Source organism: Acomys minous (genome assembly GCF_964271855.1).
Source record: "Acomys minous genome assembly, chromosome: 8".
In the NCBI taxonomy this organism is placed as follows: domain Eukaryota; kingdom Metazoa; phylum Chordata; class Mammalia; order Rodentia; family Muridae; genus Acomys; species Acomys minous.
In genome coordinates, this window is record NC_140489.1 from 12,832,262 (window position 1) to 12,904,350 (window position 72,089).

Here is a 72,089-nt window from a genome sequence, read left to right on the forward strand (position 1 = left end):
ACCAGAATCTGAGCTTTTTGAGTTAATGACAGTGGCAGAAGCAAGTCCTGCCTCAGTAGCTAGTGGTCTCCCATCTCCAATCCAAGCTCTCATGCAGGTGTCAAGGACAAGGTGAACAGACAAACATATGCACACACTGCATAGGCGCCCATGCACCTCTGTGCCTGGGCTTGCTGGCCTAGGTTCTATGCTTCGCTCGCTCCAGTCATGTAGCAGCCTCCTGTGGTAGCCACTCAGAAGACTTATGGGACAGAGGTCACACACATGCTTAGACCACAGGGACTTCAGCACAAACAGGAGGCAGCTCAACGGGCATGCTGGGCACCGGGCACTGGGCACTTGGCACTGCGTAATGGGCACTGGGCACTGGGCAGCCATATTGGATATGAGATGTTTAACAAAACACACACCACAAGCAGTCACTGTTGAGGGCGGCCAGGGCTCTGTTGTCCACCTGCCTGGGCATTTGCTGTGACAACGGGAAACAATGGCCTGTTCTGTCAGGCCCCAGAGCCTCCACTGTGCTCAGGACTGACTCCGCCACACCCAGCCCAGTCTACACCAGAGATGCCATTTAAAGACTGGTGTAGATGGAAGCCTGGGCCCTTCACTGAATCAGTCACCTTACTTTTGGTGAAAGGGCCCTCTCACCTCTGGAACTTATCGATTCAGCCCAGTGAGGCCGACCTGATCCTCCTGTGACGCTCACAAGGTCACCAAGTCTGGATCAGAAGGTGCGTCACTGGATCTGAGAAGGCAGTGCTTGGTAGCTGCACTGTGTCTCTGATATCCAGCTTCTGGCCTGGTCTACATATCCCCATCTTCCTCCTTACCCATGGGTTTGGCTTGTGTTTTTCTTAGCTACCTCCCCACCCCCACCCCAGCACTCCAAACTCACTGCCTCCTAGCTTGTTTTCAGCCTGCAGCTTTCTTCTCTCTCAGGAACATGAAAGTCACAGACCACCCTCTCTTTACTCTAATCTCTCAGCCCTGCCTTGCAAGGAGGATGAGTACCAGCTCCCTAGTGAGGACACAGCCCCCACGCTGGCCTCTGGATTCTCCTTTCAGAGTTTCTCCTCACTCAGAATAACACCCCATCCCAGGAGGCCAGCATCCAATGATGTCCCATCAGCACATGAGCAGCGCCATTCCTCAGTGTGCCCCTGCTACTTCCGCAGTCTGCCTGAAGGGCCCTTGCCTCCCTTCTACACCCACCTCAAACCTCACCTTATTTTGAAGCCCCAACTCGGAGACTTTGCTTCCTGGACAGGCACTCGTCTCTTCTTCTCCACTTCGTGTTACACTTTAACCTCCTTTGAATCCAGGCTCGTGACCACAACTGCCCAGTTCTGCAGGATTCCAGATCCTTCTCTCTCCAGCTGCTGCACGGGACAGGCCAGTGACGTGGTCATTCTCCTCTAATGCCCCATGGCCAGCACCGAGCAGAAATGAGATGTGGAGGAGTGAAATGTGTGTCTGCAAAAGTCCATTCTGAGTGCTCACCCTCTCAGGCTTCAAAGGGTTAACTGCCCCTCATCCTCATCTGGGTGGAGTTCCCAGTTGATTCTTCTCTCAGTATCAAACTGTATAAACACTTGCCTCTCCCTTATTCTAATGACACTGAACTGGGCAATAGGAGGAAGGACCCAGGGCACACTTTCTACTGCTGAATATTTCAGTAGGTGTCTCTTGGTTGGGAGAGGAGATGAAAGTCTGGCTCCAGGAAAATTAAGAGAGGAAGAAAGACATTTAAGAACCCAAGGCTCTGGAGAAAGGCCCCAGTGCTGTCCAAGATTGAAAGCTTGTGAGGAAGAGGACAAGAACACAGAGGAAAGGGCTTGCCCACACCCCGTGGACTCCAGACAGGAACCAGGGCATCTGGAGGAGACACAGTATTCTCAAAGACAGCGCCAGCTGCTCCCAGGACACTCAGCAACCTTAAGACATGGCACAGGTCCAAGGCTGCCCATCCATCCACCTATAAATCTGCAGGGCAGGAGTGTCTGCTTCATGGGTAAAAGGCAGGTCTGGGTGATCTACAGCAGGATCCTGCAACCATGTGGTTCTCTCCCTCCCTCCCTCCCTCCCTCCCTCCCTCCCTCCCTCCCTCTCGCCTGCCTGCCCTCCCTCTTCCCTCTTTGTTCTTCAGTGGTATTTTCTTGCTTTCTATCTCATCCTGGCTTTTTTTTTTTTTTTAGCTTCCCTAAGTCCATCCAGGCTGAGACTAGCTGTGAACACACTACTTTCTCACATCCCTGCAAAGCCCATCAGGACAGGATGTGCACATGTGAGACACAGGGGGCTTGCCTGCACTTTGCCCTCTGAACTCCAGGGGACACAATGACTCCTTGGATTCCTAGACAGGGAAGCAGATTCGATGCCTATAAGTGTTGAACCCAAAGGAAACCAGTTGTGAATAATCTGGCTCCTCGGGAGCTTGAACACAAACAGAAAACTGAAATGAACAAGGAGAGCTGACTGAGCTGTCCAGAGGAGGCAGCAGTGGGGTGCTGGGCATTTAGGAAGCAGGAAAGGGCTGGCTAAGGCTTGGTAGAGGAGCTACACTCTTACTTCTGACCCAGCCTGGGCTAAGAGTCCCTCTCTTCCACATTGGCCTTCAGTTCTCAAGATACAAAAACAATAGGCTGAGATGCTGTCAAACAGCCTAATGTTCTCTGTATAGCAAACCTTGGTTTGGAGAGCAACAGATATAATCAACCTTCAAGAATCTTATGGAACGAAACATGAGAGTTCCTTCTCCTCCAATGTACCCAAAAACACGAGTAAGAAAGCTATGAGTCTAAAGAGACACCAATCTAAATAAAATGGGTTTTGGCTTCTTTGTCAAAAAGTGTCTGTAGGTACGTTGGCTTATTTCTGGATCTTCGATTCAATTCCATTGGTCCACCTGTTTGTTTTTATGCCAATACCATGTGGGCTTTTTTAAATTATTGTGTGTAGTACAACTTGAAATCGGTGGTGGTAATAAATCCAGAACTTCCTTTCCTGTTCAGGATTGCTTTAGCTAACCTAGATTTTTTTTCCATAAGCCAAAACCATACAATTGAAAAAAGAAAGGATCTTCAACAAATGGTGCTATTCTAACTGGATGTCTGTGTGCAGAAGAATGAAAATAGATCCATATCTATCACCCTGAACAAAAAAACAAGTGCAAATGGGTTAGAGACCTCAACTTAAAACCAGACACACTAAATCTAATTGAAGAGAAAGTGGGGAATAGCCTTGAATGTATTGGCACAGGAGACAACTTCCTGAACAGAGCACCAATAGCTCAGGCTCTAAGATCAACAATGAATAAATGAGACCTTACAAAACTGAAGAGCTTCTGCCAATAGAATGAAATGGTAGCTTACAGGAAAGGAAAAGATCTTCACCAACTCTACATCCAGCAGAGGGCTAATATCCAAAAATATATGAAGAACTCAAGAAATTAAACAGCAACAAACCAAGTAACCCAACTAAAAACGTGCTATAGAGCTAAACAGAGAATTCTCAACAAAGAAATTTCTAATGGCCAAGAAACACTTAGAGGAATGTTCAACATTCTTAGTCTTCATGGAAATGCAAATCAAAATGACTCTGAGATTCCATCTTACACTCATCAGAATGACTAAGATCAAACAATCAAACGACAGAACATGCTGGAAGGATGTGAAGCAAAAGGAACTCTGCTCGAGTGCGAACTTGCACAACCATTGTGGAAATCAATTTGGCAGTTTCTCAGAAAACTGATAATAGTTCTGCCATAATACCCAGCCATACCACTCCTGAGCATATACCCATAAAGATGCTCTATCATACCTCAAGGTCATTAGCTCAACTATGTTTATAGAAGCTTTATTCATAATAACCAGAAATTGGAATCAAACAAATAATGCATAAAGAAATGGTGATAAATTTATACGATGGAATATTACTCAGCTACTGAAAACATGGACATCATGAAATGTGAAGGTAAGTGAATGGAACTAGAGAAGATCATCCTCAATGAGGTAACCCAGACCCAAGAAGACACACATGGTATACACTCACTGATAAGTCGATATTAGCCATAAAGTACAGGATAATCAGTATACAGTCCACAAAGCCAAAGACGCCAAGTAACAGGGAGAACCCAAGGGAGGATGCTTGAATATCACATCTTATAAAATAGACATCTGCATTAGATGGAGAGAAGGAACTGGGTGGGAGACAGATAGGAAGTGTAGCGGAGGTGGGGATCAGGAGTAGGGAGAGGGAAGGCTGGGAGAGGGAACACAAATCAGTAAGGGGGCGTCTCTGGAACAAGGGAGGCTTCCAGGAGTCTACGAGGATGATTCTAGCTGAGACTTCTACCATTGGAGGATATGGATCCTGAAGAGACCACACCTCCTATAACCAGGGGGCCTTCCAGTGGAGAGAAGGGACACCAACCCACCCACAAAACCTTCGACCCAAAATTTGTCCTGCCTAAAAGAAGTGTAGGGATAAGGCTAGAGCAGAGACTTAGGGAATGGCTAAACAACAACTGGCCCAACTTGAGAGCCATCCCAATGGGAAAGAGCCAACCACTGACACTCTTAGCGACACTCTGCTATGCTTGCAGACAGGGGCCTAGCATGACTGTCTTCTTAGAGGCTCCACCCAGCAGCTGATGGAAACACATGCAGAGACCCACAGCCAAACAACAGACAGAGCCTGTGGAGTCTTGTGGAAGAGTGGGAGGAAGGATTGAAGGAGCTGGAGAAGTCAAGGACACCACAAGAAGACCTACAGAGTCAACTAACCAGTTCATGGGGGCTCACAGAGACTGAACCACCAAGCAGAGAGCATGTATGGACTGGACCTAGACCCCAGAAACATGTGCAGCAGATGTGCAGCTTGGTCATCATGTGAATCCCCTAATAATAGGAGCAAGGACTGTCTCTGACTCTATTGCCTGCCTTTAGATCCCTTTCCCCTAGCTGGGCTGCCTAGTTTGGCTTCAGTGGAATGGGATGGAACCCACTGGGGGTCTCCCTCCCCTTCTCTGAGGATAAGGGCATGGGGGGATGAGGGAGAGGCTGTGAGGGTGGGGCTGTGATCAAGTTGTAAAGTTAATAATAATAATAATAATAATAATAATAATAATAATAATAATAATAATGGGCCATTTCTAGGTGTCTTTCTTTTACAGCTCAATAGTGGTCTTGTTATTTACAAAACACCAATGGATCAATGTGTCAAAGCCATAAGGAGAAAGAACATCTTTCGCACATTAAGATGTTTTCATTATACTGGATCTTTTAACTGATTCACAATCAATTCAAACTCAGTTTCACGCGAGCATTTCCTGTGATCAGAGCATATGACCCACTACACTTTGCTTCTCTCTCCCCATCACTAGTTGGCTTTGTTCCCTACATAAGTTCACTTCAACTTTCATGTCTCATGTGCATGATTTCGTGTGTGTGTAGGTAGGTGTGTGTGTGTGTGTGTGTGTGTGTGTGTGTGTGTGAGTGTGTGTGTGTAATCTCGAACCTACAAATGAGAGAAAGCATGCAACACGCGACATTTGCCTTCCTGAGTCTGACAGCTTGTCTCACAGGAATCCCTCAGTCCATTCAATCTCCCTACAATGACACACTTTATTTTTCTTTTTGACTGAAAGAAATCCCATGTGTGTCTATATCACATTTTTCTGTATCTGTTCTCTCACTGATGGGAGCCTGGACTGATTCTGTGTCTAAGCAACTGTGAACAGTACAGTGATAAACATAGGAGTGCAAGGATGGCTGTGATGTGTTGACTTGTGTCCTTTGGCTAAACATCCAGGGTCAGTAAGACTGGGTTACCTGGAGAACTATTCTAGCTTTGCGTGGACCTCTGTGAGGACTTCTATAGCATTTATATTCCCAGCAGAGTAGAAAGGCTGTCCTCTGCCCACATCCTTACCAGCATTTGTTATCTGTTTTCATGATGACTGCCATCTATCCAAGAAGAGAGGATAGATGTGTGTCCTTTCTGCCGCTCTTGTAATAATTTCCGGCCACCATGATGTTCTGCCTCACTCCAGGCCCACACACGGAGCCAAACAAACCATGAACACATAGCAGGAACCAAGACACTCTTTCCCCCTTTCAAGCAGTTTCCCTCAGACTTTGTGTCCCCTGTGTCAGAACAGCCAACTGACGGCACCTCACAGCACACTGTGAGCATTCTGTAATGTTCTTCAGGGTTACGGCTTTTGTGGTCAGAAGTGATTCTCTGAGGTGATAAAATCCAGGGGTTAGCTGGGTCCTGTTGCCATGTACCAACTACCTCATCTAGAACACTCTGTTCCGTGCATGTGAGCTGCAGCTTGACCCCTTCAGGGACAATTCCCAGGAGTACCTGGGGTTTCTCTTGTGGTTCCCCCTCTTGTCCCACTGCCGTTCTGGGGTCACTTCTTGCTTCTCTGCCCCTGGCCTGTGGGCATGTTTTCTAGACTGCTAGAGGTCTGCAGAATAAATGAAGGATAAATGTGCTCCTAAATGGATTAAAGGGTGTTCAGGAGTGAGCTAAGCCTGGGAGAGAGGACACTTGACTATAACAGAAAAGGCAGTCCAGTGCTGTGATTGGAATATAGAACCAGGCTCAGCACTTGGGAAGGCGCCTCTAAACTAAGGCTGCCAAGAAAAAATGCTCTGAGCCTAAAGTAAGCACTAAGCCATGGAATTCTCCACAGTGGGCACTCACCATTGAAGGAAACCATTTTCCTGGGAGTTGATACAGTTGGTTGCATTTACCAGGACGTCAATGAAAAATCCTACACTCCTAACGCATTGCTGCTTATTTATTCTTAACAAAAGTTCAAGATTAAAATGCTTTTCACTGATGAATCCTAGTGTTGAATCAACTGGAAGCAGGTATTGTTTAAGTTTTTGAGTATTTCATATACTCGGTCTGGTCTGGCACTCGGTATGTCCCTGTGAATGACTTTGAACTAAGTCCCCATCTCTACCTCCTTGGTACTGAGACTACAGCCATACACAATTACACCATGCCCCAGGACTCAGTCTCTAGTTTGAATTAAAGGAAAGTAGTCTAGTCAGGTAACCACACATAAGAGAGTGAAGCTGGCAAGCCCCATTGGCCATGCAGCTCCACAGCCACGAGCATGGTTTCATTGAAGCCATTTTAATCTTTTTCCAACCTGTCACCCGAAACCAAATAACGCGGTCCAGCTGTCTCTCTGGTCTTGCTTCACTAAGACTGAATGGGAACTAAGAATAGTGTGGCAGATTCTAGAACAGCAAACACCCTGCTTGGGGAGGGGCTCAGCCTCTATGAAGTCCCATTGGGTCCCGGAGACTCAGCACTGTCCCCATTGGCATCCAGTCATCCACTGGATATGTACACGTTAGACCATCTGTTTCTAGGGTAACTAATTCAGGGTGTGGTCCATGGTGGGAGGAGAGCCTGGCTGGGCAGATCTGGGCTCTCGAGGTCCACTCTAAGCACAGGGGAAGGCGATCATGGCAGGATGGGTAGGTGAGTTCTTTTATCCTTTCTCTCCAGAAAACTGTCCATAAACGGAGAGAGAACGAGCTTCGTGGTCTGCAGCCTGAGCCTATCCTCTTGTATCTACCTGCTGCTACTAATTTGCTTTTCATCTACTTGTTGGGGCTTCTAGACCCTTGTTGGCAGCTTATCGGCTCTGAGTGCTATGCTCGATTAATGCCTGTCATGTATTGGAGAAAGGGAGGAAGAAAAGAAGGTAGAAAGGAAGGAAGGAAGAAAGGAGGGAAGGAAGGAAGGAAAGGAGGAAAAAAGAGAGAGGATGAATGAGGGAGGGATGGAGGGATGGAAGAAGGGAAAAAGAAAGATGGAGCAATAGTGGGGAGCATGACGATGACGGGAGAGGAGAAGGAAGGAGAGAGAGAAATATGGGAATAGAAAGGGGGAGGGAGAAGGAGGAGGGAGGGAGAGAGAGAGACAGAGAGACAGAGACAGAGACAGAGAGAGAGAGAGAGAGTGATACTAGGCCTCACTTCACTCCTCACTGTCAGAACCCCACCAGTTTATCCAACCCAACATGTCTCGACTCCCAATTACTGGCTTTCGGTGACTCTCTTAGCAACTCTAAGCCACATCATTAAAAGCGGGGAAGGTGATGCCTACCTCCAGGGACCTACAAGGAATACATGGAGTCTACAAAACTCTGTAAATTCAGTGAGATGCTACGTGGTTCTGAAGCATAGAGTTGATATTGATTTGCATAGTCTAAGAAAAGTCTGATTTCCCCACGGGCCCGAGCTCTGGAGACTGTTTCTTTCTTTCCTTCAGCAGAGTTGAGATTTGCTTTTAACGAGACAAGGTTTAAAATAAAAATTAACAGTGAAAATGATTAACAAACATAGTAAATAACCAAGTACTAAGTGTAATTACTTTGCATATATTCACATAAACGAGTAAATTAGATAATTATAAAGGGGTGGGGCTTGGCAGGGTTTTTTATGGTGGGGGGGGGCAGCTTGCTTAGAATCAAGAAGCAATAGACTTTACCAGGTGAAGAGATAAATATGTAGCACATTAGGATGTCCATGTGAAAAAAAAATAATAACACAAGGGAGGGTTAACAGAGCCCGAGGAAGGAACAGTTAAGTGTTACAATGAGTGCACGGGGCTGGCAATATGGTTCAGTGGGCAAAAGGTGCTTGCTGCCAAGCCCGATGACCTCAGTTTAATCCCTGGGTCCTACATGGCGAAAGGTGAGAACTGACTCCAGCAAGTTGTCTTCTGACCTCTACATCTGTGCTGTGGCATTAACATGTACACACACACACACACACACACACACACACACACACACAGACACACACAGACACACACACACACAAAGTAAATAAGTAAATGTAATGACGAATTCACCGACACAGATTTGTGAGATCACCAGTGGAAAAGAAGATAATTAGAGAGGTTTCTCCAGAGGTCTCCACCTCATCTTGAACATCACTTCTGCTTCTCCAAACAAGAAAAACAGCATTCTCTACCAAGGTTGGGGGCTTAGTTTGTGCAGCACCCCAGCTGGTGGACTCACCAGGGACTATCTAGAGTGGCTGCTTCCTACACCGACTGTCTGTCATCTTTTCCTTCAGCCCTTTCACTCCTGGCAAGGTCATGTAAGAAGTACTCGTCCTTACTTGGAAGCATTTCCTATGTGCCTCAGAGGCCTGCTACTGAACAGACATGTGGCCTGCAGAAAGTCAAGCGTTCTCTATAGTTCATCTCAGGCATGAGGTGACAGCAATGCCTGTCTTTGGGGTGACACTAATTCCTAGCTGAAAGGGAAATTCCCAGGCTCATGTAACAGGCAGGAAAATGCAGGAGTCACAAGAGCCAGCACAAATGCAGAGAAAGCCTCGCAGATGTGACTACAGGCAATCGGGTGGAAGCAATTATTCAATTGACGCTCCCTCTTCTCCAATGACTCTACCTTACGTCAAGTTGACAAATAACAACAACAACAACAAAACCACCAAAACAACAACAGCAACAAAAACCAAACAAACAAAACCCCTAATCAACACAAAGACAAACTTGGTGGCGTATATGTGAGGAACTTTCTGAATTAAATTGAATTACGAAGACTTACCTTAGTTTCCAGACTAAATTAAAAAAAAAAGGGGGGGGGGCAGCAAAGTCTAAGAAAAGTATGTTGAGAAGCAAGAATGAAGACTGATTTCCTCTTTAGCAGAGGAGGCAGTAGATCTACAATTTGCTTATTTTGACTCAGGTCCACACACAATGAAGAAAGGATCAGCATCTGATATCCACTGGAGCTGGTAGTCTGTGTTGGAGAAACCAAGTAAGGAAGACAGGCAAGGCAGCCATGTTGATTGATTTTAAATGAATCTGGAGTCACCACCTAGTGGGCCACTCTCTCTGTGGGGATGTTTCCAGAGTGGCTTAAGTAAGGATACAAGACTTAGACTGAGTTTGGGAGGTACCATCCCCTTGCATTGGGGTCTCAGGTGAATAAAAAGAAGGTGAGGTGAGCCACTCGCATTCATCTCTCTCCATTCCTGACTGCAGATGCAATGTGACCAGCTGCCTCAGGCTCCTGCTGCCATGACTGCCCCACCATGAGGTACCTTCAAGCTACATGGCTGTACCTCCAAACTTGAGCCAAAACAAACCCTTTCTTAGGTGGCTTCTGTCAGGTTCATGGTCACAGCAGCAAGATAATTATTCAACTGGCCAACCTTCAAAAGATGCAAATGAATACAATTCTTGCTAAATGTTAGCTTAGGGTCAACCAGTTCCCACAATTAGATAATGCAAGTTTTCCTAACACTACATTTAATTAGCAGGTGTATGGATAAACTGACATTTTTATCCCCATTTAAATATTGAAAATTAATTGAGGAAAAGAAGTGGTCTAAAATGCAGATAATTAAACAAATATGCTATGCAACACAAGGCCTCATGCAATTTTATTTTATGTGTAAATGATTAGTAGACCCAAAGGGGATGCAGTCTTATTATACAGCCAATGCCTTTATTAGCATCTCAATGGAGCATTTTCCTCCTGGTTTTGAGTGTGCAGAGACCAGCCAGCTCCTGTCAGAGGTGCAGGCAAAAGAGAACTTTAACAGGGCGAACTGCTTTCTGGAGGAAAAACACTATCACATTTTGTGCTTGTCTACCTTCCTGCTAGATAGGAAGAGCTAAGCCAGGTTTGGACAGAGCAATCAGCTCTTGAGTATCTTAGCTTCAGAAAGGTTATTGCTCTACCCCTAGAAGGGTTGTCTCAGATGTCATTGTCAACTTGACATAGCCTGGGGGACATAGCTGAGAGAAGCCTCCCTGCCTAGATCACACTGGCCTGTAAACATGTCTGTAAGGGGTTGCCTTGAGTACAACCCTTGGTGCTTTTGTAGTACTACTACTTAGTACAATGTTTTAGTACAATTAGTACTAAATTTGGTTAGGATATTTTATCACAGCAACAGGGCTGACAGAGAACAGAAATGCTGCATGCATGCAACTCTGCTCCAGTGAATCAAAACACGGCTTCTGATCATGGAACTAACCAATGATGTGAATCTCTTTTAATCTTCAGTGTGTGGCCTGGTTCGCTGAATTTAGGAGGAAATACAGGGAATGTAAATCAGCCAACTTTATTCAACTCCCTGCACTAAGGTAGACTCAAAAGTCTTCCAGTCTCAAACAGCCGTGGTCCATAACAGCCCTGATTCCAGACAGACATCATAAACCATCTTTAGATGTCTCCCCATCACCCAAAGCCCAGAACAGACCCAGTGCACAATGTCCCACCGTCAAAATTGCTTCCTTGTCTTTGAGGTTTCCTTGCTTTCTTTCTCTCATTTGATTTCTCAAATATTACTAAGGAAGGTCATGCTGAAAGAGCCTTGTGCCCTCCTGGAGATGTAGTAGGGTAGCAAGATGAGGATTTCTCAATCTAGGTCACTTGCTGTGGCTGATGCCAGCAGGGTCTGTGTCACAGCTGCTTAGGAGAAAGGCTGGGATTAGAGGAAAGGCATGCCCCAAAGTCCACACCAGAGCACCATGTGTACGTGAGTCCCGTGTTTCTCTCCATGAGGCCACTCCGTCTTCACGCTCAGTCCTCTGACTTTTCCCATGGAAGGATGTGCAGTTTGCATGCCATCCCTCTCTAGCGCTGCCCAGAGGATCCCAAGTCAACCCAAAGATGTGTTTGGATTCAAATGATGGCATCTCATCTTTACCGTGAACAAGAATGCTTAAAGGAAACCTTCTTCTTTTGACAGCTCTGGCATAACTCAGGGTTCACCATGAGGCTCTCAGCAAAGCCAGAAGTGCTCTGGCTGGTGGACGGGGACTGTGAGTTGGAATTGGGGTTTGTACTGAAGACAAGGAGGTTGGGATTATAAGTGATATGGAAGTTGGCAGGCTAACAAGATGCAGGACCAAGTAGTACCCTAGCAGGTCTCACTGGTGATGTGCGGACCGGGGTCGGGCAAGAGGCTGTAAGTGATGAGACCCGAGGGTGCTCGACTCCTAATCTCCAACACAATGGGATGTGAGCAGGCCGCAGACATGGTGTCTTTAAACTGCATCATTTTTAGCCAGTGCTGTATGAGGCCTGGGGCTACCAAGAAATCATCTAACCGCCAAAGAGCAGCTGAATTGTCTGCCTTGGGTCCAGCTCTCTTCCTAAAGAGATTAAAGAGATATAATTACACACTCAGAGAGTGGGGGGGGGGCAGGGCTGGAAAGAAATAGCAAGATTAAGTCCCGGTGGTCCAGGATAGCTACACATGGTCCCATGGAAAAGCACTCTTCAACTGCAGCGCATACTGAAATGGAGAGCAGCTTTGAAATTCCTCTGCAATCCTCAGAACCCTAATGCACAGCTCGACCCCCAAAGTAGCAGATGTTTTGATGTAGTATAAATGCACAAAGAACAGCTTTCAAGAATCCAATCAAATGTTGTGTGTGTGCTTAACAGCAGCATAAATCAAAAGGGAAGTCAACAGTGCCCACTGCTCAGGTGGAGCTCATCCATACACCTCTGTACAAAAGGCCCCACTTTTATCACCAAGGTATGGGCCCCATTCCTAATTTCCCATAATTCAACATCCAATTTATTTTACTACCAACCTCACAGATTATTCATATATATATATAGTCTTGAAAATTTGATATGATTCATTTCATCCCAAAGGAATAGGAGGTTTTCTGCCTAATTTTCCCACAGTTTTACATTCAATTTATTTTACAGTCTATGTCATGCAGAGCAGTAGATGGAGCCTTGAAAATGCAATTTGATTTGAAAGGTAGCAAACACGAGGTTAGAGATGAATATCAACACAGTTACACATTCATTCAACAAATGTGTACGAGTGATTTCCCTCATTGTCCACAACATGGTGGGGCGGTGTTCAGAAATGAACTTGACGTTGGCTGTGGCACTGAGTTGGAATATGAGACACTCACACAAGGTGAATGTCTGTCCAGATCTCTTTTGATGCCTGGGATCCACTGTGCATTTTAAACATCAAATCTTAACACGATAGCTAGACGACAAGAGCCTGGCACACCCATTTCCTCAATGAGAATGCTTTTAGAGTCATTCGCCAAAGACATACAGAGTGTTACACACTCATATCCCTTGGCCATTGTGGTAAAATACCCACAGCCTTTAACTTATGTCATACATTTTCGCCTTTTGGCTACAGAAACTGTATATATTTACAGTGTCAACTTACTGTTTTTGATGAATGTATATATTGTAAAGCGATTAAATCAAGCTAATTAGCACATCCATCACTGCCCGTACTTATCATTTTATGGCGAGAGCATTTAAGATCTTTCTTAACATTCTTCATGTACCCAGGATATTACTGCTAATGACTGCCATTGTGCTGAGCAGTGGCTCTCCAGGGCAGGGCTAATTCATGCCCTCTCTCGAAAACACTGAACCCTGTAACTCAAATCGCAGGACAGTACTTTCTAGCGACTTATCTGCAGAGCCAGAGAGCAAACCCTTTTAAAGATAAGGCTTAAGGACTGGGAGAGAGAAGGCATGTGTGTAAACTTACCAGGGAGCTGGTTAAAAGAGAAGACATTGGCACCTCAGGAGGATATCAAAACACCGAGAGATTGCGGTGTGTGTGTGTGTGTGTGTGTGTGTGTGTGTGTGTGTGTGTGTGTATCTTTACAAGTGTGACTAAATCAATGCTTTCAAAATCTGAGACAATATCTTTGTAACTGTGACAACAGTTTGCTGGAAAGTCCACCTGAAACTGTCATGTGGTCACAGGACGATGGCATAGCGGAGGGAGTTGGGGGATATGTGTTTGGCCATTGAGTCATTTAAAGTGTAACGCTGAGACTTGAACCCAGGCCCTCAGGCATGATAACACACCTCTCCTGAGCTCCACCACAGCTGCTTGGCCACCTCTTTGACCTCAGCTTGCTCCCAGGTCCTACACGATCTTCACTTATGTCACTAATGTAACCTGTGAGCTCTTTTCTCCCTGTCGTGAGGAAATCTAGATCGCTTTTCTCAAATGGCTAATATGTTAATTAGGTTACAAATTAATTCAGATTAAATGAACAAATGAATAATAAGTTAAAAAGCCAAATCTGTTAGCTCCTTACTTATGTTTCTGTGAAGAATCACATCCCAGTGCTCTACCCTGGCCCAGAAATAAGAGTTTAATATCCTGTATGTCCTATGCCACTTCCTTATTGACATATTACCTACGTTAACAAAAGTTTTCTCCTGTCATTCTCTTCCTTTGCTCTGGGAGAGTTTACATTCATTTCTTCCAGAAGAAAAAAAAAAGAGCATGTGGAGAAAGTGAAGAACATTCTGTCAGAGCAGGTGAAGACAACTTAGCTCTGGTGAGTCGCTCATCGAGTGCACACACCTTCTGTCTCTTTGCACCTAAGGGTCCCAGAGGGATGCGAGTTCCTCAGGGTCTGGAGAGCCCCTGCAGGCACGATGAGGTAGGCTGTGTGCTTCAGGCAACCACTTGCCCACTTCAATGCTAAGTAGAAGATAGAAGACTTCATGGGGCCCACAGTCTTCCTTGATGCAGCGTTGTTTGTCTCTGTGTCCTCACAGCCGCGCTTCCCTCTACAAAGGATTCAAACACTTTGCTCACACTTTCAACAATTAGTCAAACCTAGAGTGAGCGGATCATGTGAAGATGTGCTGCTGAGAGAAGCCCGCGTTTCTCTCTTGAGATGAAAGAGCGAAACAGTGCAAGGCTCCTGCCCAACTGGGCCATAGCCTCTGCCTCTGGCTCCATACTGGAGGTTGCCCTTCCAGGAACTGACGTCATGCACTTCCAACAAGACATGCGCAGAAGACTAAGCTTGAGGGGGCGTGAAACACCAATGCAGGGTAGAGTGCTTAGTGTATGTGAGGCTGAAATTCATCGCTGGCCCTCCCCCTTCCCCCTTCCCTTCCTGCTTCCTCCTTCTCTTCCTTCTCCTTCTCCCCTCCCCTCCCCTCCTTTCCTCTTCATCCTCCTCCTTCTCCTTTCATGTTCCCCCTCTTTCTGAATGATGAACATTCTTGGTCTTTAGATTTGTGGCTGCTTTTTTCCCTCTCTAGTCCAGCAAAATTTGAGAATTGCCTGGGGCACTCTGGAATAGGAAGATGTAATGTTGACTTTAATGAACAGATGGTATCCGGAGGAGGAAAAAAAAAACTCTATTAGGATTTTAAGCATCAGATCCTGATAGGAGATTTGTCAATGGGGCATCTAGGAACCTGGACAGGAAAGCTTGACCTTAAGGGAAGTGGGTGGTGGGTTCTCAGCCCCCTGGAGGGGTCTGGCTCAGAAAGAGGGTTCGAACTGAACAGGATATAGATACTTGGAGAAAATAAAATCAAAAAGTTGTATTTTGAGAAAGGAGACCAAGTCCAATGCCCAGCAACAATGACAAGACCGTCCTAGTAGGATGTAAAGCCTTCAGTGCTTTGGGCATTATTTTTCTTGGAGACATGATTGAAGTCTTTCTACAAATGGTAGGGGTGTGTGCTGTGCAAGTGTATATGCCCGTGTACCTGCGTATGTGCATGTGTGCATGTGTTTGTGTGTGTGTATGTGTGTGTCTGTGTGTTATAATTTGTGTATGGGTGCTTGAGGTATATATGTATACCTGTGCATGCGTGTTAATTTGTGTGCATGTGTGTGCAGGTGCACACGTGTAGGTTGACATAAAGTAGCTTCCTCAGTCATTGTCCACTTTTGTTTTTCTTTTTATTGATTCTTTACAAATTTCACACCACGCACTCCAATCTCACTCTACCCTCTCATTCCACTCACAGTCCCGCCATATTTGCCCTCTTCCCTTGCAACCTCCTCCCCAAAATAAGAGGACTTACCACAGAAGGTATAGGGTGTCACTGTGTGTCACATAGTATAACCTTTTGCCCAAACAGCTTTGCTCTCAAATGTTTATTGCAATGAATTATTGGTCTAGTTCAAGGTCTCTGTCTTTTGCTACTTTATCAATACTGGATCCTCACTTGGATTCCTCTCAGATACCTTGTTTTTGCCCTGTGTCATGGACAGCCTACAGCTTTGTATCTGTAGCTCCAGCTCCTTCATGCACTCCAGCAGATAATAGGTGGGGTAGACATTGGGTTGACTCTCCTCTCTTATGATAGGCTCTTTTCATAAACCTGAGGCTTTCTGATTCAGCTAGACTGACTGGCTTGTAGGCTCCAGGAATCCACCTGTCTCCATCTTCCCCAACACTGTGCCAGGCTTTTGTTAACGGGTGCTGGGGATGAAAACTCATTTTGTCCTGCTTACACAACAGGCATTTACTGTTGGAGCCATCTCACCACCCTGTGCTTTGGTCACTTGGGAGCCTCTCACTCCATTCCTGGCCTGCCTGTCATCATTGCCACAGCACGCTGAAGGGCTGGACCACAGTGGCCACACTTCGCATCTCCAAGGACCATCAATAGCTACCATAAATTAGCAGCATCTCTCTGTGTCTGGCTTCTGAAACTGAGGTCTGGGGAGGTGATCACACACCTGTGCCCATTTCAGAGAGAGCCTCAGGCAGACAATGAATTGCTCTGTGAAGGGTTGCAGGGAGCTGTTCCTCAGTCTATTCTGTACTGCTGTCATGGAGAGCTGGAGGCTGGGCAATTTAAATAGAACAGGTGTACAGTCCCTACATGCCTGGAGGCTGGAAGGAACAAACCAGAAGAGGTGAACACTTGGTAAGGGCCTTTCCCTTGCATCATCCCAAGGAGGAAGATGGGTAAGAACAGCAGACAGAATTGGGGTCCATTCTTGGAAGAACTAGCCCACCTCAGTGATGGTGACATCAACCCATCTGTGAAGAAAGAATCCTTGACTTGTTTATCTCATAAAGGCTCCGCCTCTCAACATGTTGCCCTGGAGATGAACTTCCAGCCTGTTTACCTTAGAGATACAGTCCGACTGCAGCAGCCATAGGAGGATCAGAATTGCTTTCTTTCCAAAAATCTCTGTATCCTCAACTTAATATCCAGATCTTAGGATGACCAGCAAGCCAGTCTTCTTGTTGCTCTGTGATTTCTCTCTGTCCCCTTCTGAAGTTTGAGTTTGAAAGTGATAAAACCAACCAACTAAAGGTTTTAGCAGGCTAGAGTTCGGATCTGGGACTAGGGATGTATATATGTATGTATATATGTATGTATGTATGTATGTATGTATGTATGTATGCATGCATGCATGTATGTATGTGCTCTTACTTGGTGCTCTCACTTTATAATCAGAAATATAGCTCTCACTACTGTTGGAAAAATTAGTCACATTGTCCACAAATCCCTCAATTAGTGGCTAAAATACTAGTGATTGCCAAACACTGGGCCTCTCTTCCCTTAGGTGGCTTGTAGCACCTACCTTGGCTCCAGGTTCCTGCTTGGATTTGTGATGATAACACTGATGATCGCAGTGTGGCCCAAGCTCTGCGCATCACACCGGTTCCTTAAAACCTCATAGCCATGTGGTGATATTGGCCTTGCAGTGTTTGCTTCACAGATAGAAACAAGTTCTTGGGCTGAGATGATTTGTTAGGATTCCTCGGATAGTGAGCTACTGGATTCCATGCTTCTAACACACAGACTTCCGAGCTTTAGACTTCCTCTTGGGGCATTAAGGCTAGCTTGCCAAATGCAGAGCAACGGATCCCTGAGGAGTAACCCCACCTACCTCAGAAAACATCCAGAATTAGCAGTCATTCACTGTCTTCAGCAGGCTGTCACCTTAGAGGTGATCAAAGATGCAGGCATTAGGAGGGGACAGATACACTCCTTCTCACCAAGCTGGTCCAGCGACGACCTCACCTGCTGTCTTCCCGTGCTGAGAGGAATGGAAATGCGCAGAAGAGATTCTGGCCGTACTGATCAGGTGAGAATTTATGTAAGCTCAACCCATTAGGTGGCTTAATTAAATCAGAGCATTTAACTCATTAGCCTTCTGCTCCTGGGACTAATAAATTTAAAGCCTGTATTGGTGTTGCTGATGACACAGGAAATCAAGTTCAGCGCTCACACCACACCCCAGTAAGAGATGGGAGACCATAGGAGAAAGAAAGCAAGATGTCCCAGAAACGGATAGCTGCTGACATCACTGGGCCATGCTGGAGATTCTGGGGCACAAAGGAGAGTCCTGATAACAGGTCAGGTGATATCATGGCTGTCTCAAAAGAACCCAGATGTCCACTTGGTATATCCATATTCCAGCCCTCCCCCAAATTCCGGTGTGAGGTGTGACATCTTGTCAAGACACTTGGGCATGTCTTCAGTGTCTCACAGTTGCAGTGGAAGCCAGCGTTCCTCTGCTTACAGGTGAAGCGTGTGTGTGTGTGTGTGTGTGTGTGTGTGTGTGTGTGTGTGTGTGTGTGTGTACCTGTGCATGTGTACATGTGTACGCATGTGTGTGCATGTGTGTGCATGTGTATGTGTCTACGTGTGCATGTGTACGTGTGCACGTGTGTGTGTGTGTGTGTGTGTGTGTGTGTGTGTGTGTGTGCGTGTGTATGAGAATGCGCACAGTCCACTCATTCCTTTTACTTAGGCCTTTGAAAGGATGCCTGGTTCTCTCACCTACATCCCTCAAACAGCTTAGAGCTTCATGCATTTTCCTCTCATCTCCCCATTTCTTCTTCAGCATAGTAATTTGACTTCTCTTTGTAAAAGAGATCCTAATTTCATATCAAAAGGAAATAACTTCAGGAGCTACCCATTATCTTCAAGGTCAAGTTCAAACTCAAAGCCTTCCTGTAAGCCTCACCTCCCACCCCTACCACTTTTGCTCTTTCTCTCCCAGGCAGGACACAGACCTCATAAATATATAAAGTGAAGGGGAATGGCCACAATAAAAATATATTATATATGTGCAAGGAGATGTTCTAATAAAACCCACTATTACGTATAATTAACATATACAATAAAATGTGAGGCATTGTTCAGCTTCCCAAATATTCCACTCTTCCACAGATCTACGGATTAGTATTTGTTGTTGTGTTTAAAGCACTGTTTAGGATTTTGATAAAAGTCCTCATTTGAAGCTTATATTCATTACTTATCTTGATGATATGTAAAATACCCTGACAAAAGCAACTTAAAGGAGGGAGGGTTCCTTTCAGCTCTCGTTTGAGGGCGTGGTCCATCCAGGAGGGAAAGTGATGGCAGCTAGAGCTTGAAACTGGCCACATGACATCTGCAATCGGGAAGCTGAGAGTGACAAACGCTGGTATTCAGCTGGCTTTCTCCTTTTTATTCAGTCTGACACTTCAGCTCGTGTTTTGTTTCATTTTGTTTTGCCATCTGCCTCTAAGAGCCCTGTACTTCTGTCCCAGAGACTTGCTTACCTGAGATCAGAACCCATGAATTTACAGCCATGAAACACTGCTTGGTGCGTTACATTTGGGCATCCCTGAGAGAAATACAGCTGTAGCTTTTGGGGTGATGCTGACTAGCACCATCCCATACTGAGTAGGTACCAGGAGGGAGGCAGAATAAATGTGGAACCCAACAAGGCCAGTCTGAAGGCTAGAAGAGGGGAAAGAATCTGCCTGTGTGTAGGCCATAAAACAACTTTCAGGAGTCTATTCTCTCCTTGCATGTGGGTCCTGGGCATGGAATTCAGGTCACCAAGCTTGTAGGCAAACACCTGGACCTGCCGAGCCGTCCTGTTGGCTCTCCACTTCTTTGTAAATAAATGTCTTCTTTTTAAATAAATGTCAAAGGAGAGTTTAAAGGACTCTCCTTTGGAGCTTGTCATGAGTGTTTCCAGAAATGTCTGGCTGGTGACACCCACTATGTCTGCATTCCGCTTTCTGTGATGAGCACAGCCACTGGTCTTCAGTAGCAAGTGTCTGCGTAGCTGCACCGGCCAGGCCTTCCCTTGCACTGTGCCATCAGCCCCAGGAGAGCTTTCTAAGGCCCCTCTGATGGACAGGACCATGAAGGGAAAGCAGCAAAAGGCTACCTCCATGAGAAGTGGGAGACCCAAGCTCTAGTCTATGTGGGAAGACAGTCCTACGGCTCAGTGTCTCTGGGTTCTGGTGCAGCATCAGACAGGGCACCTGGACTTTTCTCTACCTCAGCAGTGGCACGATGGCCAATGAAGTGATTATGTGCAGCCTGGGCGTGGTATGAGGAAGAGGAGGTCTCGATGAGTGGCTGGAGGCTTCAGGATGTATTGGAGGCAGGCCCTGCTCTTGTTGGAGGAGGGAGACTTTACGAAGGCCCTGCTGAGATTTTTCTGGGCTGCAGTGACAACCTGTTAGTATTTCTCATTTCCCCCTTGTTTTCTCTTTGTGGAAAGTGTGGAAAAAAATGACAACAAGCTTTCTACCAATGCCAGTCTACCACTGGCAGGAGCGGCTGGAGGAAAGTTCTCACTAAAAGAGGATGAGAACCACCCTCAGGTCAGCCAGAAGCACAGAACACAGCTTCTATTTGGTTTGTAGCGATTCAGACAATGAAGTCTGCCATGTATACATATTCCCCAGGCCTTTGTGTACAAATAACATAAGAAAGGTCTGTAACCACCAACCACAGGCCAGTAGATTGATTCACCCAGTCAGCTCATAGCCAGGTTCTGGGGTTTGCAGTAAATGTGACTTTCAATATCACAGCTGTGGTGACAGCCTAAGATTCCTATGTGAGTTGGAACTTAATATTTTCGGAGACGATGCATGCAGCTGTGTGTGTGTGTCTGTGTATGTGTGTGTGTGTGTGTGTGTGTGTGTGTGTGCGCGTGTGTGTGTGTGTGTGTGTGTTTATGTTTGCATGGGAGGTGCAAATGTGAATAGAGGTACACAAAAGTGAGTACACATGCAGGTAGAGCCCCAAAGATAATGTCACATGACCTATATTTCTCACCATCTTAATTTTTGAGGCTAGGTCTCTCCCTGAACCTGGAGCTCACTGATCAGGCTAGACTGGCTGGCCAATGCCCTCCACAGATCCACCCATATCAACTCCCAAGATGTGGGATGACAGGAGCATGTCACCATGCACGGTGTTTTCATATGATCCCTAGAGAGCCAAAATAAGGTCCCCTTTCCTACCTGAGTCCTCTTCCCATCCTGCACACAGGTACTCAGAAGTGACTGCGGTCATCTGGTCCCTGCTCTTCTTCTGCAGGTGCTGATTTGGCTCATGTGGGGAGCGAGAATGGGCTGGCCACACACAGTACCTGCCATGCTTTGCAGGGACCAGCAGCGCAGAAGCCTCAGACGGTTACCTGGGACCTCTTCCCAGTCCTTGTCACTATTAAGAGTGCTTCTAGATCTTTCCCCCAAGCCAAGTATCCCTTAGACGCAGGGACAGTGTGAAAATCCTGCCCAGAGTCCTGCCTGTGCAGGATGCTGGCCACAATCCACATACAGCTTTCAAGCACTGAGGTGTGACCAGCCTCTCTCTCTCTCTCTCTCTCTCTCTCTCTCTCTCTCTCTCTCTCTCTCTCACTCTCTCTCTAACACACACAGACACACACACACACACACACACACACACACACACACACACACACACCAGAGCTCAAATACTTCTAACCCAAATGTAAGGGGGAAAAAACTCATTCATAATTTTACAGTGTTTTCCGATTGAAACGATTCTATTTTGGCTAAATTGAGTTATGTAAAATACATCATTAAACTTAATTTCACCTGTTTCAACTTACACCATTTAAAAGTTAATATAACATTTCCAACAGCATGTGCATCGGCTTTCTATTTCCAAGAAGCAGCTGTACAGTGGCTGTTTCTTTCTGCTTGCATCAGATCAGAAGAAAAGTTCCTCACCCCTGTAGTCCTCCTGCACTGGACCTGTTCCCTACCTTGTTTAATTGTTGCATTTTCTGCCCACTGTGTCATGCTGCCTCTGTGCCCAGAAGGGAGCTGCTGTGAGGTTGGGTGGTGGCTGTCCCAGTTCTCAGTCAAAAAAGGTGACCAGCTACATGGCCCCTGGATCTCCTGCAGAGGGAAACAGGAGACACTGTAGGGTCGGAGCAGTTCATTCTTTCCTGTTTGCCTTCCCCTCTCTCCGCACTGATGGCATTTTACGCCTTGAATAATCATCGCTGAAGCTGACCTAGGTGCTGAGGTCGTCACTCCTGATGCACTTACGAAGTATCCCTTCTTCCCTCTGCATCACATAAGCACCAGCCGCTATTGGCTATTGGCTGAGGATGGAAAGACGAATTTGAACGTGGCCCTGGCCTGGAGGAACTAAGCCTAGATGAGAAAACACACTTGTAAGCACAGTATCACCATGGGTAGTGGCACTGGCTGGCCATTACCTGTCACATTAGAGGGTGAAGGAGGATGCCTAAGTTAGTTTTTGATGGACTAGCTGACCCTCTCTTTACTAAGTTAGTTTACCCAATTGCTGCTGACGATTCATTCACTGATAGTAGAACTACCGCTCTCCAGTTCCCAAGACAAATTGAGGAACACCAGCTCTTCAGGAACTCTCCAGGCCTTTGGAGCCAGATTGGGACTGCTGAGACATCCAGCTTCATAGACTGAGCAGATGTCGTACCGTAGTTTTCGGACTATAAGACTCACCTGACCGCAAGGTGCACACAGTTTTTAGAGGAGCAAAACAAACAAAAAAACAATAACCTTTGTGTTTGGGGGGGTGCGTCTTATGGTCTGAAAAATACAGTATTCTAAGCCCTTCAAGGGTGAGGCAGCTGTTGCTGAGATATGTCCACCATATTGCATAAGCAGTTGAATAAATCGTTACATGTGTGCCTTTGTTCTTTGCGTTTTGTTCCTCTAGAGAACCCTGCTAAAACACCTGAGAGTTGACCAGGGTGGGTGACAAATGAACATAGCTTAGCTCAGAGCCATCCTATTAGCCTGTGAGAATGACTGCCGTCACCGTGACATCACCACCGTCACAACCATTATAAAGGTAACGACAAGGGCAGAGCCTTCAGCAAAAACACAAAAGAACCCAGCAAACCTAAAACACTTGGGACAGGGGAAGAGAAGGATCCGAGCCAGCTCCCGGACAACTCACGGAGAGTCAGGCCTTAAAGCAGAGCCATGTAGGACCCTTGGCCATGCGTGGAGCTGTGTAGTCATCTCTTTAGTGGCCACTGCATGCAGAGAAAAACTGTTTTCATTCTGTGTCTGGAGAGCAGACCAGCCACATGTCCTCAGGGTCAGCTGTCTTGTTGTTGTCGTCTTGGCAGACGCTTGTCCCCAGCCTTTGCAGTTTTGCCTGTTTCCTGTCATCAGAAGAGGGCACCTCTGGGGTGCCTGGCCAGTCTGCGATATTATTTCCCACAGTCCCACCAACCATAAAGGCTTCTGCCTGTGTTTTCCCCCTATTGATGAGAAGGGCAAAAGGTGTGGGGCTGGGTGGGCGCCTTGGGGAACCAGATCAGACACCAGGATCTGTCCTTCCTGGCCCTAGAGAGGCTGGTCTGGCTCGGGAACCCCTGGGGCCCTGTCTGAAAAGTGGCTTTTCTCGTTTCCCTTTGATCAGGCGGTTCATGGCATATTTGGAAGGACAAGGAGTGATTTGTCTTCTACATGTGTTTTCATTTATTCTTCAAGGCAAAGAGGTAGGCACTAAGCAAGAAGCCGAGGAAGCCCAGTGGGCAGGGAAGCCTCAGACAGCCTCCACGGTTACATGTAAGAGGAGATCTTTCTGCTGTGATCTGAGTGTGTGTGTGTGTGTGTGTGTGTGTGTGTGTGTGTGTGTGTGTGTTTAAGTAGTGCACAGGAAATACAGCAAAATAAAAATTCTCTCTGAGAACATAGGATGGAGGCATAAGATACCAGGCATGAGATTTGATCTGGGCAAGGAAGTCATAAATTTCTGCCTAATTCACCAAGAGAAACCTCATATTAGATCTGAGCTTCCAAGTAGCCAGTGAAAGAAATGGCAGTTACATCCAGTACTTAACGAAGAGAGAGACGGTGTCTGTTGTCTTAGCTCCCCTCTGTTGCTGTGATAAAAACACTCCAACAGTGGCAACTTAAGAGGGAAAGGGGTTTATTTCAGGTCACAGTTCAAAACTACAGGGGACGTCACAGTAGCAAAGCCTTGAGACAGCTGGTCACATGATGTCTGCAGTCAGAAGACAGCAATGAGCACAGGCCGGCCGGTGCTCAGCTCTCTTCCTCCACTCCTACACAATCCACCATCTCTCTGCCTACACCCAATGGGTCTTCGCACATCAATTACCTTAATCAAGATAATACCCCCAGCCATATCCAGGGGCCCAGCATCTGCCAGGTGATCCTAGATCCTGTCCAGTGGACAATCAGCAGCAGAGCGAGTCCTCTGACATCTTTGATAGTCTCTGCTCACTGTGACTTCAGAAGTTGAGTAAAATGATGTAAGTTCGCCCTTTTTGCAGTAGCAGCCCCTGAATGTCCCTGGGGTACAGGTGCGAAAGGCTAAGGGTGGTGGGTGAGAACAGGCAGGGCGTGAAGAAGGGGGTCCAATGGGGCACGGGGCAGGGGGTGGGGAGGCTGGGGTCTCAGGCTTGATCTCTGGGAATGTGAAGAGAAGGGTCTACCATGGAACCTAGGTGGAGGTGAAGAGAAAGACAGGATACAAGGCCGGATGTGTGAGAGGGAAGATAACTACCTCAGTGTCCTTCAGCGTTCAGGCGGATCTGTGCTTAGTCCTGTGAGTCTCTCTCCTCATTCAGTCCTCACAGTGACTTTGAGAGATTAAAATCTCAACAGGGAAGACAGGGGCTCAGGCCCCAAAGTGCACAGTCAGTAAGTGGCGGTCGCTCCCTTTTAGCCAGTATTTACAGTACTAAGGAAGGTACAAAGGAAGATGGTGGAGATTTTGTGCCTTGCCAAATGTCCTTGATTGTCCTTTGTGCTTCTGGAAGCTTGTGAGGGCTTCTGAGGTTGGGATTCGGTGACAGGACTCTAGCTTGTGGTGCAGGAAGATACGGTCACAGCTGTGGAGAGAGAGAGGAGCGTTGGGATGGGACCTGGGATCTAAGAAACAGTGCTGCAGTGATGACACACACTGTGTGATAAGCTGTCCTTGACCTGACGTGCAGGGGAGGCCACATGCCAGTGCCAGGAGACTTCATCTAACTTCTTAGCAGGCTTATAAAAAGCAATGGCCAGTGTCACCACATTTCCCCAAGGGAGTTGACAGACATGTCAGCCTGAGTGAGGCTGAATGCTAAAGACCCATAACCCCTGCCTCACACTGTCCTTTGTGAGCCCTTCACAGTGACCAGGTAAGCAAGCCTAACCCGCTCTGTTTTGTCCAGTGCTGCAGGTCTCTGTCCAGAGAGGAAAGGCTGGAATGTTGGAATTCATGGTTTTCTTTCTTATGCTTTGGGACTTGTTCTAGGGAAGAAGAAAGGACAGTTTGTGCTCTTTCCTGGGCACCTACTCTGAAAAGCTAAGGGCCAAGACTGTCTCCGTTTGATGTGAACAGAGCAGATGTCTATCTAAGAAAACATGGCCAAGAGAAATAGGAAGGAAGGAAGGAAGGGAAGGAGGGAGGGAGGGAAGAAGGAAAGGAGGGAGAGATTGAGAAGGGAAAGGTAGGAAAAAAGGAAAGAAAGAAGAAAGGGGAGGGACATTTTTAGTTACTGTGGGTGTTGCATTTAAGGAGGCTCAGAGGGACAAGAATGAAGGCGGAATCCCACTGAATGAAAAGGGATTAGCCTTGCCCTGAATAATTTTTTTTTACAAATCACATCTGCCTTTGTCTGTGCTTAGATGCCATTGTGCAGTGGGCAAAATGGGCGCTCTCTTCTAACTGGTAAACTCCGAACCCATAGATGGAGAATTTTGCGCACATGTGTCCTGGAGGAAGACATGCCAGGGTAGATGCCCACTAGTGAGTAAGTCCTTGCTGGCAAGTGAAAACTTAGGCAGCTTCGTCTAAACTGGAGGAGTCCAAGAGGGGAGAGCATCTAGGGGGTTCTCCTGGGGCCCCCTGTACGTCCTGCAGCAGCACTTCTGTGTTTCAAGGCCACTGGCTCTCAAGGATGTTAGACCAAGAACAGCCAGTCCGTCTTCCCTTTGAATTTGGCTCAATTTCACCTCCAGGCACTTTCTCAGCCGAAGGGTCAGCCTTCTGATCTCCAGCGCACAGAATCGCTCCCCAGTCAAAGGCTTCTTTGACCAAACCATCCAAACTGCAGCTCCATGAAGAATTTGAAAATGCAGACTGTGCCATGCACATGTACACACTAACTAGTCCAACCTTCACCCAGCTTCAGCCTAAGGACATCAAAGATACTCTCAGCTGCCATGGAGTCCCTCGGGGAGGAGGATGGGATTGTCATTGCAGGTGTCTTTCCTGGTCTGGACTAAGTGGTTCAGGGGCTGGAGGATGCATAGCCACCCCCCTCCCCCCCCGCAAGGTTTAGGTTTAAAGACCTAAATTTTGGATATCTCTTTTTTTCCTTAAAAAAAAGTATATTGCTTACATTTGTTTGACACATAGGACAGGGTAGTTGTTCAGAGTGACATCTCAACACATGTACACCATGTACAATGTCCACACTGCAATGTCCATGCTGCACAGCATAGCCGTCACCTCCGAGAGATCTCATTTCCCTGTGGCGAGTTCATCCACTGTACAAGGCATTTAAAACCTCTGATGGCTTTAGAATGAGTTTCTGCAGCAATTTCTCTCCTGTGTGTGGCACTCTTGGAGATACGAATGGGTTTCTTGACATGGAAGGAAGGGCCTGAGTAAGTTTATGCCTATCTGTGTTGAGATTGGGAGGGAAAACATTGCTTCTGTGGTATTATGTTTATGTGAAGACATGTGAGGTATTGGTGATGGTGTCCCCATTCTAGCCTTTAGAAAGTACTTTAGGGAGATCTCAGCACTGTAGCACTCAGTGAACTAGATCTTAATACGCACTGCAGAATGGTGTGAAAGTCTTGCCTGGCAAGGGTTATTTCTAGATATTAGGCTTTATAAGAGTTGAAATATTAACAATAACAAAGCACCTTATGTTCTTTATATTTATTTATTTTCTATAATGCATATGTATGAGTTCTGTGTACTACATGTGTGCAGTGCATGAGGAGGCTAGAAAATGATGTCAGGTCCCCTGGAGTTAGAGTTACAGATGTCTGGGAGCTGCCACATGGTTTCAATGAACCATACTGTGGCCCGGGTCCTCTCCAGGAACAGGAAATGCTCTTAACTAAATAGCCATCTCCTCAGTCCTGAACCACCACACATTTCTAAGGCAACCAATCTAGCATTTGCTTCAAGCCATACTCGTGGTGGCTTTTCCATATCAGAGGCTGCACAAACTAGTGAAAAAACAGAATGTAAATTAGAGCATCTAAGAAGATGCTCCTTAGGGAGCAATGTGGCAACAGCCATCTTTGGTTTACAAAGGTGTTTTTGGTCATAGTTTAATCCTCTAAAATGTGTTTTCCATGCATGTACTATATGCAGAGTATGTGTGTTGCAAGGGCAGGGGCAGGAGGCAGAAAGAGGCTCTGTGCACAGGACCAAAGCCTAGAGATGGGGACCAGAAGATACAGGCTTTGGATGGAGCTTGGCCATGACCTCACCTATGGCCATGACCTTCCCTTTCCACTTCTTGAGCTGTCTGTAGGGTTTCACTGAGGGTTTAGTGCACTAGGGAAGTGAGGAAGACAGGGTCCTCTAATAAGATTTCTGGCAAAGAGCTTGGAATTCTGTTTTTAAAAATTGAACTAAAAGTCAAGGTGGATTCTCATAGGCCAGGAACCTGCAAACTGCAGTTTGGTAATAAATCCAGCGTATCCATTATTCCTCCTTGCCAATGGCCTGAGAATGCCTTTTACACTAAGAACAGAAGAAAAAGAAAACTAATATATTGTGATGCCTGGGGATAACTGTATGAGACTTGGATCTTAGAATGCACAAGTGTGCTCTCATGGGAACACAGATATGATGGTTCCTCCACGTCTGTAGCCATGTGTGCTCTCAGCGTGGCATAGTGATGAAACGAGAATGACAGTCAGGTGACAATGCTTTAAAACTTTACTTTTGGCCCCATGACAAATGCATACAGATCTCTTTCCTTCTGTGTCAGTTTTATTATCTATGACCAATAGCCTTTCAAATGTATTGCAAAGTAAACAAAACAAAACCAAAACAATGCAGCGGGCTATAGAAATAGCCCAGAAGTTAAGGGCGCTTGCTGCTTTGAGGATCTGGGTTCGGGTCCCAGTACCCATGTTAGGAAGCTCACACCGTCCTGTAAATCCAACACCAGGGCATCTGACACCCTCTTCTGGACGTAATAGGTACTGCCCTCACACATGTACATAGCCCACATAAATTTAAAAATATATATTAAAAATTATAACCCAAAGGCCACTACTTTTGTAATTTACAGCTGACCAAACCCTTTGTAAAACAGGCTTTCCTCCATATTTGTAAAAAAGAGCCCCCTTTGAAGCTGTGCTGCTTTACGGGAAAAAAAAGAGGAAGGAGAACAGGAAGAAGAAGAAGAGGAGGAGGTAGACGAGGAATATGGAGGAGGAAGAGAGGAAGGAGAAAAAGAGGAAAAAGGAGGAAGAGGAGGAGGAAGAGAAGAAGGAGGAGGGGAGGAGGAGGAGAAAGAGAGGGAAAAGAAGAAGTTTTAAAAGAGGAGATGATAAGTCTAAGTCATAGAGGCTGGCTGTTACACTCTGGGTGGTAGGCATGAACTGACCCTTAGCTTTCCCTCCTTTAGAACATGGCTACTAAAGCTGATAGCAATAAACCAATAACACATATAGGATTAAAATGCCAGTGAAGTGGCTGAATATACTCCTCTGTGGATGTTTATATTTGTGCATTCAAACAGAAAACTCTCTGGCGATTTGTTATTTAATTAATAATTCACCCTAGACATATTTATTAGATGTTTAATACGTTAGTAAGTACAAGGCAGGGCTCCATTCCTCCACGCCCATAAGCAAAGAAGAGGGACACCTGTGTCCTCAAGAATGGTTTGTCCTGATAAGATGACCCTGACCAGATTTAATTTGTAGACGCCTAGGGACTGACTTGGAGTTCCTATGGTTCCAGAGAGTAAAAAGAGAAAAGTCAGGTTTGGGGAGGAGTCACAGTTGACCATCCTCTCTTCTTTGACTTCTGGCACAAGCAAAAGAGGGGGCGATAAAAGGAACAGGTGGTATCTGCAACAGCAGCAGCAAGGGCCTACTGATAAGACTCATCAGAGGCACGCTGCCCCTTATGGAGAATACAGAGCTAGGTCAGCAGTGTCTAGGGCAACAAGGGGTGGATGAATCTCCAGGAAGCAGCAACATGAATTGGCAGCTGCACGGTAAGGAACAAGTGCCTTGACAGAGGTGAATACAGAAGAAATTCAGAGAACTCTCAGCAAGGGGAGACCCATACAGCTGGGTAGGACAGCGTTTAGTCAGAGATGTAACCAAAGCCAAGAGTGAGGGCTCCATCAGGGACAGAAATTTTCCTTCCAAGAGGGACCCACAGTAGCCACCTGAAACATCAGTGCCATCTATGTGTCTGTTCACTTCCTCACTCTCTTATTCATCCTGCACACATCGTCAGTGTGCGTGTAACCTGGCAGAAGCGAGGCTAGGCTTGGCAAAGCCCGCATTGCTCAGGAAGCCGAACTGAGACACCCGGAGAAGGAAGGAAGGACTCCACGGATGTGGTGACTCGATCTTTATAGAACAAAACAGAATTCTCCCAAAAGCCCCTAGGGCCTAGCTAACCTGGAGGAGATTCTGAACCTCTGTCGTGGCTTTCATGTGTCCAGAGTGATACAGATCTGGCAGATGAGGTAGATGGGGCATTAGAGCCACCCCCTGAGAGTATGAGAGGCCCCAAAGGCCCTCTGTAATAACAGGACCCGATCTTCTTAGGTTAAACTCCCCTTTCCTGGGTAAGATCATCCCTAGGGAATGACTGTGATCTCATGGGCCTGAGCTTTGTGTAGCCCTTAAATTGCTACATGGAGTTCTTATACAAGGTTATATCCCTGAACTTCTATGGGCTTTGGCCACATTATCCAGCCTCCTGCCAAATTGCCTCCATTGAGTTGTGCTTTTTTTTTTTTTTTGCTTGTTTGTTTTTTCAACTTTGAGTTTTATTGCATCACCATGGTAAACCTTCAAAGGAGATTAGGTATGCATGTCTTCTGCACACTCACAGTTTGGAAGTGTTCCGCCAGACTCCCTAGATCTTCCCGGAGGATTTCTTTGACATGCTCTTTTCTTAAAAACAAAATAGAAATAGAAAAGTTTACAGTCAACTGTGTCTTGTACTGCCTTAGTTGCCAGGAAACTCAGGCAAATGGGTGCTCAGGTCCGTGGCCCCCATCTTTTGTGTTACCGAAGTTCTGTACCTGACCAGGGTTTGTTTAAGCACATTGTGCATCTGCTCAGTAAACCCTTCCCCGAAGGAAGTTCGGAGAGAAGAGCTACATTTAAAACAAAAATAAATAAAGACAGCATTTTGTTTGCATTTTCTGCTTACGTGTGAATGCATTTTGAGCTCAACTCTAGAGTCAGGAGAAGAGGAGGAAGACCTGATGTTGCGTGTCCTCGCTCTGCAAGTTATGAATGATGCGGAGTCTGTGGAAGAGTGAATGAATGTAATGCTAAGCATTGCTAAGCCATTAGGGGCTGTGGGTTTGGTACCACTTCTTGGCTATGTTTACACTGTGTATTGATGCTCCAGATTTGCACAGTAGGCCTCCTCTGCCCTCCCTCCACAAGTACAAGTGATGTGCGATGCAGCCTGTCCCCCTTTCCCTCTGCGTGGTCACAGGAAGTAAAGCCTGTCTGTTTTACCTCACTGGCTCTTCCCTGTGCTTGGCTCAGGTCTTCCAACAGCATAGACGGTGAAGGCTTGGAGGTTGCTCTGTTGTGGCGTAAGGTGATAATGAAGAGAGCTCTGCCCTTTCCCATCGACAAAAGGCTCCCATATCACTTACAATGTGACAGCACAGCTATGAGCTTCTCTGTTTTCATGTTCTGCATAGTAGTCACGTGATCACACGAGACAGCTGACACTGTCATTGTAAAGTGACTTTAGTGCTAGATGGCTTTGCAAAGATTTTTTTTTTTTACTAACTTGAGAAGTGTAAAAGTAGCTTTGGACAGGTTGGGGAGATATTTCAGGTGGTAGGGTGCCCACTGCCCCAGCTTAAAGGTCTGAGCCAGGTGTGGATGCGCTGATAATCCCTTGGGAAGCTGAAACAGGCAGCTGCTGGAGGCTCCATGGACAATCCGCCTAGCAAAATCAGTGAGTTCCAGTGATAGTGGGAGACTCTGTCTCAAAAAGCAAGGTAGATGGTGTCCCAAGGAATGACGCCCAAGATCAGATTGATCTCTGCTAACCCTATGAGTGTGTATTCTTGTACAAGTGCACACACAAACACACAACCTAACCAAAACACGACTGAGCAAAATAGTCTAGGGGGACTGGTGATATTTGAGAGTTCAGATGTACTGAGTATATTTTTGCTGTATGCTACTTTCAACTGTAATGGGCTTGCTAGAACTTTTAACCTCGTATTAAAAGCCAAAAGCATCTGTACTGTGGTCTTGAAGCATTTATGGTGTGATTTCGTCCTTCGGATAATGGGTATATGGCAAGCTAATTTCCAGGTATAGCAATAGTCCGCACTCTCTACATGGCTTTCCACACAGGGGGTTTCTAGGGATGGTGCCTGGAGGTGAGGAGTTGTCGGGTCTGTGGGGGGCTCTCGAACTCTTGTAGCACCGGTCGGGGAAAGGATTTACACTACATTGCTTTGCGGGCACCCATAAGCTTCCTAGTACAATCCCCTTGGTGTAAAATCAAGTTGGACCCGAGATGCTTTAGGCTACTGAAATCCTGTTGTTTTGCACTCGTTTAATATTCCTTAGCTCAGCCCCAGCAAAAATGATACAGAGATGGATCTCCCAAAAGACCGGGTGCCTCCCGGAGCTGGGCTCTTTGCTAGGTAGCGATGGTGAAGCAATCTTTCCAAGGAGCCCCTGATATACTTGGAGGTGGGGTGGGGGGTGGGAATGAAGCTATTTTTATACAAATGTGAGTGATTTGTCCATGATTTCGCATTTCTTTCTGGAAGAGCTTGAAGCCCTTACGTTGGTTTGTCTCCAAGCCACACAGAGTTTGTCCTGCGTCCCCAAGTTCTGCAGGTCTCTCACCTCTCACTTCTGCACAGTTCTCGCCAGACAATGTTCCCCTGTGGTGGGTGATACCTGAGCCAGCTGCTGAGTCATGTGTCTCCCTACCCCCAGCCTATGTGTCCCCAGTGCTCCCTTCCACTTCGGCATGGAACATCCTCTTGGTGGTGTTCAGGGCCACACAGCATGGTCTTAAACAAACGCCCACATCTGCCCAGGTTTATCACCCACTATCGAGAACTGTATGCAACTGGAAGGCTTAGTTATTTCTGACAATTCCACAGTTCGACCTCTCAGTAAAACGAAAGGAAGAGGAGAATCCTGTCATGAGAGCCTTCTCTAGAGGCCCCTTTGGGAGCTGATGTCCACATATCATATGGCCTACATTTGCTAGAGACCCTAGTCTCAAGGTCACTGAGTGGCCCAGTATCATACTTAAGGGAATCATCAGAGGCATGTCTTCTGTCTCCATCGCTTTGTCTCTGAAGTTGGCATCTACTTTCTAATCGTGACGGGACGAGAGGATTCAGGGCAGAAGATACACTGCAGGTGGGCACAGGCTGTAGGGGGCCCATGTGTTCTGTCATGATTTGCACCCAGATGTCCCATGGGGAGAGTAAAGATATCATATGGCCAGTAAAAACCAGACACTAATAACACAGGACTGGTGAGGCCAGTCACAATGGACACTAGCTGCCTGCCAGTAGAAGGACACACAGCCAGGAGGGAGCAGAGGGAGGGCCCAATCACAGACTAGCTCCGCTTTTCCCGAATTCACCTGCTAAAACTCAGAACTCCAACTTGGCTGTACTTGGAGATTGGCCTTCTAAGGAAGAAGTTAAGGTTAAATGTGACCATGAGAGGACAGGCCCTATCCAACTGGATCAGTGTTGGTGAAGGTGGCACCAGAAGGCTCTCTGTCTTCTCAGGTATGTGCACCAAGCAAAGGCCAAGCCAGGAGGAGAGCCCTCATCACAAATCAAACCAGAGACCTTAACCCTAGAATTGTCAGCCTCCCAAAGTATAAGGAAAAGGAGTTTCTGAGGTTTAATCACCCAGCCTGTGGCATTTTGTTATAGCAGCTGAAGCAGACTGATACAGCCTACGTTAACTGCTGTTATCCCTTCTCACATCTCATAGCAGGCACAAGAAGACACATGGGCAGTAGACACTGTATCCAATGCATCTTTCCCATCCGTAGCCTGACATCTTTGGATCCCAGTAGAGTGTTGCCTGCTTGCACACCAGCGTATCTGCCTGGAAGTTAGAGGTGGCTACTTTTTTAAAACAGAGAGCAATAGAAAAGATACTCCCCATTGAAGGCCCGAAGAGGACCCTGCAGGTAGCTGAGACTCAGCCTGGTCCTTGTGCTGATGACTGATCAGACTGTAGCTATGGTCACTGCTCCTGTCGCTAGGTGATGCACCTCTTGGGCAGCGGTTTGGCTTGTTCTCTGGGCTCTGAGGTGAATACATGTAGAGTCCGTGAGTGGGAACGTGGAATCAGTGTCATATTTTAACTTCTCCCAGTTAAAGATAAGTCCCCAGAGATGGTGGGATAAGCTCCTGGGGAGAAGAAAGTACGGAAGTTGGGGATTCATGAGGTTGCCAAGCAGTTGACAATGAGAACTTCTGCCAGTCATGTTCTGCTCTCCATTGTGGCAGCTGCTGAAAGGCCCAAGAACTATGCTCAGCACATTTACAGATTTGTTTATTTATTAAGTATATGGTGTTTTACCTGCATGTACACCTGCAGGCCAGAAGAGGCCACCAGATCTCATTATTGATGGTTGTGAGCCACCATGTGGGTGCTGGGAATTGAACTCAGGACCTTTGGAAGAGCAGACGGTACTCTAACCTCTGAGCCATCTCTCCAGCCCGCTCAGTACATTTAACTGGACCAGGTCACCCCAGGTGTCTGGGAATCCTATTTGCTGGGATGTTGAAAGGATAATCCACTGCAGGGTAAGCCCACTCTTTTCCAAGTTCTGAGGCGAAAGCAAGTACATAAAAGAAGAAGGGACAGGAGGATGTGTACACTGGCTACTGCCGAGCTGCTACAGAAGGCTGTGGTTCATCTTGGTTGGGGGAAGAGATGGCTGCGGGATGCCTGCACCAGGCATGGGTGCTGGAGGCACAGTCTTGGGTTGACGGCGGCAGTGTTTCTGGTTACGAACTGGGCCCTCTTGAAGGGATAACGAGAGAGGCTTCTCTCTTGGCATGTCACGTGCGTTGTCTCAGCATCAAGCACCTGCATTGCCATAGCTATAGCCATAGCCATGGGTCAGTTCGTGCATGCTTCTCAGTTAAAGGTAGCTATGAGAGGTATGGGTGGCGGTCTGGGCCCTCAGGAGAGGAAACAGGGCAGGTAAGGCAGATCTCATGAGGTGTCAATGCAGCAACCATGTAATTACTGGTTTGTTTTGTAGCTGAGCCTCTGAAAGGCATGTGAAATACCCTGGATACTGATAATAATAATAATAATAATAATAATAATAATAATAATAATAATAATAATAATAATAATAAACAAAATATTGGTGTCATGCATTCACTGTATTATATATACGTCCTGTGCATATGGTCTGACTTAAACCCCAGAACCAAGCTATGAGGCGAGCACTGTTTCAGGTTCCTCCAGGCAAAAAAGACATTTCAGGCAGGCATCCTAAGCTACACAACAGAACAGCCACATACATACACACACACCCCAAACGCCAGACTCAGGCCTGGCGTTTTCTCTCTACTCCATCTCCAGTCCCCTGGGAGCCAAGGACAGGGGAACCCATCTGCAAGAGAGTATCAGGGCTTGTGGCTGAAGACTTAGAGGAATAAGGAGCAAGAGAGACTTGTGGAGGGACATCCAAGGCATCCTAGAGGAGACACAGGGGTAGAGCCTTTACAGCAGGATTGAAAGCAGAAGCCCTTGCTTTTTTTTTAGAGCCACAGCACAAACACTGCAGCTCTGCAGCTGTCGTCAAGACGTGGAGGCAGGGTGGCTTCAAGGACAGCTTGTCACACATACATTGTACCCTGTGTTTGGAGCTGGGCTGCAGGTTGATCCCTGACAAGAATGCCCCCTTCTGGTCATGTTCTCAAAGGCCTGGTCAGAATCCTGTGTGCAGAGACCTATGTGGCCAGGTTTGGGGGGAGGGGTAGAGTCACACCTCAGACCTGGTTCTACAAACACAAATGCCCACACCCTCCCTTCTTTCTCAACCCCCCAAATGAATAATAAATTGTTTTCCAAAGATAAGATACACCCTAGTACAGTTTGCTCTCCCCCCCATGATGCTTTTTTTTTATTAACCCTGAATAATGTTCTCCATGTCATCTGTATATTTATGATAGCTCAAAGACATGGGTGTGTGGATCTAATTAAAAATGTGAAAGGGTTTAGCAGTCTGATGCTTCCCTGTAACTCTCCGGTTGCCAAATCTTGGCAGCCGTGTTGAAACAGGGCCAACTGTTTAGTCTTCAGCTGAGTGCCTGCCAGTGCAGCACTGCATTCTGGGGCGAATGCCTGGGGGTGCTGCATGGACAGGCACTTGCACAGGGTGAGGCACTGGGGAGGACGTGGGCCCACAACCCTAGGAAAGCCAACCACAGGGCAGCTGTGGGAACTTGCCCTCTGTCTAGGCAGCCCACTTCCTCCCCAATGCAGGTAGGATCAGTGAATCCAGTGCGGTGGGACAGTGGAGCCCTGCAGGTGCTAGGTGCGACGTTTGTCCCCGGTGACAGTACAAACTATGCCCTTTGGGAGGAGAAACTGCCCTGGACTTGATTCAAGGTCCTGAGCTGGCAAGCAGTTCCTGCACCTGTTTGTGTAGCCAGCCCCTACAAGTGAGAGGCCACCCAAATGTCCTGACCATGTTCTGGGTCCTCACTTCGATGCCATTGACCACACAGGTCATTTGGTGACTTTCAGGGGCATGTGGATGTTCAGTTCAGCAGTAAAGGGAGGAAATGTATTTTGTTGAGCTCAGACTTGACTGGAATTCCTTATAGTGTAAGACAGGACTCTAGGCTTCAACTTTGCTTCAAGGATGCTAAGTTTTGGAAACGTATACCTTCGTGGTTTTCAGTCAGGGGAGAAAACTCACAGCTCAGCGTTGTTCTCCACAGTGTGAGGGATCAAGATAAGTGAAACCAAACACATCAAGAAACTCGGGTGGCTTTTTACTTCCTCAAAGTGTGCGTGGGCTATACACAAATTAAAGAGGAAGAAAATGTTGGGCTTGCCTGTGTGGAAGGTCTTTATTGCAGAGACCAAAAACTCAGGTCTAAAAATATAGCCTAGGATGCTTAGGGGGAGGGGCAATGTATTCTTGAGCTCTCGAGGGCGGGGGGTATTGCCCTTAGAATGGTGTTTCAGGTGTTAGTGTTGGAATAAGAAAATATAGTAGGAGGACAGGGAAAGGCAAGCAGGCAGGCTTAGGCTGGGAGGCTGGCATTGACCTTCTCTGGTAGGTGCAGGGCACTGCGGCGAGGAAACTGTGGCTTCCGAAGTCACTCCTTCCTGCACTGAATCCAGGCTTTGGCACTGGGCAGGGTGAGGGGCAGATCCTGGCCTCCATGGCTTCATCTGGAGAGTAGTGTCTACGTGCCATCACTGCTCGTAGCTGGAAGTGCTGTATACGAGTTTGTGAAATGGCTCTGACCCATGGGCCCCTGGCAGGTATCTTACACACTCAGAGCCTCATTCCCACTGGGCCAGGGCCTCACCCCGGGTAGAATTCCCTCCCAGCAGACTCTTCTGAAGACAAATATATTCAGCATCCTCAGGACGGGAGCTAATCAGATTGGAAGTCGGAGCCTCTGCTCGTCCCTGACATTCAGAGGGACTGGGGGAAACGAGGCCCTGGGGAAGAGCGGAATTTTCCCTTTCTTTTCAAGTGGCAAATTTATCCATACAAAATGTTAGAAATGACACGCCAAATGAGTGTTAAGAAATCGTGACGTAGGTGGCCAAAGCTTTTTATGAAACAATAAACCATACAAAGTTCGTAATTCCCAGAATGCAGGTCGTGTGACCATCGGGGCTGGGGTTTTTTGTTTTTGTTTTTGTTTTTGTTTTTGTTTTTAAAAGAGAGCTCTAAGTTGGCTCAGCACACCTGCCTCCATCGTAGGGCAGATCATGAACAATTGGCTATTTCTTAAAACCCACTCCAAGAGAGAGTACACATGCCTGTTCTTTGCATGTGGGCAGGGATTGTCTGAACCACCTAAAGAAAATGCCCAAGGTAAATATCTAATTAATTAAAGTGACCACCATTTCACTCAGACCCTGAAAATGCCCTGCAGTTGGAAGACACGCCACTCACACAGTCTCACATTCAGAGTTGGAAAACGCCTTCCAGGTGAGCGATCCTGCAGCCCCCTGGCTTTGTCAATTAAAGTCTGCAGAGCTTCAGCGCCTCCCTGGCTGTCCTGTGACCACAACCTCTTGACTTCTTCCAAACAACATTTGCTCCAACTTAATATTCTGGTGCTTTGGGAACAACATGTAAAAATAGACCATTCTGGCACACTGTCAAACTCTTGTCTCCATTCCTTCATGACAACCACCCTAAGTGAGATTTTTAAAAAGCCAAAGGGAGTTGTTGGGGGTGGGGAAAAGAGAAACCTCCCACCCCCACCCCTGTTTAGAATCATATTTTGAGACAATGTCGAATGAGAATATATTGACCCACTTCTGTCCCACCTAAATCGTGACACCCTCACAGCACAGTTTTCTCCCTTCCTTTGATCTTATTTACTTTTATTTAATTATTGACAGTGGCATACGTGCATGCAATGTATTATGGGCATAACCGCCCCATCATACCCTCTCCTAACCTTCTTCTTCCCGCCCCCTCCTTCCTATGTTTACAGCTTATTTTACAAAGATATTGTAGCTATAACTGCCATGTCCCTAGGTACGTCAGCCATGTGACATCATCTCACCCTTCTTATCCTCCAGCTTTTATGGTCCTTCCCTTCCCTTTTCCATAATGTCCCCTGTGCCTTGAAGAATGTGATATAGATGTCCAGTTTAGGGCTGAGCCTCCAAGTTCTCACCCGCTCTTTGCATTTTGGCCAGTTCTGGGCCTCTCTGTTGACAAACTATCTGTGAAGTATCTCTCGCCAGGACAGACAACCACGCTGCCTCTTCACTCCTCAATTCTGCTACTGTTTGTTTTCTCCTTCGAATCTAGTCACCTGCTTTAGGTGACAGGGCCTCTTAAATACCAGGGTGGGTTTGGGTCTGCAGCTGGCCATTGGGTAAAGACGTTCCGGGCAGGAAGGGCACTGGAGGCAGGTGCTAAACTGTAGCTCCTGGTCCTCAGCAGAAATGTAACAAATTCTGTCAGCTCCCTTGCTACCAACAACTGCTCTCTCCTTAGGCTGTTGCTAAGAGACCAGCCTGTTGTTTACAAGATCCTCGGTGGCGTCGACTTCCATAATTTATAATTTATTATCTTAGTGTCAAAACTTGTGTTGGTTTTTATTTTATTTCACCATAGATCCAATAATTGTTAGATACAGCAAAGGTCACACATCTGCCAGTGGAGCGGCTGCTGCTCCAATAGCAAACTTGCCACCTCTGCGCGTAGGGGCCGTGGTGAAAATGCTATTATAAACTGAAGATGAATATCATTTTTTGTCCATTAACTTCACGCATTATATGACTGCTCAGGTCAATGGATTCCCTCAAGACTTGCTCACTATTGCAAACATGTCTCTGTCCAACCCGGGAGGAAATGAATTGAAATTACTTCAATTACCACAAGAAAGGACTGGGGTTCTCTTTGCTGTACACTTCAACACCTAATCGTTCAACTCGCCCATCGTCTCCCCGCAAAGTTCACGGCCACAGACGTTTAACTGCTACTAGAAACGACTGCCCCAGACACTGAAGAGCTCTGTGGGCAAACAAACCACTCTGAGAGAACGCTCTCCGCTGAAGCCACTCAGTCCATTCAGCAAGGAACACAAGGACAGGAGAGGTCGTTTATGTAATACGGCTTAGCTGCAGTGTGTCCGTGCACAGGAGGAGAGAATGGGAAAGCAGTTGCGATCATCACTTCCTCCGTATTATGCCGGGCACAATGCTAAGTGCTAAACCGGAGAAAACGCTCTCAACAAACCTAGGGGGGAAATCCTACATTAGCTCCACTGTAGAGGCAAAGCCCTCAGAGCTTTGGGAGCTGAAATAAGGTCTTTAAGGGTGCAGGACAGGACTCAGGCTGGGCAACCCTCAGATCTCTTCTTCTCACAGATATTAATATTTTTTTTAAATCATCTCGAGTTTTGCAGCCTTCTGCTGTTTGAAGAGAGTCCCACACATTTGATGAAGTAGGGAAATTAGCATTCGTCCCCAAATAGTATCGACACATTATATTTCTCTGCAGAGTCTTTAGAATGTCTCAGAAACCGCACAGCATGACAAACTTCTAGGAAGGGCCTTTCATTTTCCCTGTCAGAGGACCTGGCAAATTCTAATGACATTTTACTTGGAATTCGACTTGTTATTTCCCAGAAAGTCAGGATGTCAGTAATCCACACAGGCTTTTCTCATTCCTCATTCCATCCCCACTGGCTCCAAGGCAGGAGTCGTGGCCAGCACAGAACACCATAGCAGGATCTCCCAGAATGGGGGAAAGAGCCTCCTTAGTGTTGCTGAGGCGCAAAGAGAAGAATAAATAAGCCAGAAACCATAGCCTATCAAATCAGCAATCAAAATTTCTCAATGGCTAACTGTTTACTGGACCGGCCATTCACTTTTCTCTCCTGGCAAAGTCTTGCTTACACACAGAAAAGGTGCAGTCTGGACCCACAAGCACAGCCTGAATGACAGAGAGCAGAGGCCACTCCCCTTGCTAAGTGTTTGAAATCCCCAATCTGAGGCCAGAGTCTCCTAAGGGTCCATATTCATTGACCTTGAATGCCACGTGGTATGTGTGGGCACATAGTCCAAGACGAAGGTTCAGAAATCTGAGGTTCAGGTCTTTGTCTGTCGCTCAGTGGCTCTGGCACTGACAAGGACAATAGAAACACTTAGGTTCCTGGTTTCTCCTTTTACAAGCAGACTCAACTAACTTCCTTCCTCCTGGGAAGCTCGCCTTCCACACACAGGCTGTTGTGCAGCAGTTTCCTGCACGACAAAACCTTTATGCCTTGGAGGGAGATATCTCGGAACATAATAAGTAAAAGGAAGGTGAAACAATGGGATATTTTAGGAAATGATGCTAAGAGGGAGGTAAAAGAACTGGGTGTTGTAAGAGATGAAATACCCCATCCTATAGTGAGGCTCATTAAAATAGAAAGTAAACGATTCAAAGTAGCTTCAGGAAGTTCATGAAACTGACCAGATTCACTCGTTGCTTCTATCTATCCCCAAGAGAATATAAACATGAAAAAAAACGTATTCAGAGACTCCCAGACAAGCTCAGCTGATTAGGAGAAGTCCTAGCCACCCCATGCCACCTGGAAAACCTGGAAATCAGAAGTCTGTAGAAGTAAGAATCACCAGCCACGCTGCCATGACGAGGCTCAGACCAACTGAGCCACCAAGAAAGAACATCTCAATCGGCTGTTCTGCCTACAGGCTGTGCTGTGTGCCCTGGGTTTCTAGCTTAGGTGAGATGTCACCCATGCTAGGGTGGGCTTTGGTGATATAGCTGTCTTTGGACTCCATCATCCATATTCCTGTAAATAATCCCAGTAAAACTCACTGCTTCTCCAAGTTGTATTTTTGATGATATATGTACTTTGGTTTATCATCAGTCTCCTTATCTGGTATGAGTAATTGTTTATTCACATCTCCCTGGGAGCAGTGTCGCACAACAAATCCCTGAGGACAACATCAAGATGCCATCATGGAGTCTGACTCTTAGTAGGTCCCCGTCATGTAGCCCCCTCATTCAGTTCTCAAAGCTTTGGAGTTTTCATCCTAAATGCATCTCCTATATTCACAGTCCTATAGGATCAGGGGCGATGAGTAGGGATGCCTTCCACATGAAGATAGAATACCTTTCCTCAGCTCCTGAGCTCCTCAGCACACTCCAAGACTCTCTCTACCCAGGTTCCTGGACCACATCTCCATGCAGCCCAGGTCTCTAATATGCTTTGGCACAAATCTTTTGGTCCTGCAATGCAGAATGCTTTCTTTTCCTACAAGCATGTGGTGATGGGCCACGGCCGAATGACTTTGCTCTCACACCTCTTTGTGTTGGCATGACTTCATTTCCAGCAGATTTCTGCTTAGCCTTCAAGACAAGGAAGACAAGACCGCCTTCCAATGTTTGCTTTCGTCTACTCATCTCTTTATCATCAATGGGCCTGAGTCTCCATCAATCTCCTCTGGAAGCACTCCTGGTCCTGCCAGGGCCTTCCAGATGCCCTTGGATCTTGGCTTCCTTCTTGTTTCTTTCTTTGTTTCCTTCCCAGGATTATCTCCCACCAATCACTAAATGTTGTCTTCCCTCAAGATTTCTCATAGGCCATTGAAAAGTGGTACGGTACTTGGTTATTTGATGTCTTGGAGATCCATTTGATCCTTGGGCTTCACCAACTGGGGCCTCCTGAATCTGTTATTGCTTAGGTGCCAACCCTTGCAGGCCCCTAAGTGATAGCTGTTTTGGGATGCGGTCAGATTCACAGCCTCCGAGTTACTATGTTTGGATTGACTTCATTCATCTCCCTATAATACAAACACACACACACACACACACACACACACACACACACACACACACGTATGTGCTCCCTTCTTCTGAGGTCAGTAACCTCTGAGTAATGGCATTCCCATATGCCTAGATTCAAGTGAGGAAATGAGACGCATTTTAGGATTTCTTCCGCGAAGTCAGCACACAATCTCCATAAGCACAGAGGTCTATGAAATTTACCTTTTCAGGTTTGCTCTATTTCTCCTGTTTGACACCGCCTTCTGATTCCAGCCACATAGTATCATCGGACCTCTGCAACAATCCTCAATGTGTGTTTCTGCCTTTAGCACTTCACTGTTTCCTGCCATCTGTCCACCGTCCTCTTCACGTCTAGGATGCACTTTCCAAAATACAAACTTTTCTTTTCTTATTGTTTCCTTCATTTTATTTTACTTTCAATACTTGCACAGTGTATCTTGGTCATATCCACCCATCCAATCTCCTTCCTTTAGTCCTCTTTTGTCTTCCAACATATCTCCCGACTTTGAATCTTTTTGAAAAAAAAAATCCACTGAGTCCAGTTAGTGTTGTCCATACATGTATGTGTGTGGTGCCACCCACTGAGGCACGGGCAACTTACCAGTGACTGCACACCACACACAAGAAAAGTGACAGTGTCAACTGTCATTAGCACCTCAGCTATGGATAGGGCATCCAGAACATGCTAGAACTCTTAACTGATGACATTTTGGGGGCATCTTGTGTGGGTTACTATAGCCACATTCGTGTCTGCAGCAGCCATGACATATTCCGAGGGCAGCCTTCCCACAGCACCCCTGTCTGTCTCTGGCTCATACGCTGTTCCTGCCACATCTCCCTTGATGTTTTCTGAGTCTAGAGGTGGGGCGTGACACAGATGTTCCACAGTCACTTTTCAACAACTTCCCAGCAGTTCTCTTAGGATGGGGGAGCCATGTTTGAAAATCTTTGCGCACTGCACGGGGATTGTGGCTTGGGTCTCAGGTTTCTACGCCTATAACTTCGGGCCTTGCATCCATGTTAGAATTGCTTTGGTTCCTGCACTGGCCTCCACTCTTTCTACATTTCTGCTCTCCCTTGTGTTCTTATCTTCCGGTTTTAATTAACTCCTACTCAACCTTAACATGTCTGAACATGGTTAATTTTCCTGAAGCATCCTTGCTTTCTTATCCGCTACCACATTCCCAAAGTTATAAAATAATACATAAGATAAATGGAAACAGAACTTTTTAAACAAAAATTTTAATCCTTTCTTTTTAAACAACAACTTGCTTATTTTGGCAGATGTCTGCTTCAGAAAATGACATCACACTCTTTTTGTTAACACCAGGAAAAAATGTTAAAAGTATACTTATTTACTTTATTTTTGCATGTGCGTGTTCATGCATATACACACAGCCTGGAGAACCTGTGGCATCCATTCTGCCCTTGCAGCGGTTCCCTGGGACAGAACTCAAGTCAGCAGGCTTGACAGCGGATGCGTCAGCTCACTCGTCCATCTCACCAGTCCTGGAGAGACTCTTTGCATCTCTGGATCGTAACTCTAATTTCTTCTGCCCACTCGTTGTTTATCCCTAAGCTCACAGCTGCAGAAATGTGCCAGTTTTCTCTTTCAGGCTCAGGTCGGGCTACTTCAGAGGGGTTCTTCTATGTCCGGTCAGATGTGTAAGACCCCTAGGGGCCCTGCTTCTCTTTTCTCAGCGCTCTTCTTGGAGAACGTGTGACCTATCTACGTGAAAAGAGGCTTCCCCTGTTCCGTGCACGCAGTGAGCAATAGGGGCGGAGCCCGACATGTCCTCCAGTCTCCCCTTCCCCCTGCTCTTGGTTACTCTCGTCCCAAAGCGTTTGTGACAGTTACTAAGACCAGGCATTGAATCATCCCCCAAATCTGAATTCTTCTGACGAAAATAATTTCCTCGTTAGAAAAAAAAACATATAAAAGCCTTCCTGCCAGGCAAACTGCATTTTAGCATTGTGCGTTTGTTCTGATTTTTGCAACCCTAGACCCTCGCACCAGAGAAAGCAGATCCTCTAGCTGTTTGATCTTCACAATCCCTCAATTATCTCTCTGGTCTCCTTCTGCTGTCACTTAGAGCAAATGTGTATCTGTCCGTGAAAGGCAGTCCCGCTCTCTTCTAATCAAGCTAGGATCCTTGGCTAAACGCCTCGCCGTCTGGGCGCATCCCTCCCGTACCACACAGCCAAGTCCCCAGGACTTAGCCCAGGTACAGACCACACTGACTTACAGAGCCAATCAAAACCATCTTCCAGTCGGCTCCACATGGCCCTTCACTGTCCTTAGGAAGATTGCGGGACATACACGGTGCTGCCACCTGCACTCAAACACCATCGCTCTGCCAGGCTGGCAGAGGATGCTGGAACAGAATGCCAACTGTTGGCTGCCTCTCTCTCTCTCTCTCTCTCTCTCTCTCTCTCTCTCTCTCTCTCAGGTTTTCTTTCCAAGCTTCCACCTGAAGGCGTCGTGTCCTCGGTAGGTACTGTGGCTTTCATGGGTGAATTCTTTTCTAGGTGGGACCCTTTGATTTAAAACACTATAGGAAGCGTGTGCATCTTTCCTTCCTGAGTGGCTCTCGTGAGGCATGCTAGACCTGGACTTAAGGAAAACACAAGCCGTGAGCATGGTTTTACTTCTTTTGGTGTGTCTGTGTAGGTGTGTACATGTGCACATGTTAGTGATGCACTGGAATCTGCCAATTACACTCAGACGTCTGACCAGCGAGCCTTACGTCTCTGCCTCCCCAGCGCTGGGATTGTAAGCATGCGCAGCTTGTCTGTCTTCATTACGTGGATTCCTGGGAATCAAACACAGGTCCTCACCCCTACCAGCCAAGTACTGTACCACCTGAACCATCTGCCCAGCCCACAACTTTATTATTTAATGAGTGAAAGGACAAGGGCATCTGTGACATGAATCATGCTCATTTGCCTCTCCATCATCCCCAAGGGTGTCCTCCTCACTCAGTCCCAGGCTTCCGTCCTTCTGTGTGGCTGTTGGTAGCTGCAGATCCACATAGCAGCATCTGTTTGTTTGTTTGTTTGTTTGTTTTTAATAAGATCATACTGAAACATAGTCTGACATAGTAAAATAAATGTGTGTGATAGATTGACAGTTTGAGGTCCAGCATCTCTTTTGTGGTCTCCTGGGCTCAACCCAGCACCTCCTACCGTGGATTTTTAATCTCCTTAAGTATGTTGTACCGAAGAAAGTGATGAGAACCCCAGAGCTTTCTGTAAACCCTAAAAGTAGGTCAGATTGACCTTGGTAAATGCAACCACTGGTATACACACACACTCATGCATATGCACACACACATAGACACAAACCATATTGCAAATGTCTACGCTTTGTTATTAAACTGAAGATAAAGGATAAATGTAGAGATAGCTTGATATACAGTGTGCCACAGTTTGGGCTTTATTACTCTTGTTGTTTGTCTATTGTTTTTCTCAGAAGAGGATACACATAGTCATTACACAGTCAGGCAATGGAAATGGGGCCTAACTGTAGATGGCACATACTGTGAGGGCACCCATAGAATTCTAGATCTGCTGGGGGCCTGGGTTCATCCCCAGCAGAAGCTTTGACCCCAGCATCCTAGCTGACCTGGGTTGTCACCTGCACATACCACAGTAGCACCTGACAAGATGGACTGGGAAGCCACACAGAACCCTTCCTGGAAGGACTGCTTCCCAATCTAGTGACTGAGGTGTGTACGGGGGCCCCAGCACATGGAAGTCTGTCTTGTGGGAGACCACGCGGCAGAGTTTGGAGTGGGAGGAAAGAGATTACATAGAATAGCAAATGGGTTAACAGCTTAATGAAATTTAAGTTTAAGAACATCTCAACACTGAGACTTAAGGCCCTTTACTCAAAGCCCTCTCCCATGTCTCTGCTCTGCTCAATCCTTGGCAACCTCCAACCTCAGCAAAGAGTTGTTGTCTTTTTCAAGGCTCCAACCCATCCCACCCACCCCAAGTGCTCAGAGGCTGCCCCTTAACCTATCTTTGCATGCCAAGAGTTGGTGATTTCTGATCTTTTTCTACTTTGTGACTCTACCTGTCTCTTCTTTGACTGGATCATAACTGTTGGCACTGAACCCTTGACAGTTCATGACCTGCCTGCTGTGCTTGCTCTGTGACCCCATGAGCATTGACTCTCCTATGGAGCCCTGGGAGGCCCCCACAGGTCCCTGGCTGAGTGGAGACCCTTGTTCATTCAGCAGTTCCTTCTCCTGGGGAGTCTGAGGAAGCCAGGGCAAGCTGTGCCAGGAATTCCCTTGGTTTTAGTACAGAATATGGCCAATATATGTGGTCTAATTGTCCAGGTTAAGTGGCTGTCTCCTGGGATGACCAAACATGCTCTTTTAGCCTAGCTAAACCATACTGAAGTCCCAGGCCCCTGAGGTTCCTGTGGATGGATGGTAAGACTCCATTAGCAGAGTCACCTCCTGGCCTTTCTTCTCACCTGGTCCCTTGTCACCTGTGACCAAGACTGTTTGTTCCCAGAGGCCCTTACCTGTCTCTTGCAGCTCCAGCAAATGATCAGGAAGGTCAAACAGCTGCCTTCTTTTTCTTTCTTTCTTTCTTTCTTTCTTTCTTTCTTTTTTTTTCTGCAGCAAACCTTCAAGGTAAAGACTCTAAGCAAATACACAGAGAAGCACTGGCTCAGGCTCCTCCCTCAGTAGATGGCTTTCGCACATGATATGACCACCAGAACTTGTTTTCTTCTGTATAGAATGGGGGGGGGAGTGGTGATTGGCCTCAGCCTTGCTATGGCTGATGAGAAACATGTTGACCACCTGGCACTATGCCTTGTACAGACATTGGCATATAGCACAAAGGTTGCTGCTACTACATCAGACACTACCCATGACTCCAGAAACGGACTCCAAGTCTCTCTGAGGCTCGTTGTCTGTCCATAGTGGTTGTGATCTTATCTGCTGTGGCTGTTAGAAGTACTGCCCCTGGTGCTTAGCTTCCAGAAGCCTTACAGAAGGGAAGTCCTGGGGAAGGTTACATGACCATATTTTTCATGTGGAATCAATGCTGTGTGTAAAATAGCCAATCAGTCTATGCTAAAGAAAGGAAGAGCCTGCTAACAGCGGCAACTCAGAGAGAATGAAGCTGTTTCCCCAAGCAAGGAACAACGGAGAAAATGAGCCAGTTCATGGTGGATTTTGATCCTAAAATTACCTCTCTCTCCCACCGTAGCTGCCTCTTCCAGGAATGACCTGGTTGCAGCCCTTGAGAACTGTGCCTGCTTATTGGTTAGTGAGCACACAAGCCACCCTCCTGTGCACTGTCCCTCCTGCAGGACTGCAGTTTGCCACAGAGTGTGGGTAACCAACTAGCTTTGAAATTTTAGTCAGAAGTGGTCATTGCAATTTGAAGCTATATAAATTTTAAAAAAGGATTATTGCTACCAAGACATTAACAACTCTACAAATAAAACAGAGAGAGAGAAGAAAGAGACAAGCTTCCGAAATTTCATATGATCTCCTCCGTTATCTTTTTTTCTCTTTCTGCAATAGAGATGCTATCTCCAGGGAGTGACTACTTCTTATCCTGATGTGCGTGGCAGAGCAGGTGTGTGTGTGTGTGTGTGTGTGTGTGTGTGTGTGTGTGTGTGTGTGTGTGTAGGTGGCGTGTCTGCCTGGGAGAGGGCAATGGTCCCTGAAGCAGAAGTTGTGGCTCCGTCACCTGTAATCACCCCCAAAAGGGCCTCAAAGGCTACAGCCTAGACACTGTTTACTGAGGAGATGGGCTGGGTGTGCAGGGTAAGTGGTTTGGAATGAGTTGAAAAGGTCGGAACATCTCCTTCCCAATTACAGTTTGGGTTTTGGTAAGGCACTTTTTGGTGTCCGGTGAAGCCAGAGAGAAAGGGTGGCCCTGTGTCAGTTACACAGGAAAAGATGGTAGTTGTCTCCATGTGGGAGGCTGCAGGGGTGAAAACAAGGCAGGGACTGGAGAATTTCCATAGCAGTTTCAAAACACAGGCCACAGGGGCCTCTTCTCAGACCAGCTGACTCCCCCTGGTGAGTCCCCAGGGGGAGGGACTTAGAGGTGACATCTCATTACTCATTTTGTTAAAAACCCACCTGTGAACACAGAAAGCAATCATCCCTGGGATTTGGGGGTGGGGTGGCTGTGTGCGCAGGTGGAGATTAACCTAATCAGCCACTTGGCTTCTGGAAAAATCAGCGGAGTTCTTCTGACACAGGGAGTGTGGACGCAGAGGCAGCCTCAACTCCAGGCTGCCTGATGTTCACCCCACGTCACTTTACAATACCTGTGCGGGTAGTGAGAGATGAGTTTCAGGGAACACTGAATGGGTTGACTTCGGATGCAGGTGACCCTGGATCTATATGTGGGCCATGCCTATGTTAGGATTTCCTGTCAGGAGAGTTGATCAGCGCTTGTCGTGTGGATACCTTGGCTTCAAAAGCTGGGGAAGAGGCTCACTTGTGTCATCGTGGCCTGGTTCCAACATGCTCCTTCTTGCTGTACATGCCAGTGTGAGCCCCATGGGCATGCTCTCGCAAGTCATTTCTGTAAATACCAACTTTCCTCACATTATCCATATTCTTTCCCTCACATCTTGCCCTTTATCTGTGGGCAATTGAGAGTCTGTTTTGATGTCAGCATCTTTTACTAAACCTGCATGGTGGTCCCCAGTGGTCCCTCACTCTGGGATGCACACCTCTCAGTGATTCCATCCTCTGAATGTGGGCTGGGCTTGGTAACTCAATGATGGGGACAGTCTGTACAAGAGATGATAATCTTTAGTTTCCCTGGCTTGGCTGGAAAGAACAAGCTTCCATGTCACCTACCTCCAACCCCCATGGAAGCTGGACTGAGACTGACCAATGGGAAGTGTGGGCAACCCCACACCACAGACTGGCCTTCTGCCCTGTGTGGCCATGACTCTACTTCTTGCCTCTGAGACTTGCTGACGGGTGTCCTGTGTGTCAGCTAGGCTGTCTTCAGAAGGCCCTGAGGAGATAAGGAGAGCACACATGTAAGTGCATCTGCCATGAGATCTCCAGACAGGAATTACTAGAGGGTGGAAGTCTCTCCTAGATATGGCAGGGGCATCCTGACGCAGACAGGGTCACCCAGAGGAGCACAAAGGGCAGAACGATGATGCTTAATAGGATGGGACACTCCCTCCTTGCTTTTTGTCCATGGTGCTGTGAGCAACTGTGCCCAGACACACATCACAGGCCCAGATCCAGCTCAATGAGACCTTCTAAACTATGAGCTCAAGTAACGTGACCCCCGTAAGTCTCTTACCACAGGCATGTGTCACCACGAAGGAGAGCCAGATTAACACAACTCCGGAATAATGGACAAATGTTGGACTCCTCCAGCCAGGGAACAAAATACACAGCAAAGTCCACAAGTAGATTTATTTGGTGGAGAAAAAAAAATATGTGGGAGTTGGGAGCATGGGGTGGGGGAGGCGATTTAGGAATGGTTCTTCAATGGTATTTTGTAGTGAGCCAAAACAACAGAAGGCATGGGGAGAGGATGACACTGAAGCCTGCTCTGTGTGTGTGTGTGTGTGTGTGTGTGTGTGTGTGTGTGTGTGCGCGTGCAAGATAGACATTTCATACATATACAAATAAGCTAATAAGGTATACAACGTGTGCATATACGTGTACAAGCCTAGGACACGACCTTCAGTGGCATGTTCCTCTCACCCCATTCCTTGTGATCTCTGAACCACGGTTGGTCCCACATGGAGGAGAGACCAACTGGAAGAGTCCACCCTTTTATGAAAGGATGTTCTACATCTAGGCTTAAACAAGCAAGCGTCCAAACAAAACCATTTGTACACTCGTATGGGACATGGTCTGATATTATTTTTCTCATTATTGTCTAATGAAACAATGTAACAATCATTTGAGTGGCAGGTCCACAGAGCCAGGGCTGGTAAGGAGACAAGAGGGCTTAGACGATATAGGATGCATGGGAAGAAACCTTGTACAAAGATCATGGCAGTTCATAGAAGGGGCTACACTATGCACATTTTGATATCTAAAGGGGGGGGGCTCTAGCCTCATAGTCCCCTGCCACTGTTTAGTATAGGGGTGAGAATGTCTGCCTGATTGTATGAGCCTCCTTTCTTCTCTAATGAAATACCACCAACAAGCAAGGTGAACCCTGTCTGCCCCAAAGAGTTGAGGTCCTCGTGACAATGATGGATACTTCCGTGGAAGAATCACACTATATCTAACATCTTCGTTAGAAACGCCTTAACAAATAGTATGCGGTATGCCTTCCCTGAGCATGTGGTTCCAACCTCTTCTTTACCCATGAAGGAGACTTTGACATTTTCTCCTAATCACCACCCAATGAAACCGACGTGCAGTATCCTGCATATGCATCATGTGTATATACATGTGCTGTAAGCCTTGAAAAGGAAAGTTCTGGCTCCTTCCATTCCCCCCCCCCCATTCTTCCATAGCACGCTCAGTGCTCAACCTGGAGTCCAGCAGCAAGTTCCAGCATTTGTGCTGGTTCCCCACTCAGTGAAGTCTCTCAGAGAAAAATCTATGTTGGTTTAATATCCATTTATAAATGAGTACATACTGTGCGTGCTTTTCTGGGTCTGGGTTACCTCATTCAAGATGGCTATTTCTAGTCCTATCCATTTGGCTGCAAATTTCAAGATTTCTTTGTTTTTAATAGCTGAGTATATGTACCACAGTTTCTTTATCTTCTGGTTGAGGGAAGTCGAGGTTGTTCCCAGATTCTGGCTATTATGAATAAAGATGCTATGAATATAGTTGTACAAATGTCCTTGTTGTATAGTGGAGCATCTTCCCACAAGGAAAGCATCAAGGCAGCCAGATCTGGACCCAGGAGGCCTGAACAAACTGTTGCACCAACCAAGGACAATGCACACAGTAAACCTAGACCTCCTGTTTAGATCTAGTCAATGGACAGCTCATTCTCCACAGTTGTGGGGAGAGTGGGGACTACCTCTGACATGAACTCAGGTGCCCCCAATTTGACCACTTCCCCTTGGTGGGAGGCCCCAATAGCACACAGAAGAAGGGAAAGCAGGCTGTCTGGATGAGACCTAATAGGCTGTGGTCATATGATGGGGGAGGCGGTCCCCTTCCATCAGAGCTCTAGGAGAGAGGAATTGGGCAGAAGAGAGAGGGAGGGTGGGAATGGGAAGATACAAGTAAGGGGATAACAATCAGAATGTAATCTGAATAAACTATAATACATTAAAAATTTTAAAAGAAAGAAAGGAAAGCTGAACTCCATAAGAAAGAATTTGGTCCCCTTTGGGGGTATTGACACCACCCTCCCCCCAAAACACATGTTCACTTAGGCACAGATATGTTAGGACTTCATGATCATTTAAGAATATTTAGAAAGGTTAAACATTTGTGTTGAAATAGCCACATGGTTTAGTTCATCTTAGATTAATAAGAACCAGAGTCCAAAGAGCTGAAGCAAGCTCCCAGCACGAGGGACATAGACAGATGTGTCCTGACATGTCAGGGTCCCACTCTCATCTCTGACCACATCTAGGCAGTCAGGGTGCAGCTGTGCTTCAGAGATCCGCCCCGTGTGCCTGGGTAGTGCTCAGGGAGTAACTGGTCCACCCCATGGCAGCCACACAGCAGCAAGACAGCCTGAGCCCCTTTCTTTCAGAAATCTTCAGAGAAATGGAATGGATGCCTATCCTGTGGCCACCATCGCGGTGACTGTGGATGTTTCGGGGGCAGTGTAGAGCAGTGCACATGTATTCTCTGTCTGGTTGGTCTTTGTCAACTTGATACAAACTATAGTCACATGGGAAGAGGAAACTTCAGCTGATGGGTTTCTTCCATCAGATTGGCCCATGCACATCTCTGTGGGGGCATATTTTCTTGACTTCTGATTGATACAAGAGGGCTCAGATCACTATAGGAGGTACCAGTCCTGGTCAAGCGGTCCTGGGTTGTATAAGAAAGCAGGGTGAGCAATCCAGGGGAAGCAAGCCACTGTGTTCCTCTAAGGTTGGTACCTCTCTTTCTGCTAGTCCTGACTTCCCTGGGTGATGACTTGTGCCATGGAAATCTACTCCAAATAAACTCTTTCCTCCCCAAGTAGCTTTTGGCTAGAGTTTCACCAGAGTAACAGGAAAACACCAAAGCACATTGCCCTAAGAAGCTGGAGTCCTAGGTAGGCCCTAAGGAGCACAGTGCTGGTCAGGCTGCACTCCTCAAAGAAGGTCTAGAGGAGAGCCTGCTTACTGCCTTTTCCAGTTCTAGAATGTTCTTTCTCTGGTTCATGGCCCCTTCCATTAGGCACATCCCTCTGACCTTGGCCTCTGCTGCCACTGTTGCCTGCCTCTCTGACTTTGATCTCCTCTCTCATTCCCCTCCAAGGACCTCCCTTAAGACGATATTGAGGACAACTGGGTGGCCTACGATCATCTCTCATCTCCCAACCCATGGCTTACATCTGCAAACGTTTTTTTTCCTGTGTGAGTTCACATATTCATTAGGGCCACAGATTAGAACTGGGATGTCTTTGGGTGGCTGTTCTGTCTACCACGCAAATCAATGTGCAGATGGAGTGGGTGTAATCCTTCAAGTTTGTTTCACCCGAGTCTGTTCTGATTTAAAGGTGAAAGTCTCAGATAGTAAGAAACTTCTCTAGCCCGTGCATATAGGGGTAGCTGGCCACATTATCTGCATGCTAGGGTCAATCGGGATTACATAGACTCTCTCTCTCTCTCTCTCTCTCTCTCTCTCTCTCTCTCTCTCTCTCTCTCTCCCTACCCCCCATTTATCTATGTTTTTCCCCTTCCCAGATTGGACCCTCATGGGCACCACTCTTGTTACAGGGCTTTCTGAGCCTCCCCTTCGCCTCTAGAGCTCCGCAGTTGACGGAAGGCCTTCAGCTGTCTATGGTTTTTCCTCACTGACCATCAACTTGAGCTGAAGAGCTCCTCTGTCCAGTCAGGCTTCATCCTTACCAAGCCTGAAGTCCAAGCCAGTGTGGGGACCATGAAAGCTTTGTGTCAAGGCCCAGATCGCAGCAGTCTCTGTCATCAGGGTGTGATTCAGGAAAGGCTCAAACAGAAGGCTATCAACTCCTACCCGGGAGGACACCAAGGAAGATGGAGACACGTGCTCAGTGGATATAAGAGCAGATGATTACTTGAGATGGACCAGTACTTCATGAGCAGCATAGGTTCTAACAGTCTCTTGAGAAAGAGTAACCCACATTTAGTCTATTTCAATTTTGTGTATCAGCTATAAGGGGGAAAAAGGGATGAGAAGGGAGAAGGAAAGAAAGAGGGGTGCGGGTGGAGGGGAGGGGGGAGGGATAGGACAAGGCAGGGACAGGGGGAGAAAAGGGGGGAGTGGAGTGAAACAGAAAGAGGGAGAAAGAGAGGAAACAGCACAAAAAGGAAGGGGAGGGAGGGTGGGTGGCATGGACCACACGCCCACAGCCAGCTCTGGATCCCATGGGTGGGATTGTTCAAAAATTCCAGTGGGGGAGACATGTGGAGCCAAACTCTGGCCACACTAGTGATGCTTTTCAGTTTGTCACCCCTCCATCCCACACCCACGTCAGGGGGAAGGAGGACGCCTGTCAGGCGTTTTTCATCTCAGAGTTCTAGGCTGATATTTGTCAGCCACAGAGAAAAAGCCACTTCTTTTCTCCCTGCCCTTCTCACATGCTGGGCAGGCGCCTTCCATTTTCTTGGCTGTGAAGGCCCTCTGTGTTTCTTGGCAGCAGAGCTCCTGGAGCGCAGCCCCTTCCTGAGTCAGAGAGGAGAAGTGAGAGCTTGCGGGCCTTGCTGGCAGTCGGGTGCCTGCTCCAGGCCCATGCGTGGGAGGTTTTGCTTCCCACGCGGAGGGATTTTTCACTTCCTGCTTGTCCACCCAAGGTGACCCCTTTCCCGAGTGTCCGGCAGCACGTGCTCTACCTTGTGCCTGTGAGGTTTTCTTTTTCCTACTCCTTCATCAATGGAGATTGGCCACATGCTCTATGGACCATCAAAGTCCTTGGGACTTTTAGGTATTACTGACTGGTGTTCCAGCATCTTCCCCTGTGTTTCTTACGTCCAATATGAGAGCTTCTTCAGTATACTGCAAGGTCTGAGCCCAAGGCCATCCAATACGGCTGGAAGGTACACTCAGTAGGCCAAAACCAGTGTCTTGGTGTTTCCCTATCCATGAACTTTTTTGGGCTTGTTCTCCAAACTGGCCACTGAGGTAAGAGTACCACCCAGCCCAACTCTGTCTCATCACAGCTTTACTAGCTCCAGGGAGTCGTTTCACCTTTCCAGGCCTCAGTTTCTATACTGCTGAAGTGAAGTGATGTTCAGTGTAGCTTTTACAGCCCTTCAGATCTTGTGTGCTAACGTCATAGCATGCTTCTCTCTATTGGAAATCTCTCCTCACTATTGCCCAGGCAGGTAGGTAAGAATAGGGACTGCAGGTCTGACTTAGTCAGTAGAGCATTGGAGTGTACCCTCTGCAGGAACCCTGGCTTTGGTTATTCCGTTGTTCTTTGCATCAGGATGGTCCACAATGGTGGCCGCAGCCTTGCTTTCAAATATTCTGTCCCATCATCAAACTCGCTGTCAGATCATGTTTCTTGATTTTTGATTCAGAAAATATGGTCAGCATATGGTAAGCGAATTAGCACCACTGTGGGCTGCAGGGTTTCTCTCGCCTCCCACGAAAGCCCTCGTCTTGCTCTCCCAGGCAGATGGGTGCCTCTGCTCTGGTTTCCTGTGCCTGTCATCACCAACTCCTGCGATCCAGCATGTCCGTGCCTGTGTCCTGGGATGGACGTGTGACTCCCCGAGGCAGGGACAACGTGTGTTTCATCTCTGTGTTCCTGGCACCAGCTCTAAAGCTCTCTAAACTAAAAGTAATTTTTCCAAGAGTCTTTTATGTTACACAGTAGAAGCTCCCTTGAACACTTGAAGGATACATTAAAAGTTGGAATCTTTTAAAATAGAACCAGGGACACTGGTATCCAAAGAAGAAGTTATATATTTACTTTTTTCCTTTTCTCGCATTCCTCTCCTCCTGTTCCTGACTCTGTCATTTCTCTTCTCCTCCCCTCCCCACACCCCTCCTCTTCCCCTCTTCACCTCCCTTCCATTTCTCTTCACTTGCATGCACCAGTTACTAGAAGGGATTATTATTTCCCGTAGCCAGGTATCTGCAATCTTGTCAACTCGTGGCCACCGAAACAAGACATAAACTGAGAAACCGCCACCTCAAACCTATCCCCCACTGAGGGTCATTTCTGCATCCATGCAAATGGCTTCACAAATATCAAGCTGAATTGTAAATGCTCAATTACTTGATGCACTTAGGAAGCAAAAAAAAAAAAAGCCTTTTTATCAGAAGAGAGGTAAGAAATCTATCTTTATAGCGTTGGAAACTAATCTCAGCAGCCTTGTATTCATTGCTGCTAATTGCTTTTTAAGTACTAGATTCCTCCTGCCATTCCTGCTCCTTGCAGGTCTTTCTAGACATGAGCTCGCCAATCTGTTCTCTAACTGAGCTTTCACACCGATGGCCATGCTGGGCGTAATGCTGTCAGCAGCTTCTAATTACTTCTGCTTTCTAATGTGTCATTCAAGGCCTCCTAGGGTTTGACCACCATCTATCATTTTACACCTCAGCTTTTTAAAAGATCCATATGCCAACACCTTTGGCTCCAGTAAGTGTAGACATACAGTCATTTCAACTATTGCTAAGTCCTAAAAATAACCCAGCTCATTTATATATATACTTCTGAATCTTTGCATAAATTCTTCCCTTTACCTGGGGTATGTTTCAGTCTTCAGTTACCTTAGCAACCTCTCTGTATCCGAGAATACTAGTTGTTTTTTCTCTTACTATGAAGGCTTCTTTCAGTAACTCCAGATGATGAAAGTGATGACAATGGTGGTGGTGGTGGTGGTGGTGGTGGTGGTGGTGGTGGTGGTGGTGGTAATGGCAATGAGGTTGAAGGTGATGATGATGATGATGGTGGTGGATGTAATGATAATAAATATGGTATCAGGTTGTAATAACGATGATGATGATAGTGGTGGTGATGAATAGTGGTCATGATGGTGGTTATAAGTATGGTAGTGATAATGGTGAGATAGTGATGGTGGTGATGATGGCAATGATGATATGATCTGACGTGGTGATGCTGGTGATGGGAATAGTGATGACAGTGCGGAGGATACAGATAGCAACCAGACTAACACAGTACCCATATAGTCCATTGGGTATCATGTGCTGGGCTAGGTACTATGTGATTTCTAGACTTTCCCAGATAGTACACTTTGTGGTAAGCAGAGAAAAAAAAACACAAAAGATTTGGAGAATAAAATTAAACATACAGGCAAATAGCTAAACTGCCTCAAGCTTGCAACCTACCTTTTACCTGACATAAATGCTCTGTCAGGGGTTCTGAGATATATGTTCTACATTAACCTTTCAAGTGGGTCTTGGCACATGGTAGGCATGCAAACAGTTCAATAGTTGCTGGGCACAAAAGTGTTCCTCCATAACGTTATAGATTTGCCAAGAGGATCATTCTGGGGAAGAGCTTTGTGTTCTTCCAGAATCTGTGAACAAATTCTCAGCTCTCACTGTGAAGACACTCCTGGGATCTCCAAGCAACATATTTGGCCCAGGCCTTCCTTCTGGCTAGAGCTTAAGCAGAACCCTCCACCATGTGAAGCTTCCAGGGCTGAGCTGACGTAGACCCCTGTAGCTCTCACCAGAAGATGAAAAGACTACATCTGACTTAAACTAAACCCAGGTCAAAGCAGCCTGAAAGAGGCAACTTCACTCATTGCTTTAAAGAACAAATTCAAAACAGCCTGAGAACCTATCTGGACACTGCTTGAGGTTAGCATTCAGCGGTGCATGAGAAAGTGGTATTTGAAGAAGTCTCATGCAGAAGCTGAACTGACAAAATAAATACACAGAAAAGACCGATCCAACAGTCAACAGTAGGCTGAGTAGACCCAAGTCATTCTTGTCGCCCAGCAGAATGGGCAGTTGTCTGACTGTCTAGATGGAGGATGGTGGTGACCCCTCTCTAAGGAGTTCCCCAACATCTGGGGTGACCTACTCACATGAAGAGGTTATGTTCATGACAGCTCCCTCTTGCCTCTCACTCTGGACTGAGGCTCACCCAGTCAGCCCAAAAGATCTCTTCCATCTGACTTACATATAAGGTTCCTCAGCCCACTTTGGGAATATGACCTACTCCATAAATAAATGTCCTGACTACCTGGATTCTGTAACCCTACCTCTATCCAGTGTCAATGTGCCTCCCCAGCTTTGCCTATGAGGGTTTCAAAAGATGCTGGCTAAATGCATATCGTGAGCTGGCTACTTTGCTAAAAGAAACAGAATGTAAGTAGAGCCACAGATATAAGCCAAGGTTAAGCTAAGAAGGAACCTTAGGATAAAAACAGTGATATGTGTGCTTAGTCAATGAGCAATATTGTGCCTCGCTACACATTCAGGAAAAGGGTAGAAGGGCTCAAGTAAGTCTTATGGACCTTGGGAAGCAAAGAAAGTTGTTGGGGAAAAGAGCAAAGGGGGAACTCAAGGTCAAGACTTGTACAGAGAGGTAAGGGATGAAGAATCAAACAAGTCAGGAGATGAAGTGGGGTAGGGGGTAGAGAGTAAGCATCAGTCAACTGACTCACATCCAATCATGCAGCAGTTATTGCCCAAGAGGCCTTCACTGTTCTGAGTCATGAAATCCTATAAAATAAGATCAGCCTTTTCTATCCTGCAGCCTCAAAAGCATCTTTAGGTCCAAGGCCACAGTGGCCCAGTAGCAGCAGAACAAAGAAAAAAAAACACTGAGGGGCTGTGTGTATGAAACACATCATCTGCTCTGCCAGTGCAGTGTAATTTTTGTCCTGATCCCTCTTGCTAATCTGATGAGATACAGGGTGGAGGGGAGGGCAGCCTGGAGCAGTGTATACAGCATGGGTGTTGGCCTTTAGCTGGCCAGGACCATCAACCTGGCTCATTTACCTGCTGTGTGTCAGAGTGTAGGCAGATGATCTTTTAAAACTTCAGCTATGTCATCCACCTAGAAAGATGTCAGGTCTCTCTGGCTTATGGGAACCATATTGACATTGACCTTTAGTAGGCAACCTCTGGGTAGATGCGGCTATAATACCACCAGCCTAGGTACGCTGGGGCTGTGTCAGCGCTCCTGAGAGAAGCCTAGAAAACCATGGCGGATTAGAATCTGGTCCCAGAGTGGTGTGGAGACAATGAGAACAACCATATTTTCCCTACATTCACTCTCTAGTAAGTGCCTAAAGTATGCAACTGCCACGAAGAGAGCATGGCTTCTTACTGTCTCTGAGCTACATAGAAATTGAGGAATCGGGACAGAGGAGAGCCAAGGCATGGCTCAAGGCCACAAAGCAAAGGAGTGGCCATAAAGCCCAAGCCTAGCTTTACCAGCCACTTATCAGCTTCCTACCCAGCAGTAATTTGAGATATTCTCTAGAAATCTCTAGAAGTCCTTTCACCCATGGTTCTGCCATAGCCATCTGGCCCTAGTAGGAGTGAACACTGGTATCCAGCATCTCTTCCTTGTTCTCAATGGCCTGTGGTTGCAAAGAACCCTTTGTCAGGTCTGTTGCATCATCTGACCTTGCTTTGTCTGGCATGGTATCTGGATCAAGGGAGATACTCATGAAAATTTTCGAGCTGCTAAGTATCTTCCCATAGGTGGGCAGATACACAAATTGGCCAGTTGGATGCCCAACCACAGGCTGTTTTTTTTTTCCTTAATCTACCCTGCTAAAAGACATATACGCCTCTTCCTCTATATCCCTCAGCTGCTAGCCACCCCTCCTCCAATCTCCCATTGATGCAAGGAAGTAAAGAAAGGATCTTCTCTTCTCTTTTGGGCATGTCCAGTTGAAAATGTCTCACCATGTTTTTGTGCAGGCTTCTCTAGGTTCAGTCTAATATGGTTAATAAGCACCAGGGTTCTGCGGGACTGTGCATAATATGGGACATGGAATATAAACAGAAGGGGAGTTTTGGGGGTTGGTGGAAGACGGAGCGGAGGGAGGGTCAAAGGAGTAAACACGACCAAAGCATGGGCTACATTGGGAAGGTGTCCTTATGAAAGCCAGCACCAGGTAAAATACATATGAAGCACTGAACATTGTAATATATTAAAATTTCAAGATTCCTTAAAGTTGAAAGGAAGATTAATCCATTATCCATGGGTTTCCATCTGTCTGGAAGAGATAAAGACAGTAGGCCAAAGTCAACCGTGAACTGAAGAGTGACAGCCTGCAGAGTTGTGAGGGGCAAAGACTCTGTGTTGCCCCAGCCTCTGGTTTTCCTATGTCACCCTCCTCTTTGTCTTTTCTCTCTGTGGGCGTGACATAGCTCACACATAAGGGAGAACCTAAGTTTTAACTCAGGGAGGAGACATTTGTTTAAACTATCCAAAACTCAGAGTGTAGAATGGTGAGTGCTTTGGTTTTGATCCAAACTATAGCTGTGCTGTCAAAATCCTTTTACAGGTTCTAAAAGTAACTATGGAATGCCACTTTTCTTGGTTTTTCCTTTCTCCCTTTCTCAAATGAAGTGGAACAGTGAAGGAGATCCAGAGAGATAGCTCAGCAGGTTGACATGCTAGCCACCAAGGCTGACGACCCGAGTTCCACGTCTGGAATCCATATCCTGAAAGAAGCGAATGGACTCCCTTCTGCAAGGAATTCCCTGGCCACCTGAGATGTGTTATGGTGCATACATGTACACACACACATGCACATACACACACACATATGCACACATATGGGCTGGGGCAAGAGGGAGGGAGGAAGAGAGGGAGGAAGAGAGGAAGAGGAAGAGAGAGAAAGGGAAAGAGAGGGAGAAAGAGAGGGAGAGAAGCGGGAGGGAGGGAGGGAGAGGGAGGGAAAGAGAGAGAAAATGTAAAAACCTAAATTAAAAAATTAAAAAGTCAAAAAAGAGTAGGGATATAGTTAAACGACCTGGTTTGTAAAAGTACCCTAAAAAAATAAAAAATCAAAAATAAAATAAAGAAAGAAAGAAGAAGAAGAAAAAAAGAAAATGAACTGACTTAACCAACTGATTTGCCCTGAATAAGAAGCCTGTGCTTCTAAGAAGACATAGGGGAGGGAGAGTCCACGTTCAGAGCCGGCACTGACTGCATAGGTTACCAAAATGGTCTCAGTAGAGGGAAAGCACCGTTTATGTTATGTAACATGTTATGTTATATACCATCTGAATGATGAGGGAAGCAAGACCTCAAGACTTTTGTCCTTGGGTTATATAGTCATATATCCTTTGTATCTGTTTGGCATTTCCACATTTTCTACAATGAAAATTAGGCCTCTCTTCTGGAAAACTCCGTGATCTGAGGGCTGCTCAGCAACACAGCAAGTACTGGAAAACACAAGTTGTGAGTGTAGTCCTGCTACCTGACCAGGCCTTTCACATACCACAGAATCATCAGCTGGCAGGGCTTCCTGAAAAAAAATCAACAACAAAACATGTAATGTGTCAGGTAGTCTGTCCTGCCTATGAATCCACAGCAAAAGAAGGAAACTTGAGCTAATAAATACTTACTACAAAAAAAAAAAAAAAAAAAAAAAAAAAAGAATTGCATCACCCACCCACCTCCACGCCCAACCCAGGTAACTGATCAGCATCTCCCTCAGTTGCCAGAATGTTATTGGATGTTCCTGGGCAGCAATCCCATGTTGGTCAGCTCATTTTCTACTGAAATGTGGAACCCAATGTAAAAACCCTCATGCAGAAATGGCGGCATGAATGTTGGCTGGTCGTTTTCTCTACAGATGTTTAATTCTGCACTTATGACCAGGACCGTGACACAGCCTCAGCCTGTATCCCCCTCAGCCCCTGGCTCCACTGTGTGGGGTTCCCTATTGTCCTAGCACACACACCTGCCCACCTTGACACCTCTTGGCTGGAGTGGCCGTATTGTGTCAGGAGGATGTAGCTTTGGTGCTGGATATGGGCATCTGTAAAGAGCATCGAGTACTGCTCCCACAGGGTGGCTGCAGGCTGGGCTTCTGGATAACAGGGACTCCCAGCCTTTTGAGACTTGGAAGTCCTCGGTACTATGTAGGTGAGCTTTGTGGGGTATGCTGGAGCACCACAACCTCTCAGAAAATACTGGAGAGGAGGGAGTCTTGTTCGGCTGTTCTCCTGAAGATCATTGCATGGGCTCCCAAAAATGACCTCAGCCAACAAAGAGCATCCACTTGATGCTCAGTGGCTCAGTGAGGTATCTTTCTGGAGGTTGTGGTACATGACTTATCTCTTCTGGATCAGGAGTTTGGCCATAAACTCCATGTCCTTTGTCACATGGCCCTGCTGATGTGATCCCTGAGAGAGGTCACCATTCCACTTCATGCAGACAGCTACTTCTTCCTCATATCTGCCTCTGCCAGGCTGAAGTCTTCCAGTGGAATGCTTTGGTTCCTGACCACTCTGTGGGGTGGGGATGCAGGTCAATAGGAGTGGACGAGGAGGGGAGAAAAGCAGGGAGGTAAAGAATAGAAAAGCCAAGGTTTTAGCATCAGACTCCCGGGACTAGGGGTGGGATGGGGTTTCTGGTAGGCATTAAGCTGGATGAAGAGACCCAGAAAGGGCCAGATCTTGGACCTCACACCCTTGCCAAGACCTTTCTTGGGACATTCCAGCCCTGCTTGTATATGACAGGACTGGGTCCCACACAGCTGAGCAGAGCCGGAGTCCCTGCTGACACATTCCTGGTTTCAGCTCACTTTCCCTGCCTGTTTCCTATTAACACTGTGGGTTTCCAAGCTTTAATGGATACACTCTGGCTGCAAGTAAGGGCTGCCCAGGGCCGTCGGCTGCCAACCAGGTTGCATACAAATGAGACCTTCACAGCCCAGACACTGGGTTATTTACTAACTTCTCAGAAACAATTAAGCAAAAGCAAACCCCAAAACCTTGGAAGGCAGGAGGCTGGACATATGCTTCTCTATTGAGGGACAGAAGTCAGGCAGATTGGAGGATGTGTTTGTTGGTAAACTTCGGCCTCCTTCATTCCATGCTATTAATGTGGCACTCAGTGGAACCATTTAGCTGGGGATATGGTCCTTGGCACTTGCAGCATCCTCATGGAGATGCCTTACAAAGACCAGGATCCTCCTGTAATGGAGTGATCTAGAAAGGGCTCAGGGAGCAGGGCAGAGAATTGCCCTAAACAGCAGCCAAGATGACATTGGCTTGGCAATCTGAGATATTTGTCCATCCAAGCAATTGTTGTCACAACTGAGGGGAAAGACCCACAGATCTCTCTTTCCTAGGTTCCCAGCTCTTTGCGTGGGAGGGGGGTGGGGGGGAGGGGGGAGGTTAGCTTTCTTAAAAAACACCTCCTCAGATCAGACCATTGAGTACCAGGGCAGAAGGCTCCCTGCATAGGAGGATGATGCCTGAGGATAACAAGTCAATATAGTATAGTCAGTTTATTCAGACCTCTGGGCCCAGTAGCCTTTCCTGGGTACCACACAGGCAAGCTTCTGGATCCTATTTCTTTTTTTCTTTTCTTTTTTAATTTTATTTTTTTTGTTTTTTATTAATTTATTCATATTACATCTCAATGGTTATCCCATCCCTTGTATCCTCCCATTCCTCCCTCCCTCCCATTTTCCCCTTACTCCCCTCCCCTATGACTGTGACTGAGAGGGACTTCCTCCCCCTGTATATGTTCATAGGGTATCAAGTCTCAGTAAGTTTGGAACACTGAAATGGTCTGGCTGAACCACCACCTTTGGCTATATATATAATGTTATATATATTATGTATTATATATATATAGTGTTTTCCAGGATAGGTTGAATCATCTATTTATTTATTTGCAGCATTGCATACAGTGTGCATAGAAACCATATTTAATATTGTACATGATGATAAACACAGATCATCTTTCATAAAAGTGAAACCTTATCAGAATAAATGCAAGTAAAAAAGCACAAGTTGGGGACAGCGAGATGGCTTGGCGGATGGAGAGCTCATTGAGCAAGGAAAAGAACCTGAGTTAAGACCCTCAGCATTGACCTCAAACCCAGACACAGTGGCGTGCACCTACACACCCAGCACTGAGGAGGCAGCCACAGAAGGATTCCTGGGGATTCTGGTAGCCAGCTTAACCAAATCAATAAGCTCCAGGTTTAGTGGGAGACCCTGTGTCCAAATCATGGCGGAGACCAAGGGAGAAAGATGCTTGACGGTATCTTCTGGCCTTCATAAACATGTGCGTGCACACCTACACAGACACATATAGACACAGACAGGCAGGCAAGCAGATGCACACACACACATACACACACACACACACACACACACACACACACACACACACAGAGAGAGAGAGAGAGAGAGAGAGAGAGAGAGAGAGAGAGAGAGAGGGACAGACAGACAGACAGGGGGAGTGGCAGATGCTACAGAAAAGATGTGTGTGCTCTTAACACAGGAAACACTATCCCAGCCTTTCTTGGTCTAGATTATTTCTAGAAGTGGTATCTTTGGGTGTGCTGAATAAGGAGAAAGAACTTTCAAGGTGGAAACACCTCAGAAAGACTTGGCTAGTTAACAGAACACTGTGTGCAAATGTCATCAGAATGGACTGGAGGCCTGTCTGGGGATGTGGCTGGGCAGTGAGGTTGTGTCTTCAGCGTTACACTAAAGAGGGAGCCCCTTGGCTGGAAGAAAGGGAATCCTCATGGCTTTAACAAGGCCCTCAGTGCCTCTGAGGTGTAGGTTAGGCCTCTCTCTGTCAGCAGTGAAGACCCTGAGGTCGAATACAATGAGCATGGAATTACCAACTATAGAGGCCCGGGGCCAAGCGATGAACAGTATAGGGTCACGGTGTAAGACGACAGGCAAGGGACATGGCAGCCACCAACATGGGACAGAGGGATCTAACTGGATGGGAGGTGAGGGAGACTAGACAGTTGAGGATGCCTTCTATCTCTGCAGCCAAGCGGATAGCGGTGCTAGGTGCCAAATGGAACTTAGCTCCCTTCCTTCGAGATGCTTCTCTCTCCCTCATCCACCCCACCCAAGCCGTGGCTGTCAGTCACACTGAGACAGGGCCCAAAAAGTCATTTGTACGCTACTTGGCAATCTGGATCTCATCCATTGCTGCTTTCCTTTCATTTTGAGAATAAATGAAAAAAAAAAAAAAACCTAACTCCTCCGAATGCCAGATTTGTGTTCCTGTCTAAGGAGATTGTTTTTTCTTTTTTACATCTGTGTGTACATTAAACAGCATGAAGAAAGTCGCGAAACTCGAGGACTTTCCCCAAAAGTAAATCAATTTGCGGTTGAATGTGCTGTGGAATTTGTTTGCAAACCTACGAGAGCGAAGCGAGCTTAAAAAAGATGCCGTTGGATGAGACTGCAAAGTTCTGGAAAGTTCTTTGAACACATGTAAACATGATATGTGTAAGCAAATGTTTAACTCGCCTTTTTTACTTCTACAAATTATATTATGAAATCAGACGTCTGTGACTCCTTAAGAATGTCAAATCACAGTATTCCTTCAAAACAGATAATTGCCTTGCGTTACTCAGCTTCCAGGCTCTGGGGCTCGGGAAGGCTGGGTTTACAGCCCCACCATAGCTAGGCACATGCTCAGGGAGCTGACTTACACAGCGCAGGTGTTGGGACAGGGTGACCTTCGGCATCTCCATGAAGTAGGTCTGCTAGAAACAGACTGCAGAACCCCTGAAGAGGGCGCCACCCCTTGGACTTGCTCTTGCCAAGGATGCCAGTATGACATGATGCTTTTTTTCCCTCTTACCCTGCCCATGATGGGTGAGCCCAGGACTTGCACCCATCATAGGGAAACGGGAGCAGAATGTGCGCTGTGAATCAATCTGGTAGCCTCATCAGTGCGGCTTTAACTCTCTGATGAAAGCACACAGGATTAAACTGCCCTCCTGGCACCAGAAGAGACGGAACTGGCCAGGTCTCTGTTTGTGACTGCCACTGACATGAGGCACAGGGTACCAGATAAGCAGAGAGCATCTATTATTCCTAGCACAGTGCGCCATCAAGGTCTGGAGCGAAGATGAGACAGGCACACTACACGTGTCACTATACATGCTCACATATGCAATTAGCTGTCATTACCAGGCGCTTCCATTAAGACTGCAGCCAGACCTGCAGACAGCCCCCTCTGGAACAACTGCAGGCCTTTCCAGGAGTGCAGTCTCATGGAACTCACCAGAATATTGGCTAACCTCTCTGCTGCTGCACCCCAAGGGCATCTTTGTAACCCCAAAGCCTGGGCTCCACTCTTGTTTGTGCTAATAGCAGCACATGTGTACTTCCAGGGGAGAGAGGACCCCATAGAGCTTCATATGCTAGCAGGCATTAATTTCATTCCTTGGGTGCAAAGCAATGTCAATGGGACCATTATCACGCATATGCTCCTGCTCACGAGCCCAATTAAACCAAAGGGTTATTGTTGTCTCGCACCGGCCACAGCAGATGCGCGGATGATAGATTATGGGGGTGCAGTTTACGGTGTCATATTTTATTTATTCCCAATTTATTAGTTGCTGGTGGTAGCTCCAGAAAGGTTGTTTTTACATTGAAAATAATCCCTCATTAAAATATAAATAAATGGAAGTCTATTTAGGAAGTCTGTTCCTAGCTTTGGAAATGTAAAACTGTATCTTTCCTTTTGCCAAATCTAGAGAGTTTTCTTTTTTTTTTTTTTTAAAACAAATCACCCTTAGAATTGCAATAAATATCACAGTCACCTGGGGACTTCTGCCTCAGACAAATGACCCATTCCTTATCACACAGGGATGCTATTGTTAATGATGAGCTCTAAAAAAGTGAACCTAGTAAGGCATAGCCTCTTCCCTCAGGGGGCTTACTCTCATTGTCTGAACTCTTCTCTTTCTGGCAGCTCTCCTCTGCCTCAGTCTCCCTCCTCTCTCTTCTTTTTCTCTTTGTCTTCTTTCCTTTCTCTCTTTACTCCCACTCCTTCTCTCCCCTCCAACCACAAAGAGCTTCCATGATGCATTTACCAAAAACAAAAAACAAAAAACAACATATTAAGACTTTTCTGATACCCCAAGAAAGGAAGGGGCTGACTCACCCAAAGTCACCCAATAAATCATAGAAAAGATGGAAGGGGAGCAGGGAGTCTGTTTCCTCGAAGTCCTGACTCCAAGGACCAAAAAGAGTATGTGGTGAGCTGAGCTCCATCCTCCACTGAGAGCAACCAGCTCCAGGCTCAGAGGAAATGAGTCCTAACTGGGTATCTCCTGTGTCCTTCCACCACACTTTCTTCTGTGAGTGCAGGAGGGCAGCCTTTGACTCCATGTGGCATCGGAGGTTGAGCCATCACTACGTGTGGAGGAAGCATGTGACAGTCCTGGCTTGCTTGTCCTAAGTGATCAACTGTCTGGTTCATAAACTCGAACTCAATTGTGTCTCACAAGGATGAAACAGACTTTGTAGATAGGCGAGCATGGACTGTAATGTTTATGGGCAAATACGGGGCCCATCTTTCTAGTACTCGGATTTATTTCTTTAATAGAGACATAGTAGCACCCACTGCTCCCATGAGAAGATGTGGACACATGAGATGAGAGAAGCCAGGAGGGTGAAGCACCTAGCCTTCACCTCCAGTTAGTAATGGATGCAGTGCTGGTTGAGATGGAACAAAGGAGTCTATTCATCTTTTCCTGGGACCACTCTGGCTACACGATCCTCCTTGTCCTGGTTTTCTGGAGTCCTGATGGATGATTTTAAAGCGAGGAAAGAAAGTGTCTAGGAAATCTAGATCAAACCATTGCCCCTCTAGGTCGCATTTCCCTCTCATTCTAGGCTCGTTTTCCTTAGAGCCAGCTGTTAGTTAACCCCTGCACATCACTGCAGGAGGCCCTCCATCACCAGCAGGAGAGATGCATGTATGCTGCCAGCATCTTGGTGGATTCTCGTGCCAAGGTAAGAGATTAGAATATCCTTGTTAGAGTCTCAGTCTTAAAGGGAAGCTGCTTTTGACCCCTTCGTTGAGTTTTAGCAAGCATTGCCAGGCTTGTGAGCTTGTACAGCAAAATGTCTCGCAAAGTCTCTTTAAAGCCATGGATCTCTTTAACATGCTGGGACTTCAGGCCTGAAAGCAACAATGTAGATTATTTTCAAAGTTACACAAGTCAGAGGCTGGAGGGGCGGGGCTGGCTGATAACAGAAGCTCCAAGTAGGCCTGCCAGTCAACTTCCCAGAAAGCTTACTCCAGGAAGGGCTTATGCCTTTGGACAGGAAGTTGCCTAGCAGAGGTCAATCTCTTCGTGGAAGAGAGGAAACAACTAAAGGGAGCCACCGCTAAAGGCGTGACCCAGATATCTACTTCCTGCAGCAAGACTCCCCCTTCTTAGCTTAGCAGTGCCTCCCCCAAAAGGAACCAATGGCTGGTGACCAAGCATTCAAAACGTAAGCCTGTAGAAGACATCCCCTATTCAAACACTGAGAACGTTCAGGACTGTGTTCCTTGCTGGCACAGGCCCCACAACTTCCCTAGCAAAAGCGGAAGGGGTGTTTCCAGATCGCTTCTGTGTGCAGATCAGAGGGAGCAGAGGACGAGAAGACAGGGAAGTGCTAGAGGGCGCCTGCTATTAGCAGGTCTACAGTGTGTTTTCCTAACCACCATCATCATCCTCAGTTGCTCCAGACTCTTATGACTGAGGTGGCCTGTGGTAAGCTAGTCACAGAACTAGAGGCTTTGGGTCAAATGAAAGCATTGAATGGGGGAGCAGAGATGAAAACATGGGGACAATACGTGCCCTCTATTGCTAACTAAATGACATGCTAAGAAGAAACACAAAATCAAATCATTTCTTGTCCCAGCCATCTGGGTTAGAGTGTTTGGAGATGAAGGGCAAAGTTACATTGTTTACAGCGCTGTTTCTAACAGACTCCTGAAAGGGGACCAAGAAATTGAAATAGAGCACATTTTCTATAGAGAACACACACACACACACACACACTCACACACAAACACAAACACACACGCACATGCACACATACAAACACATTCCACTTTTCTAGATGATAGTATCACTACATTTTCTGAAATAAAAAGTGACTTAAAAATTCTTCCATAAGCATTTCTTAGACTTTTTCCATGGTAGAGGCCCTGGGAAGTATGTGGAGCAGGCCTGTGGCTAGTGGATTATAGGTTTATTTCCTTTTTGTTTCATGGAGACAGTGAGATGAGGATCCTGCCATTAGACCAGCTGACCTCTCTAGGGCTCATCCTGGTGCCTTGGTGTATGTGTCCCCTCCCTCCAATTCATGTGCTAGAATCCTACTCTCAGGATGATGGTCTTTGGAAGAGGGCTATGAGGTCAGCATGCTCATCAAAGATGCTCCAGAGGCTCACATGTCTGAATGCTTGATCCACAGTTGGTGGAACAGTTTGGAAAAGATTAGGTGTGGCGGCCTTATTGGAGGAGGTGTGTCATTGGAGGTGGGCTTTGGGGTTTCAAAAGCCCATGACAGGCCCAGTCTCTCTCTCTCTCTCTCTCTCTCTCTCTCTCTCTCTCTCTCTCTCTCTCTCTCTCTCTCTCTGCCTCCAACTTGTAGTCAGAACTATGCTCTCAGCTGCTGTTCCAGCACCATGTCTGTCTGCTTATTGCTATGATTCCTTTCCATAGTGGTCAAGGACTCACCCCATGAAACCGTAAGACCCCACTACATTCCTTCTTTTACAAGATATCTTCTTTATGGTGTTCCTTCACAGTGAAAGAACAGTAATTAAGACAGGACACATTGAGAAGGTGCCATACACAAACCAAGTGCAAGCTCTAGCTAAATAGCAAAGCTGTTGGTGCCTTGATCTTAGACTCCCGGCCTCTATAGTTGTAAAAAAAAAAAACACAAGTATCTGTTGTTTATAAGCTGCTTCTGGTGTTTTGTTATAGCCTCTAGAGGAGACTCCCACATTCACGTAGGTACTAAGTGAATAGAGGGCAGGCAGGATGACTCAGCATGCACAAACGTACTTGTCACCCCGCCTGGTGGCCTGAGTTCTATCACTGGGACCCACACATAGGATGGAAAGAGAGAAGATCATCTTGCAAGTTGTCTTTTGACACACATTCTGTACCATGTGTGCACCCACACTCACTCCCACCCAAACACACACACACACACACACACACACACACACACACACACACGAATACACACACTCCCACAGAGGAAATTAATAACTGCAAATGAATGGAATTGAGTTGAATCATAAATCAGATCTCTCCTCTTTCTTTTCCTCATTGTTTTCTTTGATCTTCCCTCTCTTCTAATAACCACATTATTAATTGTTCCATTCCCCAGTCCACTAACCACTAATCACAGATCTCCCAGAATTCCTCTTTTGGAGACCTAACAAACGGACAGAAGCCATGCCTACCCACACCACCAAAGGCCAAATTTAATAGCTGGCCTTTCCAGTGACTAGACTCTCTGAAGCAAGAAGGGATGAACTGACTTCGACTTTCAGAAGCCTAGCTTGCTTCCTTTCCTCCCTGCCCCACCCTTCTCCCTTTCAGACCATTTTCCAAACCCATGCTTGTGCATCTATCTTCAAACACAGCCATCGGTCATCAGTCCTACAAGCTGACAGGGCCTAGCAAGAGGGTCAGCTCTGCAGCTAGGGCCCAGGCATCCCCAGTGTTACAAAAAGAACCCCGTGGCCTGGTGCTTGTACTGAAATCAGATGCAAGATGACAAGCGCCCTGAACAACAGCAACCAGGGAACAGCAAAGAAAGATCCATGTGTTGTCAAAACCCATAAGGACATCTGGGTAGTGAAAAGTACTGACATGCACACACACACACACACACACACACACACACACACACACACAAACACACACGGGGCAGGGGGAGAGCGCTCCACACTGTACAGAGGAGGACAGCTGTAAACAAGTTCAAGGGATGTCTAAAGCTACATCTTTTCCCTGTGTGTGTCACAAGCCTTGTGGCCATGTCAGGGCCACATTGTCGGTTATAGCCACCTCAGACCTTGCCTAGGCTCTAGGCAAAGCCACATTCAGCTTGAAGGACTGGGATACTGTGTATTTACTTATTAGCTAGGTTTTTGCCAGACAAGAGCTGGCAGATAGCTCCTTGAAGGCCCATGGACTTTTTGGTGTGGTCTGGGTATGCCTTGGCAGACCAGGCTGCTATTTCACTCTTCCACTGGTTGGGATTTAGTCTATCAAAACTTTAAGATTTCTTATAATGTCAGGCATGCAGATGAAACATCAGCCTCCAGCAATGGCCCTTCTCTCCCACATGCAAAGGAAAATCAAACTTTCTTTTAAAAGTGTATTTTTTTCATTTGTTTTATTTTTAAATGTGTATACCTGGAACCAACTTCAAACATGTTCATAAGGAGGGCTTTTCCTGCAGGACTTGCACATAAACCTGAAACGCTGCCTGGGTTTTCCATTTCCTTTCCAGAGCAGACATTGTCTGGAGGCCAGGCGAGGCTTGGTAGCAAACCATGGTTTGGGTGGTACCCAGCGGACAACTATGGTCTCAAGGCCTCAAGGTAACCTAAGACTTCCAAGAGACACATGCTGGAAGCTGCAGCCGCAGCAGCAGCTCTGAGGGTGATGGAAAAGTCCTCAGTGGGTTGTTTATTCTGTTTCCTAATTTGTGGGGCAGTGTCCTCTATCCTACCCGTCTTTCCCATCTGTGACTGATTACAGCTCGCTTCTTCCAGCATGGCTTGAAAGGGGAAGACCCAAGTCAGAACAAACTGCCCAAGACTGCCTGGACCCCTGCAGGGAAGGGGCAGCCCTTGGCTGCCAGAGGAAAACAGGCCTGATGTTAATTAAAGCCTGAACATGTTTTCCAACACAGTAGAGTCTGGAGAGACCACTTTTGCGGTGTTTATAACATGCTTTTCGTGTTATTATTATTTTTTGCCCTGGAGTGTTGTTGTCGTCGTCGTTGTCATCGTTGTCGTTGTTGTTGTTGTTGTTTCCATGTTTGTTTGTCTGTTTAGAGACAGGCTCTCATGCAGCCCAGGCTGCCTTTGAATGTATTTTGTAGCCAAGGCTGACCCTGAACTCCTGACTCCCCAAAACAGCACATCTTCCTTTTTGACCTTGAAAGAAGCACGGTCAAGTAAGTGGAAGGAGAAAAAGAAAGAAGAAAAGAAGAGGGTTTTTTTTCCTTACCATGCCATGGTGAATGGGTTCAATGTCTTGACAAGCTTCTTTTTCTTTTTTCTGTTTCTAAAAGTCATTTATGAAACGTTTTTTCCCCTCCATGACTAGAAGGGTATTTCCACTCCTGTTTTGTTTTCCCTCTTGATGTATGTAGAGTTTTGGCGGTGGCCGGTCACTTAGCATGGGCCAGTGTGAGTTTCGCAATGGCCTAAACTCAAGTCCAGGCTGCTGTAGGCTCAAGGCGAGCTGACCACGCGTGGCCCAGGGTGCTGGTTTTAGGAGAGCAACATATTTGTGGCAACTGCTTTCTGGATTGTATTATTTCTTCTCCCGTTGTACATTTCTCAGTATTTGGACTGGCTTATGGGTTTTTTTAAAGTAGTGATTTCCCCTTAAATGATGTAATTTTACGAAAGACCAAAGCTTTGCAAAGTTGAATTTAGCAAGGGGAATTCCCGGTATTTATATGGGTGTTAACAGGAATATAAAAAGGACTACAATTCCTCCACCAGGCAACTATAACTTGTTACTTTCTTATATATATTTTTTCGCCTTCTAACCTACTTCTATCACTCCCTCTTGTCTTTCTTTTACAAATATTTTCAAAGTGCAGTCAGGGTGCTGGAGTCTGTGCTCAGAGTGGTATTAATAGAGGCAGGCAAGAGCAGCCTTTTGACTTTGTAACACGGACTGATGATGGGCTGTGAGGCAGGAGGAGAGTTGAGCTTTGACGGAGAGACCACAGTGGGCTCCTGGGACCAAAGAGAGCCTCTGCTTTGTCTTAGACGATGTCCAGTGGAGGAAGACCAGCCATGGGTGGACCAGCTCCTGGCGGAACTCATATTTGCCTAAAGTCACGAGGAATACCACCCAAGGGGTTAGGAAGAGAATGACAACCCGACTACTTAAACTCCAACGTAGACAGAGAGGGAACCTGCCCAGGGTCTTGATCATGGAGCAATCGTATGGGATTGTGCAGGA